General features: G+C 40.7%; 4 protein-coding genes across 8 annotated transcripts in view; 1 reads left to right on the top strand and 3 right to left on the bottom strand.

Moving 5' to 3' along the window:
• The window catches only part of arhgef38 (Rho guanine nucleotide exchange factor (GEF) 38), a 19585-nt gene extending 14639 nt beyond the window's left edge, over positions 1 to 4946 (bottom strand). For 3 of the 4 annotated variants that reach the window (XR_008301467.1, XR_008301468.1, XM_034303152.2), the window contains exon 1: positions 4495 to 4946. Coding sequence is in view for 1 of the 4 variants with exons in the window: in XM_034303152.2 (XP_034159043.2) it covers positions 4495 to 4714 (220 nt within the window). In the remaining 3 variants the exon portion in view is untranslated. Of the gene's footprint in view, positions 1 to 1825; positions 1841 to 4494 lie in introns of those variants that run through there. The other variant, XM_053232766.1, reaches the window with a different exon arrangement.
• Positions 4947 to 9161: 4215 nt separating this feature from the next.
• Positions 9162 to 27719, bottom strand: LOC113524625 (histone-lysine N-methyltransferase PRDM9). Of its 2 annotated transcripts, none has more exons than XM_026910956.3 (7): positions 27515 to 27719; positions 26059 to 26216; positions 25446 to 25569; positions 24898 to 25169; positions 24281 to 24348; positions 23934 to 24124; positions 9162 to 20962 (listed from the first exon to the last, which is right to left on the bottom strand). In XM_026910956.3, exons 2-7 carry the CDS (start codon positions 26194 to 26196, stop codon positions 19872 to 19874), a joined length of 1884 nt encoding a protein of 627 aa, XP_026766757.3. In that variant the 5' UTR covers positions 26197 to 26216; positions 27515 to 27719; the 3' UTR covers positions 9162 to 19871. The 2 variants fall into 2 exon arrangements, with proteins under 2 accessions (XP_026766757.3, XP_026766758.3); XM_026910957.3 differs by having other exon boundaries at positions 26074 to 26216.
• A 9931-nt stretch (positions 27720 to 37650) lies between these two features.
• Positions 37651 to 41274, top strand: LOC113524614 (macrophage mannose receptor 1-like). The gene is made up of 5 exons (XM_026910944.3): positions 37651 to 37713; positions 37893 to 38264; positions 39420 to 39755; positions 39861 to 39952; positions 40144 to 41274. The coding sequence occupies exons 1-5, from the start codon at positions 37677 to 37679 to the stop codon at positions 40276 to 40278; spliced, it is 972 nt and encodes a 323-aa protein (XP_026766745.3). The 5' UTR covers positions 37651 to 37676; the 3' UTR covers positions 40279 to 41274.
• A 15561-nt stretch (positions 41275 to 56835) lies between these two features.
• LOC117596917 (macrophage mannose receptor 1-like) lies at positions 56836 to 59856 on the bottom strand. The gene is made up of 3 exons (XM_053232350.1): positions 59794 to 59856; positions 59222 to 59614; positions 56836 to 57209 (listed from the first exon to the last, which is right to left on the bottom strand). Exons 1-3 carry the CDS (start codon positions 59828 to 59830, stop codon positions 56836 to 56838), a joined length of 804 nt encoding a protein of 267 aa, XP_053088325.1. The 5' UTR covers positions 59831 to 59856.
• Between the last annotated feature and the right edge of the window lie 12233 nt (positions 59857 to 72089).

Genomic DNA, 72089 nt, shown 5'->3' with positions numbered 1-72089 from the left:
GCGCTCAGCTTTACACACTTCAAGCGCTCCTATACTCTAGCTGCTCTAAAAGCTGACATCACCAATCCATTACTATACAAACAGTCCGCTTACAGCTGTTAGCAGCTGGAAACATCAGTGCGTCAGTTCTTATCGTTAATGAATTTAATTCGCAGCAAAATACTGACGAGAGAAATAAAAACGAGTGCAGATTCAGTTGCAAAATAATTTGCTTTAAAGGAACGCATGAGAGCATTCTTAACTCCGAACTTGATCTCTGAGTACTTTGTAAAAAATTACTTGTGGCGCTTTGTTTTTTTTTTAAAGACACTAGCTATAATTATCACTTCATGAATGTTATAAAGTTTAAATCTACTGATCCGTGGGATCATCCAGCAGCCGCTAACACATTTATTCTTCTTCTTCGATTTTTTAAAACAGAAAGCTTTTTTATTTTTGGATTAGTGCATGTCCCACCATCGACTCAGGAGCTTTCAGAGATTATTTTTTATTATTATTTCACTTGTATTTTTCTTAAACATTTTTAAGAGTAGAAATATATTGTCGTTAATAAGAAAAGAATAGTCAGTTATTTATGTTTGGGCTCCTAAACCTCAGATGTTTATTGCTTTTGTAATCGTTCAAGAGTCATCAGTTGATGATCAGCTGGTGTTCAAGATGTCCGTTATGAAAAGTGTAATAAAAAATGAATTGAATTGAACTGTTCAAACCGAGCTGAGTTTAATTGCGTATTCTAATGGGGTAATTTTTACTACTTTTATAAGTACGGTTTATTTTAAAGCCACTGAATCTTTTTGCTCTAAACTCGGGACTGAGATGGATCTCGATTAAAGCTGAACCGTGAGAAACGTGCCGCTGATTCCTCCTCTCTCATGTTCTCGCTCCTCGCTGTTTTTCCTGAAACTCTGTCTAACGCGCTCATCTGTTTCAGTTGAATAGCTAACGATAGCGTAGTTTTTCATGCGTATCCTTAAAGTTATCGTTACTTCAGCCAGTGTGTCCTCCCGAGAAGACTCTACCCCAGCAGCTCAGCTGTGGCTGCTTTCTCCTGGAACTTTATTCTTCACACTACAGCGCTGTGTGATCGCTGATCTGTAAGGAGACGTTTATGAGACTGAGATGGAAGGAGTCTCCAGTGTCAGCGCTTTGTAACAGTCAGAGGTAAAGCTGTAGCTTTAAGTTTCGCGACATCTTCAGGACAGAGGAGTTTACGCTGCTTTGCGGTTTCTCGGTAACAAACTGCATTTTTTTGTCTTATTAACTTGAAGAGAGAATAAAGGTAGCTGCTATAACGTAAGTGACAACAGGAACTAACATGTTTCTGGAACTATAAACGTTTACGCTTCTTTGCGGTTTCTCGCTAACGTGATGTAACAAGCTATGTTTTTTTATTATTATAAACTTTGAGAGAGAGAATAAGGAGAGGCTGGTGAGGGAACGAGTGTTTATAGCTGACAACAGGAACTAATTCATTTCACCGACATTAAATGTAGCTATAAAGGGATAAAAAGTAGATTGCTGTGGTATAAGAGGAATAAAACACTTGCTGTTACAGTAAAACCTCGAGGTGTAACAGTAACTCTGCTTCGTTGATTAATTTCCTATAACAGCACCACACACAGTGAGTTATTGTTTACGTAATCACTTCTTTACTTGAAAGAAAAATTGTGACTTTATTTTCTTCAGAATTTATTACTGCATGTCTTGAAATGTTACATATTTTTTTTCAAAATCCTGATTATTTTCAATATCCTGATATAACCTGAGAGGAAGAAAAAGCGTAGGAAGGTTAGGGGTAATAGAATGGTGGTTTTCCTGTACTCACAGCTGACTGAGCGCAGCGAGTCTGACTGGTTCTGTAAGGAACTCTGTTCAGGAACTGGTGCTTCCTCATTCAGGTGACATCATCGTGTTCAATTCCATATAAATGGACTGGCTGTGATCCACACGCTAAGCCTTAGTCACTGCTTACGAATGGCTTATCCATTTCCCAATAAATTTAGCTAGCTATTTCCATATTTTCCAGTCACTTAGCAGGAACGTTCTCATTACTTATAAATCGAGCATATCGCGTGAACAACTTCCTGTTACGGGTTTTCGAGCTTCAGTGGAATCCACAATCATGTTTTAGTAATAACTAGCGTTTGTGTTCTCCAGCCAAATATTAGCTATCATACTGTTAACCAGGAAAACAGCTCATTTTTTTATTAACCACGACTCACGTAGCATGATGTAGCCTGATACCATAAAACTAATTAAAGTTTATATATATAATCTATATAACCTTTACAAAGGAACCTTTGAGAACCCTGTGGGTTCTGTAGGTGATGTACAGTTTATCTCTGAGATGATAATTATCTTTTTAAACACAATAAAAGCAGTAGAGATTTCTACTGGGTCCTAATGGGTCCTAATGGGTTTCTGATGGTCTGTAATGGTTCCTGATGGTTTATCTGACTTTATGATGATGGTCTTCATGTAGACATTGCTACGGATGGTACGGTTCGGTTCTGGTGGTATTTAATAGTCAGCAGAAAATCCCTGAAGGAAACCTTTAGGAATCTGATGGAAACCATTAAACCAGTGAACATTAAGGTGTTTGTTTTACGTGATGGAAACCATTACACACTGATATAGATATATATATATACTGACAGCACTTTACTACATGACACTGTGTGACCTTGTCCTGTGTGTATGTGTGTGTGTGTGTGTGTGTGTGTGTGTGTGTGTGTGTGTGTGTGTGTGCAAGAGCATTGATAACATTTTTTAAAACGTATTTCACATAGTTTATGTCTGTCTTTTACTAATGGCTCATTGTTTCTACAGTAAACTAAAAAAACCTGCAGTTCAAGACTGATTACATTCCACACACACACACACACACACACACACACACACAGGGGAATCATCAGATTTCTTTGGCTTTTCTTTGACAGTGAGAGACAGTAGACAATTAAAATGCACACTCACACACTCACACACTCACACACACACACACACTCACACACAGAAAGCAGCAGGGCCGGTTTTGCTGTAGTGCTGATGTCAGCTGGTGTCTCTGTAACACTCCACACTCCACATCATTCACACTGTGAGAATGTGTTTAACAGTAATTTAGGCTAATGAGCTAACGTGGTTAATATTAACATTAGGCTGACTTTAGCGTTACAGAGGAGCCGATAAAACTGGACGTCTTTCAAATATGCAAACAGAGTGCACACTCATTAAAGAGAGAAAAGAAAACTTCCCTGTTCACTGTGTCTGTATCTCTATTTAATCACCTTACCGTGACCGTATCACAAAACATCGCTTCTGTGATTAATAAACACTGTGTGTGCTGCTGTGACGTCAATCCTGCGAATAACAGCACGCCCCCAGGTGTTTTACTCCTCTTATACCACAGCAAATTACACAACTAAACTAAAAAAATTTACTTATTAAAGAACACATCATACTTTTTATCTGTTTATAGTTACAGAAACAAGTTACTTCCTGTTGTCACTTACGTTATAGCAGCTATAACACTCGTTCCCTCATAAGACAAAAAAAAATGCAGCTTGTTCCATCATGTTAGTGAGAAACCGCAAAGAAGCGTAAACTCCTCTGTCCTGAAGATGTCGGAAAACTTAAAGTTACAGCTTTACCTCTGACTGTTACAAAGCGCTGACACTGGAGACTCCTTCCATCAGTGTTACATAAACACATTTCTCCTTACGAAAAAATTCACCAGATCAACAATTACACACATTTTCTAATCTGTCCCTGTGAATGAGCTGTTGCTATAGAAACGATAACGTATCAGAACAAGTGCATTAATATAAACCTGCACTACTGTCAACTAATCAACACCTTCTGACCAATCAGAATCCAGAACTCAACAGCGCTGTGGTGTAATGGAGTATATTAACTAATGTAATAGGAATAATAACAGTACTCTCTTGCTATGTCTCTTTCTCTCCTTCTCTCTGTCTCTCTGTCTCTCCTTCTCTCTGTCTGTCATTCTCTCTCTTTCTGTCTCTCTCTCTCTGTCTCTCTCTCTCTCTCTCTCTCCGTCTCTCTCTGTCTCTCTCTCCGTCTCTCTCTCTCTTGTTTACGGGGACTTTGCTCTGTGGCTGTGTCCTGCTTTGCATATGTGACTTCTGTCCTGTGGGAAAAGCTCTCCGTAACAACGCAGCAGGTGCTTAGCATCAGCACAAACTCACACAGCTCGCTTTACACTCAATGCTCTCCTGGAATTTTACACTTTTATGTTTTTTTCTGTATAAAAACAATAACGCAGACATCAGTGTTACATTATTTTATCTGTATGAGGCATGGGAAAACATGTCCTCACTCTTTAGCATGGATAGTTTTCTGATAAATGGTACTGAAGCCCTTTGGAGATTATTAGAGGAAACTTGTACTTGGTCTGAAAAAAGGGAACTGAATAAGCAGAGGTCAAAGGTGAGCGGTTACCAAGGCAACAAGGTGAGCAGGCAGGGAAAGGCTTACCTTTAAGTTTGGCGCTGTACTCGGTCTTATCGGACTGGCTCCTGCGCACCAGTGTGTTGATGTTGACGTCCCCTTTCCCCGAGTCATCGTCCACGATGGTGTCCGTCCTCCTCCTCTCCAGGTACCTGAGAAAGGGCCTTCTCTTAATCCTCCTGTCCTTCTCTTTCTTCTCCTCTTTTTCATTCTCTCTGTCATTCCCATCACATTCCTTGGGATCCATTCCTTGGTTGACCCCCCTCCCCCGAATGAAAGGGGGAGTGAGACACAGAGAGAAACAGAGAGAGAGAGAGAGAGAGAGAGAGAGAGACACACACAGAGAAGAGGAACAGGTGCAGCACTCCTGTTGCTACTGTGTACACTGACTCTCTGAGTTTGCACACCGCTAGCCCCTCCCACTTACCTGGCTCAGGAAAAACCACAAAACCCCGCCCACTCTACATCTGCTTACTGCATAGAGACAGAGAGAGAGAGAGAGAGAGAGAGAGAGAGAGAGGGAGGAAGGTGGTGTGATTCCTTTCTGTCTCTTTTTCTCTCTTTCTCTCTTACTCTCTCACTATCAGAGAGAATGAAAAAGAGAAGAAGAAAGAGAAGGACAAATGTAGAAAAGAAGAAATGGAAAGACAGTGACAGAAAGGGGGATAGAGCAAGAGAGAACGAGAGAGTGTGAGAGAGAGAGAGAGAGAGCGAGAGAGAGAGAGAGAGAGAGAGAGAGAGAGAGACGGGGTGGGGGAACAATATTACAATCTTACATTGATAGGAAATATTGTCATGGAAACACCATGAAATAAAAACGGATGGAAATGGAAAGAAAAAAAATCCTGATCCACCTCCACCTGCTTACTAGAAAGAAAGAAAGAAAACAAGCAAAAGAAAAAAACACTGAGACATGGGGATAGACAGATAGATATGCTGTATTTAATTAAACTTTATTCTTACACACAGACTTCGTTGCTGTTCTTCAGTCCTGGTGTTATTCTCAGATCTGATCATCTGGTGTGTGTCAGATCACATTTCACACCTCAATTACCTGCTGATTGTTTAACCTTTTCTTAATTAGTGTGTAGAATGACAGTTAGAGGAATAAAATTCACTTTGTGGTTTTATCAAGAAAAGTTTTATTAAAACCGAGTCCGTGTTTTGAGATTATTACTCATCACGCTGTAAACTTCTGTAAACTTCTGTAAACTTCTGTAACAGATTGTGGGATAGTGTGTGTGTTCTTCGTGTCACATTATACGCCACAGATCCTCTCGATAGATCCACGATAGATCCACGATAGATCCACGATAGATCCACGATAGATCTGCGATAGATCCACGATAGATCTGCGATAGATCTGCGATTAAAGAAAATGGCAATGTTCTGTTTACGTCGTCAATCGGATCCAGAAGTCAGCTTGTGCAGAAAAACGGACTCGCATAAACACAAACAAGCTCTTGGTACAATAATAGCAGCATCGTTACTCCTCGAGAAATCATGTACTAAAGGAGTTTGTGTGCATTAATGGTCATGGCTGTGTAAATGAACACAACATGGAATGCCTGTTCTTCAAAGTGAGCTTGAGGTAATAAAGATCTTTATTCTGTCCGTTAGCGTATACTTGTGTCTCCTGGAGGAATATGAAGTATCTCGTACATGCTCTAAACCACTACAACTGAGGGAAGAGCTTTTATAAGAAAGTTTCTCTCTCGCTCCAGTACATTTCCACAGATGTGTAGAATCTGTTCTGGGGAACATGCTTTATATTGGGTAAAGGGGTTTCCTTTACTTTGTCACTCGTCTGTCTATACATTTAAGATTTGCGATACAATGCCTTTTGTAATTCTATGCTACGCCTTGTCATTTTATGATATCGACTGCTCTGTGTGTTATACGTTATGTGTCATTGTGTCTGTTGCTCTCAGTCAATCAGAACACACTGTACTGAAGTTATACCAATGAAGAGCGATGTCCTGCCGTGAGAAAAAAGGAGGATTTGTATGAGCACAAGACTAATTAAGACTAATAACAGAAGCTGTGAGTCAGTAGAAACAAACACCATGGCGATGCATGTGATCTAGCTAAGTAAACACACACAGTGCACATGCTGTCCACACACACACGCGCAATTTACACAGGGTAGGTCACTGTGCATCTGAATTACGCCTGAGCCACACTTAATGATTTATACAATCCTAAAAATTGATAAAAATATGAGAGCCATCAAATATCCGGACAGATTTCACCACATCAAACAGAATGTCCAAACTGAATGAAACATAACACACCATCACTAAACCCAGATCCATGATCCTAACACTCACTAAACCCAGATCCATGATCCTAACACTCACTAAACCCTGACCAATGATCCTAACACTCACTAAACCCAGACCAACGATCCTAACACTCACTAAACCCAGACCAACGATTCTAACACTCACTAAACCCAGATCCATGATCCTAACACTCACTAAACCCTGACTAACGATTCTAACACTCACTAAACCCTGACCAATGATCCTAACACTCACTAAACCCTGACCAACGATCCTAACACTCACTAAACCCTGACTAACGATTCTAACACTCACTAAACCCTGACCAACGATTCTAACACTCACTAAACCCTGACCAATGATCCTAACACTCACTAAACCCTGACCAACGATTCTAACACTCACTAAACCCAGACCCATGATCCTAACACTCACTAAACCCTGACCAACGATTCTAACACTCACTAAACCCTGACTAACGATTCTAACACTCACTAAACCCTGACTAACGATTCTAACACTCACTAAACCCTGACCAATGATCCTAACACTCACTAAACCCTGACCAACGATTCTAACACTCACTAAACCCTGACCAATGATCCTAACACTCACTAAACCCTGACCAACGATTCTAACACTCACTAAACCCTGACTAACGATCCTAACACTCACTAAACCCTGACCAACGATTCTAACACTCACTAAACCCTGACCAATGATCCTAACACTCTCTAAACCCTGACCAATGATCCTAACACTCACTAAACCCTGACCAACGATTCTAACACTCACTAAACCCTGACCAATGATCATAACACTCACTAAACCCTGACTAACGATTCTAACACTCACTAAACCCTGACTAACGATCCTAACACTCACTAAACCCTGACTAACGATTCTAACACTCACTAAACCCTGACCAATGATCATAACACTCTCTAAACCCTGACCAACGATCCTAACACTCACTAAACCCAGATCCATGATTCTAACACTCACTAAACCCTGACTAACGATCCTAACACTCACTAAACCCTGACTAATGATCCTAACAACTCACTAAAGCCTCACCAACGATCCTAACACTCACTAAACCCTGACCAAAGATTATCCCTCATTGCAGTAAAGAGTTCAAGGTTGTGGCATTTTATATGTATATTTAATTACAGACTATTTAAAACAGTTATATATAGCTAGCTATAGCTAGCTAGCCCCAACTGTAACTGGTGCTCAGTCCTCGAGGGTCATAGGGGACACACTCGATGGGGGCGGAGTTATCACAGTGACGTTTAATGAGAAGGTACTGATAGACTCAGTACTGCGTATTGGGTTGTATGTTGTTCTGTTTCATTTAAAACTCGTCATTTCATGTGAACTAAACTTATTTAATTAAAAGTTACTCATGTTGAACTGGTATAGTTCATTCAAGATTAAACGAATAAAGATTAATAAACGTAAATAAAACAAATAAGCATTTTTTTGTGATGTGGTATTAAAGGATGGGTTTAGACATACAGGTCAGTCACATAGATAGATAGATAGATAGATAGACAGACAGACAGATAGATAGATAGATAGATAGTTAGATAGATAGATAGATAGATAGATAGAGAATTAGAACCAAAATTAAGTTCCTAAACATTCAGGTGAACGTGTTTCTGTTACATGCTGTTCATAAGAACTTCTCGTGGTGCTCACATGCTTTTATACGTTTCTCATAAGAATAAAAATTTATTACATAGAATTAAATTTACTTCAGTTGAATAATTGAGATTGAGCTAATTAACCACAATGACTTTTTTCCCCTAGATCCTTTTTTTAACCCTCTAGCAAGGGTGCCAATAATTCTGTATCCGACTTTAGAGAGAATTATGAATAGACAGATAGGTAGACGAATACACACAGATATATAAATACATATTTATAAAGATAGACAGGTTGGTAGACAAGCGTTTAAAAAGATTTTATATTTATCAGAACTGTCTGTAGGCTTAGGTGTAAATTTCACGTCCTGGATGAGGTCATACAGTTTTTATCTCTGTGTGTAAACACTGAAAAAATATCAGTTCCAAAGTTCAACCAGGACAAACAGAGAGAAACGTTATTCATAAAGAAGGGATTGAGGACCATTAACCGATAACCAGCGCCGAAGAAAAGGCACGATGAAGCATCATCTCCAAGAGGATGACAGCTGACATCTTTATGCTAATGATTCTGAAAGACGCTGCGTTCGAATATATCTTTTTCCCAGATTTCCATGCAGTATATTCACCACACGAGTGGTGAAAGCTGTCAGAGATCTGTTGCTAAGCAACTGAGGCAACAGTATGGAAAAGACTGAAAGACTCCTCACTGTTATTCGAGCGGAAATAAAGATAACAATTTAACAAACAGCATGTAGCTTATACACACTGACAGTGGAAACGAAGCAAAGCCATCCAGAACGTCAACGTTTACTTCAGATGTTGGTGTATTATTATGAAAAATGCCTGCATGACTAAAATTACACTTTAGCTTCACCTAGCATGGATCATCGCTAGCTAGTTCTTACCTCACAAGCCTTTTATACGTTTAGAGTGTAAAGAAGGATCATCAGTGTTTACCTCAGTGGTGTTATATTGTGATATTGTTATGCAAAGACTCTATATAGCTAAAATTACACCTAGCATCAACCGCTAATCCCACTAATATGGATTGTGCTATAATGAATAGCGTGATATTGCGTCTGAACTTATTGTCACGGGCGACAATATCAACAAAAGCTGCATGTCATCTTTCAAAGTAATACGTTGTCTATTCCAATATAAATTATTCACTTTTTCTGTCTCAATGTTATTGAACACGTCGTCTTGGGAATTGTTTACGGCCTGCCGGAGCTCCCGGAGTAACGCGGCCAAGAATCTGGGGAATCACAAAACAAATACTTTCACCATTAAAAAATCCAGCTGATGGCCAGAAACAACGATTATATCATATTTATTTAGTTTATTTAGTAAAGTGAAACATTTTTAAACCTTTTCAGTACATGTCTGTCCTTCCATTTAAGTGAGAAGTCATTGGTGCTTTTTTTTGTGCGTTTTGGGACAGTAAGACTTAAAATAGAATTAGTAAAATAAATAAATAATAATAAAAAATAATAAATAAAAAAAGAGGAAATGACCCTATTTTGCACAACTTGATATGAGTCTGTATAATGGAGATCGAGTCTTTACTCACACTTTCTGATCTCTGCGTTCACAGAAAGAGACCTGTTGATGAAGAAATGTTATTTTTCAAAAACCGTTGTGTTGATGATGATAACAGATAAAGACAAAAAGTCAAAACAAATGCAAGATGGATGTAAGGGCTAAAAACAGGACGATAAATTTGTGGATTGGGACGAAAGCTGTCACCGAGAGTCTGATTTGAAGCAGCTGTTTCCTTTTTATTCCTCGTGTTCTGGTTAAAAGCTTAGATTAACTGCTCAGGTATTAACATCAGTTTTAGTTCTTTTACTTACTTACTTACTTTCCTTTATTGTCCACAAATGGGAATTTGTCTTTGGCTTCACAACACATTATAACAAGACCAATACAATAAAAGACACTTACATAACAACTCTAAAAGGTAAGATAGAATAAAATACCATACAATACAACTGACTCAACATTTCCCTTTAGCATACACATATATACATTCCCACATGTACATATATCTGCATACATATTAATATTCATGTCTCAGCATTTAAAATTCTAACTGCAGTTGGCACAAATGACATCTGATACACATTTTTACTTGCCCGAGGTTGTCTAAAACGTCGCCTGATGGCAACAACTGAAACTGACAGTGCAAAGGGTGTAGTGAATCCTCTCTAATAACTACAGCTTTTTGTTTAACTTTAGCTGTATAAATATCATTTAATAGTTTCTGAGTCTTTCCTACAATCGCACTAGCTATATTAACCACCCTGAACACTCACATTTCCACACCACATAACCATATTGAAAGACATAATACCCTCCACAAGACTCTTATAAACCATCTCTAAAATATGCTCACTCACACCAAAATGTTTAACTGATAAAATGTTAAATTTTGTCTTGTGTGTTAGCGAGTCATGTTTGAACAGGTGCTAGTTAACTGTAATTAGCGGCTTTATTTGGGGTTAGACAGGGGAGGTTTACTTTTTTAAGTGTAAGTAACTTAGTATATGACTGGCATTAGCAACATTATTATTATTATTATTATTATTATTATTATTATTATTATTATTATTATTATTATTATGAGGGTTACCTGATTAATGTTTAGTCATATCCTTTCAGCATTCAGCTCTAACAGTCACAGTAACAAAAATGATCAAATATTATAGTCTTAAGATGTTTATAGTGAGGAAATCAAAATGATATAAGCTTAAAAATGTGATACAGTGTCATTTTGTTTTTTAAAATAATTGTATTTCCACTATTTATGTTTGTAATTTTTTAATCTTCACAGTTGTAACACTAAATACACTTTTAATACAGTCAATCTCTTTGACCCTGAAGAGAGCGTGAACGCTGTGTCCTTATGAGTAAGAGCTGAGCAAACAAGAACTTTAGCTGACCAAAAGTAAACACACACACACACACACACACACACACACACACACTGGCTTTACTACCTTTGTGATGTCATCCATTAACTTCTTCATTACTATAGCTAAACAGTTCTAAACCTAATCCCATGCTGTAGTTTGTCTCTTGTGGGCGTGGCCTTTACATCATTTTTTTTAAGTAGTAGCTGTATGGAGCTTCTGTATCTAACGAGTTAAACACAAATTAAATAATCTAATCTATTGTGTGTTTTACGTGTTACAAGCGCGGCTTCATTCTCAGATTAACTTAGTAAAGCGAGCTAACTGTACTAGCTACGTACACTCACCAGAGACACCAACGATCTCTGCTACTTCCTTCTACACTTTATTTTTCTTCCTAATGTCTCTGTACACATTTAATGATAACGAGAGCTCGTATACGACACGAGAAGATGAAACCACGCTTATAAGTTATTCTTCCATTTTTTGCAGGAACTAAGGTAGGTAGGAACTAAAGCTGTGAGCGGAGAAGTGAAGAAACGTCGCACCACACGTTCCTTCGAGCCGATCGTTTGGAGTTGTCGCTTTTCAGTGCCATACCTAATTTGCACGGAAGTGAGAAGAACACAGGGTTCCTGAGGGACGCAACAGAAAAGCGTTCCCTCTATCGTACAGAGATCGTGTCAATCACAGCATCACTAGCCTATCATGAGCGTCTGTGAGATCATGTATGCAGAAGAGGGCAGATAGCACTTTTCTGTGAGTGTGTTACGCCGTCCCGTGACGCAGTAGAAGATGCAGTTGGCTGGATTTACAGTGTCTCGGAGGAAGCACGTGATAGCATTCACGCTCCTGGATTGCTAGCTGTGTTGGAAATTGGTGGGTGGAAATTAAATATTGTTGGTGAATAAATATAAACAGACAGGAATACAGACTTTCATACATCTGATTTTTAAAGTAGCGCTTAAATAATAATAGCACTTCTGTCTCATTTCATTCACTTAATCTTCAGCGTGAGCAATAAACTCATCAATAGACAGGAAGAATAAAGATGAAGCGACATGGAGAAGCACATAATAAACATGGATGAGCTGAATAAAAAGGCGTTTTTGCGATGAAGGTGTAAACGTGAAACTTTAGAGATGTTGGTGTTTGTTTCTGTTTCCTAAGAGGCCGAGCTCTCTGTACAGGAGCCCTGATGATGTCATTCTGCTCTGTGACATCACCGTGTCCTTCATACTGCTGTTTCCTGTCCGCGTGGTCTATGGCTGTGACAAATATTTTCCCAAACAGACCCAAAATAACCCACTTTCCTGGAAGATCCAGTTTAAGTGTTGGAACCTTTCATGTTAATTTACGTCCACTGTCTAGCGTGCACTTAGAGGTAGCCAGCTTTTCTTTCCGAACTTTAACCAGCTTGTAGTTTATCCAATCAGTCTCAGCTTACTGGTCTGTTGTGTCATCAGTTGCTTTTGATTTGTCAGATTTTGCTAAAGTGTTACAGCACGTTTCTAGATAATGACAGATGCCTTCTAGATAAAGAGATTAAGGCTATAACGCTGTGAAGGTCACGTACTAGACTCAGAGTGTCTCTTACCGTGACACATATTATAGAAACAAAGCCTGAGGATTGTACGAGGAATGTACAGTTCTTCTGAGTCCACATCCTTAATTCTTTTTGCAACCTTCCGCAGTTTTCCCTGCCGCACAGATCTGCCGTCATATGACTAACTTTTCATATCTCTTAGCTCCAGTACGGTCCAAAAGGTCTCGTGTTTGAGATCTGCACTGTGTCACTTATGGGGCAGTCATGCATGCTCATGAAATCTTCATGGACGTAAGATGATGAAATTCTTCATGGACTCCAACATCCCATGTGTCATTTGCGATTTGCAGATTCAGAGCCCTGAGGTTTCAGTATGTTGGCTGAAGTGTGAATGATGCTGCATTCGAGCCCGGACTGGTCCAGAGAATAGATCCCTGGTCCTCTGGAAGACGGTGGTGTGAGGTATACGAAACTGTGTGTATAAGCTACCTGCTTTTGGCGCTGAGTAACATGATTGGTTCAACTTGTTACATTACTTCCTTTTCTAAATTTTGCGATGCCAGAGAAAGAGTTATCAAAACACCAAACCAGACTTTTACAGGACTGGACTTTCTCTGCACTGAGAACATCGCGTAACATGCATGTATCATGCCTTCTTATATGAGAACTGCTCCACGTTATCAGGTATTCCTGCAGGATGACGTGCTGCTTTTCACTGCTTGAGTCTTGAAAACGAATGAAACTACAGCCTCCCATTTAAGTGCAATTGATCCATGCTTCTATAAGAAAGCAGAAATGTGATTATAAGCACAGACGAGTATAAAGAGTATTTGTGCCAAGTGTGAAAACACCCTGAGACTTCATCATCCCGTGCCTTGTTGTAGATATAACAGTTGATAAACATGGTTTTAAAGTCTTGAATATATTATTAGGCATCGCAGCAGTAAAAAAAAGCTTCTTTTATATCTTCTTCTCACCCATCTACACCTTCTCTATGCTGATAATACACTTCAAGAAAAAGACCTACATTTGATGAAACAAAGGCTTTCTGGTTTTCACAGGAAGATGACTACATTAATGCTGTGTCTATTAGAGTGTCACTGCGATGCTGCGCAATTCTAATACACTGACACAGATCAGATTTTTGGTCCTTTTTGTTTACACATACGCAAGACCTGACACATATCTGATTTCTGTGTGCATTCGGCTGAAAACAGCAAATGTTTATGAGGGATGACAAGATACCAGGACTTGAATGCGGGCCATATCAGATGTGAAAAAAATCTGATCCAAGCTGTTTACACGTAGAGAACAACATCTGATCTGTGTCAAAAGTACAAATACAAATACAACCCAATTGTTATTAAAAGATATAAAAGGTTAATAACAAGATTAGGAGTTGTTCTGCTCTTATGACTTCAGGAAATCCAACAAAAAAGAATTTGGTCCTTTAAATTTAGCATGAGTTGGATAAATGTTGGATAAAATTTTTCCAGAAGTGGCATTAAGGCATAAATATATACAGTATGTGTAGAGACAGGTAAAAGAAGTCCTTCTCTGTATTCACACCAGACTGTATGGACTCCGTGGGTTTAGTTCTGTAAAAAGTGAAGAATCCCTCAGCTTGAAATACACGTGATCTATTTAAACCTCTTTTAAACAAAGACAATGACATCACTGAGCCGCTTCCATTCGGCTTCTGTCAATAACAGGGCACTCTGTCTGTGTGAAGAAGAAAACATGTGATCTTTACTGTAATCACACAAACACACCCACATTAAACACTGGTGCACTTGATGGACATGATAACTGTGACGCATAAGAGTCTTAGGACACACACACACACACACACACACACACACACACAGAGCAAAATGACGTGTTGAGATTGTAGATCAACAGACAGACACTAGTGCGCTAATGTTTAGAGTCTGTTTAGCGTTCTTAATATCTGTATTCAGATTTGAACTGGAAATGGGCGTGGCCTTAACCAAAAGGGTTTTTTAAATGCTTATTTTTATTTATTTATTTATTTTAATTACATGTGAATCACTACCACGATTTTCCCGGAAACACTGGGCTATTGTTATAGTCACAAAATGGACCAACAAAGCAATCTGGAGCTCATAAGAACTTCTGCAGTTCTCGATGAATGCCACAACCACCACACAGCCAAGTAATAATATTTTGTCAGATTTAATAAAGTTTTTGAGTTTGCTACATTCCAGAAAGATCAGAAAAGCTCCCTAGACACGCTATTAGAGTGTACTACGATGCTGGGTAAGATCCAGTAAGATACTAACATACAAGTTAATCTCCTTTTTTAAATGAATTGCCCTAAATGAATGGTTTGGAGACCCCAGTTAGAAATATACTGCTCTATTGACAGCACATGGTCTATAAGGAGCTGTGGCTCTGCTAGGAAGTGACAGGGAGACGTTTTAAAAAGAATTTAAAATTTAAAAAAATATGTTTTTTTTACGTTTAGTTATTTAGCAGATGCCTTTCATTCAGAGTAAATTTAAACTTAAGTGCATATATAAAGATACAAATCAATAAAACAATAAAACGTAACACAAAAGGTACAATACAATGCAAGTGCAGAGAGAATGAGGTGAGAAAATGAGGTGTTCTCCTCGATACGGTCTGAAGAGAAACACAGAAGCTGATTCCACCACTAAGGAGACAGCGAGATCCTTCACTGTGAGCAGGTCTACACCTTGGAGAAGGACACGGCAAGTACTGTGAAGCTGGCATGCAGGAAGCAAGGAGTGTACATCATGTGGTACTGCAGTGGATGCTGGGAATGCAGGGGCAAGAGTTTTTTGATAGATGTTCCTGGAAGAACATTATGATGAATTCTAGCAATTGGGGCAGAGACTGTGAGTTCAGGTGTGAATAAGGGACTCGGGTTTTAGGAATGACAGAAAGTTGTTTTGGAAAAGATGTGTGTGTGTGTGTGTGTGTGTGTGTGTGTGTGTTTATAGCTCAGAGATATGTAGGGGTGGGTGGGGATTATACACCCTGCATGATAGTGTGCTTGATCGTTCTGCTGCAAGTGTAAAAGCAAACACTGCAACACACATGAACTGATGTGTAAATAAAAGCTAAGAACATACACACACACACACACACACACACACACGTCACTGGTGTTTCACTGATGTACCAATAACACAGTAAAGCAGAAGGGAATTTAGAAAACTAGCTCATGCTCATATTTTGCTGTATTTTCCTTTTCTGAGTCTCACTGTACTAAATACTGTTACTAAGCAGAACCTGTGTGAGATCTTTTAATATTATTTATTGTCCCACTGTATGAGATCCCAATAAACACTGCTCTAAATTCTATAACAAATTGTATGATAATGAAGAATGCGTTCTTCATGTCTGATTATACGATGAAGATCCTCTAACGATAGACCTGCGATTAAAGAACACGATTACGTTCTGCTCACGTCATCCGTCAGCGTGATCCGGAAATCAGCTGGTGCAGGAAACATTCTTTAAACTGAGCTTGAGATAATAAGGAGATTTTTTCTGTTCATTAGCATGTTTTGTTTACGTTTCTCCGTATGTGGAGCTGTCCCGTGAGTTTGGTGTCATCCTGTGCCTCCTATTGGAGGATTTTAAACGAGCGTCATAGCAGCGCTCATGCTGAAATTTTAATCAGAAATTTCTCACACTGATAGAACATTGCTATCAATCGTCTTTGGTTGCAACTTTGCACTAAATCATGCAACCAATCTCAACTCCATTTACGATGTGCGACATCCACTTGTGATAGCCGAAGCGGACTGAAAATTATACAGGGTCAATATGGAATTTTGGATTTATGGACAAGTGGTGCCAAAATAACAAGAATACATTTCAGTCCATGGATGAAGCAGTAAATTTATTCCAGTAGATCCTCATCGTGTAACACTTGGTTATGCCAGAGGAGCAGAGAGATAAGATTATGTCCTCTTTCATATTTTATTTCTGCACTGTGAGTGGCATGCATAAGGTTTTTGGAACACATCAATAAGTCTTGTTCTGAGATTCATAAAATAAAATAAATATACAGACCATTTTAATTATTGATACCTGAAAATGTGTCTTTAATGAATATTTGTATAGGAATCAAATACAACAGAGACTGAAACGGAATTTGCTCAGAAGTAGCAGTGCTCCAGTTCATCATCCATGATGCATTACTAGCACCCAAACTAGCTTCATCGGTCAATTTCAGGCTTGACGTGGGATTTACGTCATACATCCATGAAAACCACACTACAGATAGTCATCTTCAGTGAGGAGTCACCTTGCTTGCACCAACAAAGCCCCTCTTCCAGATGTTCCATGTCCAATTTGAAGCATCCGACACTGACGCAGCTATGCGAACTGCACCCCTCGTGACCAATGGTGACGAGAATCCTGCTGGACGTGCTCAAGGAGAATGCTCAACTCATCAACTAATTATGTCTTTTACAGACATCTTCAGAAGCTCACTGGCAGAAGGTGACTGTCCTCATTTGCTGTAAATAAGCCCACAGTGCCAAAAAAGTCCCTAGTTGCATTTAAAGCTTTCTGAGCAGCCGGTACTTCCACACATTCGAGCCTTCATTCCAGCTCCACTAAACCTCCAGCTGTACACCTATAGACCAAAGTGCTCCATAACTTATACAGTCCACCTGACTATATCACATATGGAGAACAAAGACTCCTGACAGAATTCTGTTTACCAAATTCAGCTCAGAACTGAACACCATTAAACCCCTAGAAAAGTCAACAAGCTGAACCAGTTCTATGGACATCCTATTCCTCCCTCTAAACACCAGAGTCCCCCAGGGCTGTGTACTGAATAAGCTATTCAACTCAGTACATTTTTTTTTGAATACTGCTTTAAACAATAGATATTGTCACAAACCAGCTTTACAGAAATCCGGATGTAGATTTAGATCTCTAATGAACAAGTCAGGAGAGACAGTGGTGAGGAAAAACTCGCTGAGACAACATGAGGAAGAAACCTAGACGCAGCAGTACAACAATAGAGCCTTTTGCACCGCTTTAGTTCAAGAACTAAATTTACGGTACTAAAGTACTGGGCGATTTTCCGTGAACTATTTCGCAGTACCGTTTAAAGGGCTGCATTCGCACCGACAGCGGGCACTAGGAAGTGACGTAAGCCCGTCGACAGCGACGTCATTTGTTTGCGGCGTTCAACAACGGAAACAAAGAAGAACAACGTAAACAACCGGAGGCTGGAGGACGCTGTGATCGGAGCTGTGTGTTTGTCGTGTCTCGCGTCCATCTATCGATGTTCTCCATACTTGCGGAATAAGTCGACACTACAGTATGTTTACGCGGCGTTTTAAATCATGGCGGGTGACGGCGTTTTCGTACGCGTTTGGCCAATCAACGTCTACTTACGTCACGGATAGTACCAGTTGTGCTGGTTAGACCCTGCTCCGGAGTAGGAGCTAATTTGGTTCTCGAAAAAGGCAGTCGGTACTAAAATCACACCCAGTTCCGGAGGTGCGAAAACGCCAAAAAGTGGATAGTTCCACAATTAGTTCAGGTACTATGAAAAGGTTCCCGCGGCACGAAAGGCCCTAATGACTTCAAAAGGACACTGCTCTGTACCTTGGTAATACAAAGGTAGAAACCCTGGGAGTTCACACACTCACTTTTACTTCCTAAGAAATTTGAGTGTAGTTGGTACACAAACCCTTTTTTAACTGTCTCTACAGATACATCATAGAGCATTGCGATGTGCGTCGGCTAGTCAAACTGAGCCACTTCAGACAGGGACGCAATGCAGTGGATACTGAAGACTATCAGACCCAGTCCGTTGGTGTATCAGAATTTTATTGGTATTATTGAGACTATTATCACTCCCCTGGGATCAGTCCAGTTATGGAGCAACTTGTCTAACAGGAGTAATAATGGGTGTCTAGTGTTGCTCGAATGGAGGCCTTAATGACCAGCCACTCAAAGCACAACTGGAGTAAGGACAACATAGTGATAGTCGAGTAAATTCCAGAACATCTGAACCGAATCCTCCACATTTAGGGACAGTGTTTTCCTGCAGGCTGTTTGACCAGCTTACGCAGCTAACACTTTCTGTTGCTTGTCAACTTGCCTCATCTTATGGTGTACACTTATTGTGCACTAAAATTATTGCACATTTCAACATTTTCTTGCAGTGTAGTGGAAACGCTTAAGAGAAACCAGAGTCCAGGACTTTTGCAGTTCATCTGTCAAGACAGTTCCAAAAGGTTCCTGAAAAGGTTCTGGAATCTCAGTGGAACCATGCATTATATTTAGTTTCTCGCTCAACAAATGGCTGTGATGAGAAGGAATGATAACGTTCGACTTGACTGCATAACAACGGTTTTTGTTTTCCCAAAATGGCGCTGTTGTCAGTTAATTCGGTACGCCTACTGTAGCATGCTGTACCTCCTTTGGCTTTCAGAAGAGCATTGATTCTCCTGCACATGCGTTTTACACATGCTGTTTAGAGATATGTCTGGATATGTTGTACCATGTGGCACACGATTGCACAGTTTCTGAAAATTGGAATTTCACCTCATCTTAAAGAAGAGTTGAGTCTGTGCTGGCCACTAAAGTAATAAAAAAAACTTGCTGTCATCTTCCTGGACCCATGCTGGCAGCATCTGCGTGTGGATAAACCATAGCCATGAAAGAAAGAACTTGGTCAGCAACCATGTTCTTATAGTCATTTCTGGTCAGGATGTGCAATGTGTGCCAGGAGAACACTCCCCACACCATCACCCTGCTACCACACTTGGACTACTGATGCTAAACAAGATAGCTCCATGGAATGATGTTCCTTGCACCAAAACCTGATCCCTCCATAAGTACTATTCAAAAAGTAATCTGGATTTGACCCACCAGGTAACATTTTTCCAACTGCTTAATGGTTTAGGTTCAGTGCTCAATGCTGGAGAAGTGCTTCCTTGTTCTTCATTGATAACTCTGGCACTTTGGCTTCAGTATTGTTTTCTTAAGTATGGTGATACGGCTTCTCTCCTGTATGAACGCGGCGGTGGTACTGTAGAGTGCTATGCCGAGTAAAACTCTTCCCGCACTGTGAGCAGTGGTAAGGCTTCTCTCCTGTGTGAATATGTTGGTGCTGCTGGAGAGAACTCTGGCGAGTAAAACTCTTCCCACACAGTGAACAGTGATACGGTTTGTCACCTGTGTGAATGCGCTGGTGCGTTCGGAGGTGACCCTGTTGCGTAAAACTCACCCCGCACAAAGAGCAGGAATAGGGCTTTTCCCTCGTGTGAATACGATGGTGTTGTCGGAGATAACTGTGCTGAGCAAAACTCTTCCCACACTGCGCACACTTATAAGGCCTCTCTCCTCGGTGAGTGCGCTGGTGCGTCTGGAAATGACTCTGGTGCCGAAAGCTCTTCCCGCACTCTGAGCAGTGAAAAGGTTTGTCTCCTGTGTGAACGCGCTGGTGCTGCTGGAGATTACTCTGGTGATTGAAAATCTTCCCACACTGTGAGCAGTGATATACATTCTCTCTTGTGTGAATGCGTTGGTGCATTTTTAGATTATCTCTGTAGGTAAAACTCTTCCCACATTGTGGACAGGAGTAAGGTTTCTCTCCTGTGTGGATGCGCTGGTGTCGTTGGAGATGACCCATTTGCGCAAAGCTCTTCCCGCACTGTGAGCAGTGATGCGGCTTCTCTCCCGTGTGGATGCGTTGATGTCGTTGAAGAGTGCTGTGATGACGGAAACTCTTTCCACACTGTGAACAGTGATAAGGTTTCTCTCCTGTGTGAATGCGCTGGTGCTTTCTGAGATTACTTCCGTCATTAAAACTCATCCCACAATCTTTACAGGCGTGATTTCTTTTCTGCTTTTGTCTAGAGGTCTTTGTAGCGACAGAACCACAGGATGTTTGCTGACTACTTGAGATTTGTGTGGAAATCAGATTCTCATATTTATTTTCTCCTTTTTCTGTTAATGTTACATATTCCTCATAGTGGCATCTCCTGGTGTGTTTGTGGAGGTAAATTAGAGATTTATAGGATAGTGGACACAAGGAGCAGGAGAAGACTTGCAACAGGGCCTTGTTCATTCCTGGAGCAGAAAAAGAAAAAAATAAAGGGTAAAAATTATAGCATTATTATTGTTGTTTTCACTGAATAGACCACTGACGAACAAAATACTTGCTCAGCATTGACAGACACTTGTAATCCAGTTAGATCCCCTGTAGTTCTAGGGTTAGGGTTAAGGCTAGGGTTAAGGTTAGGGTTAGGACATGCCATGCCCTCACTTGGCAAATAACATAAAATATTTATGATATTAATAAATAGCAGTTACTAATTTACTTGACTTATTTAGTTGATGCTTTGATAAAATCATGGGTGCAACTAAACCTGATTGTGTTGACACCCAGACAACCTAAGAATGACATGGTAGGAATATTCCTGCCAGTGTTCCCAGGATAGTCTTCAACCTCCCCTAGAACAAACTCCTGTGTCTTCCCTTTCTAGTACTGTTTTGACATGATCTTCAACAACTGCCCCATAACACACAATGCAAGAAACTTTCTGGACCTGGTCTTCAGCCAATCTCCTTCAGCTTTAGACATCAACATGACCACGCTTCACTTCTCACACCAACCTCATCCTCTCTGTCACCAACTTCTCCAACGTCCCAACCCTCCGCCAACTGTTTTATCCATACCATCTCTCCTTTCATTGGGTTCCAGCATCATAACAGCACTATCATTGGAATCAGCCACAAATACGTTCCACTCTTCACTTTCTTCACCCACTGGCCACCTGTCCCCTTTATCTTCTAGATCAAGTAAATCTTCTTGCCCCATTCCTTGGCTGCTCTATGTGCTATGCAGCAATCAAAGAGCATTAAAAGCCACTGAAAGAATACGGAAAAAAACACAACATGATGCTGATCTCCGTTCATATCGCTCTTTTCCGTCAAAGTTCTCCTGTGATGTGATCACTGCCAAGACCTCCTTCTACAAGGGAAAGCTAGACTCATCTGCATCTGATCCATGCAAGCTCCATAACAGTTTTTTCTTTACTTCTCAACTCTCCCTACCCTCCTTCCTAAGAAAAGAATAACAAGATCTGGCCATCTTTCTCTCCTTTATCTCTATTATGACGTTCCTTCTTCCTCTCCCATCTCCTCAACATTCTTTACTCTGCTTTCTTCAGAGGAGATTCCACACCTTTTCTCATACAACATTCCCATCACTTGTCCACTGGATCTCCTCTCATCCACAGTGCTCCACACTCTTAAGACTTCCACACCTTTATTACTTCCATGACATCTGCATGACCTCAAGGATCCTAACCAGTCTGGTTTCAAAGCAGCAAACTTTACAGAAACTGCCATTATGGCTGGTACAGAGAAGCTTCATGCTGATAGATCAGCCAAACTCTCATCAGTCCTGAAACTTCCTTGAGCTTGAGCAGCCTTTGACACCAGCCAGTGAAAAGACTCTCCTGTCACAAGCCTTGGAATCAGTTGCCCAGCATGAAAGTGGTTTGCTTCCTAGCTGGAGGAACAGTCATGTGAGGTGACATGGAGGAGATCCACATGTGCTCCATGCAGACTCTACACTGCTGTCACAGTGCTGATGACACTCAATCCATCCTCTTCTATCTTTCCTTAGACACTCATGTTTCTGTGCAGATCTCAGCATGTCTGGCTGTGAGCATGTTTTCAGTTTTGCACTTTCTGGGTAAAGTGTCTGCTAAATTAAAATGTAAATGTAAATAGCAAATTCACAGACCAGCTAAGCTAACTTAAAACTCATGTCACCTATTTACACATGCACAAAAAAAAAAAATACCCTGCTACTGCAAGATGTAGAAGGAGGATGTCTTTTGTGTGAACAAGTTATTATCAGTATCACTGGCTGAGTCACAAGCCATATGAACATATGACTTTATTGGTGTAAGACCTTGACCTATTCTATATCCAGGGTGAATCGCACCATTATGCACAGTGAGTGCGAATGAAAAGAAGGAAATTCTAGCTTGCTGGTTCTTGATTCCTGTTGGCAGAAATCCTTGTAGTACATAATTTACTGTTTCTGTGCTCTCAGCCTCCTAAATCTGTTCGTTCACTGCTTAGTTACTGTTCATATTCAAGGGATCTCCAGTCCTGCAACAGCTTATCCAACTTACGAAGGGTTTATGAGGCACAATAGATTGTACATAAGATTTCTAGGGTCAGATTTGAAATGATTGAAATATCCTCACATGTTTTTTTATACCACTGTTATGCTAATGACACTTAGTCCATCCTCTTCTATCTTTCCTTAGACACTCATGTTTCTGTGCAGATCTCAGCATGTCTGGCTGTGAGCATGTTTTCAGTTTTGCACTTTCTGGGTAAAGTGTCTGCTAAATTAAAATGTAAATGTAAATAGCAAGTTCACAGACCAGCAAAGGGACCTGAGAGGGGACACTCTAAACCCACCAGAGGTACTGGGCAGTGGTGGATCAATAGTGAAGTTTCTGAGCTACTAATCATCGCAAATCTGTAACTGACAGGCCCTTGAGCAAGCCCTGGTCCAAGGGTGCCATCTCATGGCTGACTCTGCACACTGACCACAGCTTAGTAACATGCTGGGATACACAAAGTAAAGAGTTTAACTTATGTAACAAAAAAAAGGATGTTTCTAATTGAGTCCCCAGGACTTGAACTGATAAACTCTAATTTATCTGGCGAGTTGAATGTGGTGTGCTAGAACAGGGAGACCATAACCTGATTTAATATACAGTTAGGTCCGGAAGTATTTGGAGCCCCTGAAAATGGAAGTACTTTGCTTAAAATGGCTGTAATTCCAAAATGGTAAATGTGGAAAAATTTTGTGGAACCTCTTAAAAAAAGCTGAAAGTCTACATCTTGATTGTTTTATTTCAAATCCATTGTGGTGGTGTATAAAGGCAAAATCACAAAAACACTGTCATTGTCCAAATACTTCCGGATCTAACTATACATCAATGATAAATTCATATACTGTTAATACCAAATAGGCTTAAAAAATATAAGCTCAATGTCTTGAAATAACCATTTGGGGAACACTTTATGTTCCAAAGGTAGTCGAACGTAAGGCCGAGATCTTTGGCGTAATCCTCTTCGTACCACACCAAGAGCTCCGTTCCGGGTTTGATGGATCGGCAGCACCGGTAGAAAATCCCTCCTTGGTACTGGAACGCAACAAGATTCTTCTCTTCGTCATTGCGAGCGCAATTTACATAACTGAAGGAATAAAACCAAGAGAGATAAAGATTAGGAGTAAGAAATGTTGGGGAGAAATCGAGTACTAGCAATGGGAATGACAAACGTTTCTTATTAATTAAGAAACAGTAAAATGAATTACTCTAACTCAGCAGACTTTAGAGGTGTGTTCCTCACCGCATCCAGTTAGCGTTCATTTGTCTCTTGGCGTCAACGTACTCCTCACACTTCCTGCCCTTGTATATCTGCAAACAAGACATTCTGAACATTTTATTCATTAACGCAACAGTACAAATATAATTAAGGAAGAATTAAATAGCATATGCAGGAACAATAAGTAGAAGTAAGCATGATGTGTATGCTAATACTATTGTCCCAAACACAGTGAGAGTAAAATTGGTTTGAGTTTGAACTTTAAATGCTGCTTTAATGTACACCAGATGTGCTTACTGCGCTCTTTCGTACATCTAGCTCATTATTGGCTACTGTTCTAAGGGACAGTTGGAGAGAATGCCATCCCACCCACCTACCCAGAGACCAGCTCTCCTGGACTCTCAGACTCTCACCCGGTTAAGGCAATGTTGGTGTTTGTGGGTGAAGGAAATTGCTGTATTGCAGTATTGCTGGTGAAACCTTTCAGAGGTTCTGCTTCTTTAGAGAGAAACTGATCTGAAAATTCTTGAAGCATGCAAATACATATCAAGAGTCTGAAGAAGATCAACACCAGTCTCCTGTTTCCTTCCTGTATTTCTAAGCCTGGTCTCTTGTTTCAATGGTCTGAGACATTAACTTACCACCCAAGAGTAGCCACTGTTCATAGCTTCCTCTTTGTTCACAACGTCTCCCTGATACGGCCCGAAGTGCGCACCAACAGCAACAGGCTCTCCCTGATTAAACACACCCAGGCCTGCGTCAGGAATCCCAGACTTCCGAATCTCTAAACCAGGCGGAAGGGTTTGTCTGGCTCGGTCAGCTACCCCCATGGGAACGACGGTATCAGGGACGAAAAGAGCCGGACCATGAACCTCACATTTGTTGAAGAAGAAAGATCTGCATTCCTCACAGTCTGGAAGGAAAAGATGCAACAAATGAAAGAAATGATGTTTATTATTTATGATGTATTCCTGCCTGGTTTAGATTTTTCTTGACAGACAAATTTATTAGAGTCAATGAAGATTCTTCAGAGCCTAAAAGAGTGCAATATGGTGTCCTACAAGGTTCCTCTCTAGATCCTATGTAGTTCCAACACTACGTATCTCAAATCTGATAACGCTCGACACTGGCTCCAAGTACAAGGAACTCAGCCAGATGCCACTATGGTGGGACTAGGATGCCATCTTACAGAGATAGTCTTCATAGTTAAGTTCTTGCGCTTCCAGAACCGTCTTCTGTAATATTTTGATGTCTGATGTCTCTCCAAAGCTCTCCAAAGCTGTACAAGATTCTGTCTTCACATTTTTACAAATCTGTTGAACAGAATAAAGCAATATTTATTAGGCAAGTGGCCAAACCACTGTATAATCTGTACCGTTTGTTTTGCTGTTCTGAAAGCAGCTTTCTTTTTCCCCACTCCTTGTAAAATGGACTTTTTCAGCAATAGGTGATTAGCTCATTAGTATGATCTTCTACTCAGTGGGCATATTTCCCTAGCACACCATCTACTAACTGATGGTGATTAATATCATTAGGCTGGATTAGGAGTCTGGCTAAACATGGTGTGTCTATTATTGTTTAGATGTACACTATGTTGTGCCGATTATTTAATAAAGTAATTATAAATGTATTGTAAATAAAAGCAATCTCTTATCGCAGACCATTTCAATGGACGAAAATACTTTTTTTACATGATTATATGGCTACTAGATTGTTACTTAAAAGTGACATGAGATATATGTGTCATATTCACCATAAACCTTCACCTTCCTGAGGAGAGGTGAAACAGAACCGTCACACACCTGGCTAACCTTTACCTGTGAACGCGCAGGAGCAGGAGCAGGAGCAGGAGTGTGAGGAGGAGTGTGAGGAGGAGCAGGAGCAGGAGTGTGAGGAGGTTTTGTGAAAGAGTGCTGCCTGGCCCTTCCCGACTCCATCATGAGGTGTACAAGTTGCGATTCTAGCAAAAGAAGCCCAAATAATCAGAACCAGAACTCCAGAACTCCGAACTGTAAATGTTTAGTGAGATTCATCAGGTCTTTGTGTAGAATCTGAAGCTGATTGTATCGCTATAAAATCGTTTATAAACTGTAAATAACAGTCTGGCAAACAACCAACACTGATAAACACAACCTTCTTTCTCTCGACGCTACGTCTCCTTTAGCGTAATGTAAAGGCTTTGGCATAAAAAAAAAACAACACAGTTATTAGTTATTAGTTATTATTAACTAAGCACTACCCATAACCTACTTATAACGCTGATCTTCAAAATGTTTAACTTAAACTCCGCTGATTATATTATAAATGATAGAAATTTGAGCCAAATTTTTTAACACGAGTCACATTTTTGTATAAAACTGATTTTGCTTTTTGTTTTTTCTTTTTTTTTCGTTTCGGCTAAATCACATCCAGCGGTAGAGAGTGATGAGTCGTAAACCTGTAAACTCTTAACCCCAGAACACGTGCGAAAAGCTGTCCAAGTTAACAAACTAACGGTCTAGTGACGCTAATGTTAGTGAACAAAATTGTGGTTGCTGTGGTAACGTTTCATCCTGACAGGTTTAAATAAATCAGTGAGGAAACGATGATGTACATCGAGACCCTGATACTGAAACCTCACACGCGTCCACCTGTAGCTAACGTGTGCTAGTTTACTAGTCGTGAGTTAACCGGTTAACTCCATCAGCTAATGAAAATGCTAATGCTAGGCTAGTAAAGATAGCAGGATGGATAAGGGGGCGTTTCCAAATTGCAAAGTCATGAATATTCATAGATTCACATTCTCAGCAGGGTAAAGGTGTAGAGATGTTACTCTGACATCCTTTTACATCAATTGTACATCAAATATTCTTTACATTTTCAGTGTTTAGGAGGAATTGAGGCTAGAGGAAGGAAGTAAGACAGATTTTGCTAATTTTTAGAGCAAAGAAATTTAGAGCTGTATAAATCTTACTAGGAATTAGTTCACTATTTCAGTACTAATGCTTATTATTATTATTATTATTATTATTATTATTATTATCATAGACAATGCTATTTGTAATTTTCTGAAGAATATCCTGTTCTGTCCTTTTCCAAACATTCACTAATCTCAATCTAAGGCTGAGTCACAAATCTCTCTACACTTTATACCCAGTGCACTACATAGTGCGCATGCGCCATTACGTCACACCCTAGGTAGGGCACCTAAACAGGAAGTGAAAGTCCATTCGGGATTCAGCCATTAACTGTTAGCTTAGCAGCTGCAGAGTAACTTACCTCAGGCTTTAAAGCAGAACGAAGTGAACCTACACACACACACACACACACACACACACTAATTAGCTTTTATTCTACACTCGAGCAGATAAAACATATTTGCTATAAAACAAATACATCCACATATTTAGAAAAGGTGATTTGGTCACTGAGAGAAGCCCTCAGCTCTTCTTCTTCTGTCATGAGTTTATATGAGAGTATTTGGCTCGCGCACACCGCCACCTGCTGGAGAACTGTGTAATTACACATTACCATGATGCTCCGTTTATAGACACCAAAAATCAGATATTTTCAGTCTAAAACAATATCCATTATCAACAAAATTCACACATAACTGTTCCAATAAAGTTGTAAACCTTATAACATGACGTCAGAATCAGGAGAAGATGGATTGTAGTGCAAAAAACAATAGAAACCCTCATGTAATGGTTATAATGGGTGTTGTACTGGTTTTAATGGAAACTCTAATGGTCCCTATGGGTCTCTACTGGTAATTTGTTGCCTTCTATTGGTGGAATGTTATGTCTAATCTAGTGGATACCATTAAGGACCAGTAATGGTAATGGTTTTAGTGGTTAGCTGATGGTTTGTAATGGTATTTGTAGTGGAAACCATTAGAATTTCTTAATGGTTTAATGGTTTCAGTTTTTTTTTCAGCAGAGAAGAGATCCAGGGTCAACTCACATCATCATTATTCTCATATCGTGTTGTTTTTCCCTGGTGTTCAAAAAAAAAAAAACATATCGCTAAGCATGGTTGATCTTTTCATTTCTTTTTTTTTCATAGATGATCAGTTTGTAGTTTGTTATATATATATATATTTTTTTGTAGATTTCTTTCTAAATCCGTCTCGTGAGTATGCTCTGATTAGCTTGCAGCTAAAGTGTGAGGCGGAGAATCGGCACAGTCGCGTGCGTCGGTAACAGTCATGCAGAGATAAAAGGTCTAATTAAAATAAACAAATTACACAAAGTCTAAACGTCTGTACGGTCTGAGAACACTACTGCATCAGTACAACATGATTAATAGTAAAAATCAGTTGAGAGCTAACTGATTAGCTAGCTGTATTAGCTAGCTACCTAGCAACTAATGACTGCTAATCAGACTAGCTAGCTAGCATGCATTTATTGAGGTAAATCATTTTTTGGTGGCTACTGCTTACTTTACTTCTTTCAAATAGCTGTTTTCTGATACACTATATGATCAAAAGTATGTGGACACCTGACCATCACACCTGAATGTGCTTAATGCATATCCCATTCCCAAACCATGGGTATTAATATGGAGTTGTTCCCCCCTTTGCTGAGTTAGATTTAGGAATGCGGTTGAGGGAATTTGGGTTCATTCAGCTACAAGAGCATTAGTGAGATCAGGGTAAGGGTAAGGAGTCTCCAGTTCCAGTTCATCCCAAAGGTGTTCAGTGGGGTTGAGGTCAGGGCTCTGTGCAGGACACTCGAGTTCTTCCACTCCAACCTTCACACACCATGTCTTCATGGAGCTCGCTTTGTGCACAGGGGCATTGTCATGCTGGAACAGGTTTCAGCCTCTTAGTTCCAGTGAAGGGAAACTGTAAAGCTACAGTACACAGAGACACTCTATACAACTGTGTGCTTCCAACAGTTCGGGAAAGAACCACATGTGGATGTGATGATCAGGGGTGCACATAGTTTTGGCCATATAGCGTATCTATTTTATGGTAATCTTGGATTTGGCAAAGCATACAGGATTTAAATTTTAATGTATTAATATAAGTCATACTTAGAGTATGTGACTTGTGAAAGGTTTCAAGCTCAGTGCACTAAAATGCCTCTATATTTAGGCCAATTTAAATACATACGCAAAAAAATTTACTTTAAACTTCCCATGATTTGATTCCACATGTTGATAAGAGAGATAAGTAAGAGTCGACAATAAAGCATTTATTAGATAAATACATTCTACGTATAGTGTGTCTTGAACAATGTGGTATGTGTTTATGTTCTTCCAGAAATCTAAATAAGCGTAGACTGTGGCTCTGTCCAAAACCACATACACTGTATGTAATAATACTAGTATATACTATAATAATTAACCTCATGAATAATGTGTTCTGAATACAGAACACTGATCAGCCATAACATTAAAACCTCTGACAGGTGAAGTGAGTAGCGCTGATTATCTCAGTACAGTGGCACCTGTAAAGGTGAGGGATTTATTAGGCAGCAAGTGAACAGTCAGTTCTCGAAGTTGATGTGTTGGAAGCAGGAAAAATGGGCAAGTGTAAGGATCTGAGCGACTTTGACAAGGGCCAGATTGTGAAGTCTAGATGACTGGGTCAGAGCATCTCCAGAGCAGCAGGTCTTGTGGGGTGTTCCCGGTGTGCAGGGGTTAGTACCTACCAAAAGTGGTCCAAGGAAGGACAACCGATGAACCAGCGACAGGGAAATGGGTGCTCAAGACTCACTGATGCACGTGGGGAGTGAAGGTCCGTCTGGTCCGATCCCACAGAAGAGCTACTGTAGCACAAACTGCTGAAAGAGTTAAAGCTGCTCTGATAGAAAGGAGTCAGAACACACAGTGCAGTGCAGCTTGCTGCGTATGGAGCTGGTTCCTCTCAAGGTTTCTTCCTCATATCATTCCGGGAAGTTTTTCCTTGCCGTCGTCGCCGCTGGCTCACTCATTAGGATAAATTACCATATTTTCAATTTATTTTGATTTAAATTAATCTGAATGTATTTATTTCTGTAAAGCTGCTTTATGACAATGTCTATTGTTAAAAGAGCTATACAAATAAAATTGAATTGAATTGAAATTGAATATTTCCATTTAAAACAGGAGGTCAAGGGGTGACTTCTGATATGTGATCAGAAGGGGCAAGACATCTCGCTTTATCCCAGAAGAGATCTGATTTTTGATCAGATGAGTGATTTCATGTACATTTTGCAGATAATCCAACAGCAAGAGGATCAAGGCTCATCAGCTCAACTGAGGTTAAACAGAGATTCATACAAGGATCCAATTTATTAATTAACTTTGCCTTTATGTATTCTTTTATTTTCATAGACTTTGTCACTAGGTTTAAGTGAGTATGTAATATTTAATCATTCACAAGCTAGATCAATTAATACCACTCTGAAAATCAACATAGTAAAGAAATGGATGGAAAAGATGCTGAAATTAATGTTTACACAAATAAACATTCAAATGTTGAACATTTGACAGAATAATTAGCACGATTTTTAACTGCAGCACTGATATCACAGCTCTGTGACAGACTGTTTCTGTGAGCATTTCAAGTTTTAAGTAAATAAACATAAAAGAAGTTATTTTGGTCGAACTATTGCAGCCTCTGTAAAGAAACTCTTCTTTCTTTACTGCTCAACATTGCTTTGTTTCTTTGAAAACAGCAATTTTAGCAATAATGTGAAACCTAAAGCAGTTATTTTATTTAAAGTTAAAAAAAAATTATAAATTTATTTCCTCCAATAAGTCCACAACTGGGCAATGACGAATGCATGGAAGACTTGTGGAACAGAACGACCAGCAGATGTCACTACTGTGGAAAATATTTCCACTGGCAAAGCGTTACAGCAGCAAACTGAATTTACCGGTCAGGCGGCGTTTATACCGGTAATGTACTGGTAACAGAAACAGAAACCCTGCTCTAGTTTTTCTGAAGCGTAGCTATTCCGGTTTATTCCCTGTACAGTTCAGGATGATTTATTTGGGGGTTTTAGCGTAATGTGCTGCGAGATGAGGAAGGAATCAAAAATCTAACCAAAATGTAGGACAATAGACACAAAGAAACACAGGGACAATAAAAAAATACATGACAGGAATTTCAAACAAACACGAGAGCAGAATTATGTGACAGTGTGAAAGGAGTTTATAGTAATACATTAGCCAGACAGCTGCCTTTAAAAAGACTATAATAGGAAGCGTCGGTGTGTAAAAACACTTTACTAATCCCCAACAAACCTCCTCTAGATTCAATAATCATATCATCTCATATGAGGACTTTCATAACATCAGTCAAAAAGCAATCAGGACAGCCTTAGGGACAGCAGTGCCCTAAATCTGTGCTTGCATCAGTATAGGAAGGCTTTTCCTGTTTCCATCTGTCGCAGAAAGGCAATTAGCCATTTTGATTATGATCTATGAATGTAAATTTTCTACCTATGAACCGTTTTCTCCTACAGTAATAAGATTTTGAGTCTGTTCAGCTGAAAGATTCCAGTTCATCTGGTTTCCCCCGAACACACACCTTCCCAATGGGTGTACATTCATCACTGGCTGCTTGGTAACTGATATGACAACTGATTTTCAACTTCGTTTAGGATTTCCTACAGTGCAGGGAGTGCAGAATATGATCACGGACAAAATCAGAGCAGCCGTGACACCAAGCTTGTTCTAAGACACGGTGTATTGCAACAAAGCGTCCATGCAAAATGCTTAACAAAAACACCAAAGCTAGACCAAACAAATGATGTCTCAGGGCATGTAAATAACAATTTGCAATTCATAGCTTGGTCTTCTTCTTTTCCACCACCAATTTAAAAGAACGAAGAAAAACAAAAACCACCACCACCAACAACAACAACAACAACAACAATAATAATAATAATATCTCAGTTACGCTTCACTGATTGTTCTTCATGTGTCTCCTCCTTTCTGAAATTATAACTGGTTCATTTCTATGATGTAACCATGTGGTTGCGTCCTTAACGATCTAGTACCAAGTTCTAGGAATAAAAATTAATTGCACCTGTTAGTGCCTTTGTTCCTGTCTGTGAACTTAAACATTCAGGTTTATCATTTTTGTTGTGAGGATCTGTATAAAATTAGCATCTGAAATATCAAAGTTAACAATCAATCATTTTTGGCACTTAAGTCCAATGAACACACACACACACACACACACACACACACGCACAGAATTCAGAATCTTTCTCTCGTAAGACAACCTTCATCCCTAACAAAATGGCAAAGGGAATAATATGCGGTTCCTCAACATTAAAGCACACAAAAGACTGTACAAAGTCACATGATCCACCGTCACGACGTTCAGGTGAGGTTTGGTCTTACTGCACCTGTTCACAGGCAGATCTGCTTCCTCCTTGTAAGCTGTCTCATCACCGTTGTGGATCCAGTCTACCACAGTAAGTGTTGTTATTGTATTTAACGATGGAAATTTTGTTAGTCTGGTGGCACCGTCATGAGCGAACAGGAAGTACATGAGTGGGCTGAGAACCTGTTCCTGTGGGGGAGTGTGGTGGACGTGAGGTCACCAATTCTGACACACTAGGATCTGCCACTGAAGAAGTCCAAGACCTCGTTATGTTTGGAGTTATGAGTCAAGCAAAGGGGTGTGAGTTTGTTGACCAGCTGATGATGGGGTTAAATTCAGAGCTGAATAGACAGCTATAGAGATTGCAGTTTTGGTTTACAAATTATTTATTGAACCTGAATATAACTGGGATAACACCATCTGCTATTCACAACAGCAGCAGCATGAAGTGTATAAATAGTGTATAAAAAAGCCTTTTTTTTCAAGGGAAGAAAGCTCATTTAAATGTTCCTGAACATTATTTGCTGGTCTGATAAGCAACTTGCATAGACTCTTTGCATAGATGCTTTACTGCAGTACACCATGTCTGAGGTCATGTCTGGTGTAACAAGATAAAGTTGGATAAGAAGATTTACAGGCATGTTAAAGATAGGCTTTCTGTTTTCAGCTTCAAGATTTAAAATAATCAGTGAAATATTAAACCTTTAAGCTTTCCTGATTTTTCTAATGTAAAGTCTAATGTATCCGTCATCATGGGTATGACCACAGAGATAAGCAGATACTCATGACTGTTGACCTGCACACGTTGTGTCATAATTACATGCAGGTAAAAATAGCATCAAATGCCGTCTGGGCCGTAATAAAAAAGTTTAAAAAATTTCCAATACCATGAGTTTTATCTCTTTATCTCCTAATGTGGATTGGCTAAGCTACTGTGAATTCTCTTATGTTCCCAGGATAGACTTTGGATCCACCATCACAAAAAAGCAGTTACTGAAGGTAAATTAATTGATTGATTGGCTGGTTGATTGATCGATTAATTGATTCATTTGAATTGGGGGCTTTAAACTTCTCTTTTAGGTCTTCTTGTGGCTACTGAGTGGTGGAATTTAGGATGAGCCACAATAAGTCATCTACCCACCCAGTTACTCTTTATCATTACCATTTAATGTGCATTTCCATAGTAATCCCTGACAAATGATTGTTGGAAGTTTCTATATGTTTTTCATAATGCATGTTGTATATAACTGGGCACACTCACTGCTGTAGACACAGTCTCGATTTAATACTGAGTTTGTACGTAGATTTAGAAAAATATTTACCCTATAATATACTACATGTATAATACAGTATATGCACCTTGTCTTGTAATAATCATACTATAGTGACTGCTACAAAACCCAGCTTCACTGAAGATCTCCCAGATTCAGCTCAGTTCTCAGACTTGCTCAAGCTTCTGAAAGCTTAGTCTTTTTTTTTTGGTCACTAGTTAATGTTTCCCCATTTAAGAGGAAAATCTTTTCATATCCATGGATGTGGATATGGCAATGATCCGGTAGGTGAGATCCTGAACGAGGTGATTAACGCAGTGAACAGTAAGAAACATAACAGTTCATTTTTGATAAAATCCTTTTACAAACCATGTTACTGTCTAATGTCCCTCGTGAACAGTCGTGGTTTCTGACCATCGCAAGAGAGCAAAGCAAACAAACGGTAGTTTAAACCACTGGCCAATTATAATTACCATTAAAATGATCTGTAAAATGTTAGATTTTAACCTTCATTGTAGGCTTAAAATAATCTTTTTTTCTAGTCAAAATTTTCAGCCTTTTTTCTCTTTCAGGCAAAAACTGAAAGTGCAGTCTTTTGATCATTTATTATTTACTGTGACAGAAAGCAAAGGCTTTATATCAGTGCATCGTTCAAGGGGAGATTCAAAACATCTACACATCTGTCAATCATTCTGGATTAATATTCTGATTGGCTGATTTTTATTAGGGAAAAAAGAAGACTTCTTTTTGGGGCTATTTTGAGTTCTGTTGTTAAAATTCCGCGCTCCAATGAAAAAAAGCTAAAAAGATCTTTTCAACACATAATCACACAATCGGGTTCCTTTTTGAGTCTGGTTCCTCTCAAAGTTTCTTCCTCAAGTCTTGTCAGGGAGTTTTTCCTCACCGTTGTTGCCTCTGGCTTGTTCATTAGAGATCTACATCTACATCCATATCCAGATTTCTGTAAACCTGTGCTTTTTTATTTTTTGGCAAATTTCGCCAGAAGGAAGGCCACTTTGAGTTGTTTTTTCCTGCCCGATCAGTTTCACAAGCACTAGGACACATTATTTAAACAATCCTGTGGAGTTAGCTTAGTGGCTAATGTTACAGCATGGGGTGTATAATCTCTCTGGTTTGTGTCCTGCTCAAGGTGTTTGCATTTTAGGTGGAGCCTTTTTTGATCTGTCTCCACACTTGGTTCCATTGCACACCATATATTGTCACTCCATGCGCGACACTCTTGTACATCCTATCGCCTAGCCCCATAACAGTATGTCTGCACCAACCCCGGAGCCAGCGGATTTAGGGCGGATAGCGGAAATTGTGGCTGGTCAGGCCACTGCTCTGGGGAAGCATGAGCAAGCTCTGGCAGCACTGTTTTCAGAAATTCGGGGTGTGTCTGAGCGGGTTGCACAGATTCAGTCCATGTTGCAACTCCAACCCACTTCCCCAGTGGAAGCAAATCAAGAATTGACCCATGGGTCGACTTCCCAGTCTCCCTCTGTCCCTGCTGAGACAAGGTTGCCAGCTCCCTATGCTGGAGAAACAGGGAAGTGTAACTCTTTTATAATGCAGTGCTCACTGGTGTTTGAAATGCAGCCCTCCCAGTTCCCATCTGAAAGGGCGAAGATCACCTTTATGATTTCTCTCTTAACTGGAAGAGTGCTAGCATGGGCCACAGCAGTGTGGCAGAATAGATTAGCTGACCACCCCACTCTGGACTCATTTGTGTCAGCACTAAGGAGCACCTTTGACCACCCACTCACGGAGTTCAGGACTCTCGTGGCGAGCTCAGGCTGGAATACCCAAGCTCTCCCAGCTGCATATGTGCAGGGCCTCTCTGAGGACTTAAAGGATGAACTGACTACTTGTGACCAGAGGGACCTTTGATTGCCCCTGACACTACTCCTCACCCGTCTGGCCTCTTCATTCCTGTCCTCATTGTTTGGGGAGATGGGAAAGAAACCAGTCTGCAGACTTTCATTGACTCAGGGGCGGCTGGCAATTTCATGGATGAGACTTTAGTCAAGAGACTAGGGTTGCCAGTAGACCCGCTCCCCTCAAAGGAACACGTGCCCTAGCTCCAACTACTTTGGAACCGGTGGATTTATCCTGCGTGCCCCAAGATTATTGGGACCTCCAGGAGGTCCTTTCCAAACAAAAGGCCCAGACACTGCTGCCCCATAGGTCCTTTGATTATGCAATCAACCTGCTCCCAGGAGCTGCTCCACCTAGGGGCAGGTTATTCTCCCTGTCACCCCCAGAACACCAAGCCATGGAGGACTATATTAAAGAGGCCTTGTCCTTGGGAATTACCCACCCATCCACCTCCCCTGTGGGGGCGGGTTTCTTTTTTTGTCAAGAAGAAAGAAGGGGATCTGCGGCCTTGCATTGATTACTGTGGCCTTAATGCCATGACTCAGAAGGATAGGTACCCACTGCCCTTGATGAATTCTGCATTTGAGCGCCTGCAGTGGGTGAAACTTTTTTCGAAACTGGATCTACGTAGCACCTACAATCTGATCTGCATCAGGACAGGGGATGAGTGGAAGACTGCGTTCATCACGCCGTCTGGGCACTATGAGTATTTGGTGATGCCCTTTGGCCTGAACACCCCTGCGGTCTTCCAGCGGTTCATTAACAAGGTCCTCCGGGAGGCCCTGAACCACTACACCTTCGTCTATCTAGACGACATTTTGATTTTTAGCAGCTCGCTGGAGGAACATGTGGTTCATGTGCACCGGGTCCTTCAGCTCCTCCGGAACCATCTATATGTCAAACTAGAGAAGTCCCAGTTTCATGTAACCATATTGTCCTTCTTGGGCTTTGTTGTGTCCAAAGGGAGACTTAGTATGGACCCAGACAAGGTAAAGGCAGTCACACAGTAGCTACAAACCATCTCAGTCCGGCTGGTACAACGCTTCCTGGGGTTTGCAAACCTTTTCTGACGCTTCATTCGGGACTTTAGCACCCTGGCAGCCCCCCTTAGCGCACTGACCAAGAAAACCCAGGCTGGGTTTAAGTGGACTAGAGAGGCACAGCAAGCCTTTGAAACCCTGAAGGAGAAATTGACAATCCTGAGGCTCAGTTCATAATGGAAGTCGATGCCTCAGATATAGGAGTGGGCGCCATCCTCTTCCGGCGTTCAGGGCTAGACCAGAAATTACATCCGTGCGCATACTTCTGCCACCGTCTAACCCCGTCAGAGAGGAATTATGACGTTGGGAACCATGAACTCGTGGCTGTAAAATTGGCATTGCAGGAGTGGAGGCACTAGCTGGAGGGTGCCAAGCGCCAGTTCCTTATTTGGACAGACCACAAGAATCTGGCCTACATTCAGGATGCCAAGCGCCTGAACCCCCAGCAGGCCAGGTGGTCCTTGTTCTTTACACGTTTTAACTTCGTCTTGTCTTATAGGCCAGGATTCAAAAATCTTAAACCAGATGCGCTCTCTAGGCAATGGGATATACCCTCACGGGAACCCAGCCACGAGCCTATAATTTCCAATCCCCGGACAAGCGGGCCCTGTGCGACGCTCTTGTACATCCTATCGCCTAGCGCCATAACACTTATGATCCATTTTAGATCAGATCCATCAGAGTGTCGTCCGATTGCACACTTCAGTAGAAGAGATTAGACATGAGGAAAATCTAACCTTTTGTACAAAGCACAAAATGCACTCCAGAACTTAAAAAAATGTTCAAAGTGGCAACCATAATGGTACTATTCACTACTGGAAGTGATGACACAGTAGTTGTGAAAAAGGTCCATTAAAAAATGCTGTGTTTATTCATGTTAATCTCATCTTTTAGATCACAGTGAGTTCTCCAGCAACACATCAGTGATGGAGCAGCGTCTGTTTGTACTCCTGCTTTTCACAGGTGAGAGGAAATAAGTCACATTATACAAATTACGATCACATGTTCATGCACAAATTGTAATTAGTAGATGGAGATAAATTACTATAAGTAATATGTTTCATAATTTATTCTACCCAAAAATAATTTCAAACTAAAAATCAGAAATTACACAAGCTAAACTTTAAAAACCTCCTCCACAGGAGTCCTTCCCTTCGTCCTGTCTGTCACTCGTAAGTACTATCTGATCCAGCAGGGGAAAACATGGAGTGATGCTCAGGCTTACTGCCGAGCCACATACACTGACCTGGCTACCATCAACAGTACCGACAACATGGTCAAACTTCAGGATGAAGCAAAGACACAACAATTCAATTCCAGTGCTTGGATTGGACTGTACACTAACATCAACAGCTGGCACTGGTCCTTCAAAAACGAGCCGCTGGGAAGTTTTACAGCCTGGAAAAGCACAGAGCCTAACAACCTGGTGGGAAATGAAGGATGTGTTTTTATATGGCAGGAGACATGGTATGATGCACCATGTGAACATCTATTACACTTTGTGTGCTATGATGGTGAGGAACAACATTTTATTCTATATAAAATATTTCTGGAATATTACTACTACTAATAATCTATATTTATATAGGACATTTTATTTTGAGTTCAAAATCTCAGTGATTTATATATAAAAGTGTGACAGCCCTGGTAAGTTGGGTGGGGAATGAGGACACAGGAAGCAGGCTTCAGACAGAGAAATACTTTCTTTCTTTATTTTTTCTTTAGCACATTTCAGCCAAATAATACGGCACACACAGCATTTCCACTGTCTCTGCATCAAAATATAGACACTTTGTTAAAAGAAGTCATTATTTAACAGTCAAAATGTTTACATAGTGCATAAGAATTCTGAGATACTTTTACAAAACAAGATGAAATTTAGAGAAAACAAGTTTTTATTCTGAAACAAAACCTCCAAATTTTGACATGCCAGAAATTGTGAGATAAGTGAAATTTTTTTTAAATCGTACTGCTGCCAAAAACAGATAAAAAATATGTTATGTGATATGCTATATACATATTTTATTCTTTACTACCTGGCTTCAATAGAACAGGTCCTCAGAGATGTTCAGAGATGTTCCTAGAACAGTTTACTGTTTTTTGGGGTTGTGAAAAAATATATTTAACAGTTTATAATTCTATACACTGTGTGTCCCAAAGGTCTCCATAAAGAGGGGAAATGACCACTTTTTAGCAAAATGTATATTTATTTACAAAACCTCCTCTACATGATTGCCATTTCTTTGTAAACAGACATGGAATCGTCTCTCGCACTAGTGTTAACACATCTGGTGCTATACATGTAATTGCATGTCCAGTGAGTTCTTCTTCTTATTATTATTATGTTCTTCTTTTGTCAAAGGCATTCTGAAAAAATAAATATAATATAAACTAAATGTGAAAAATTTGGAAGACATTTTGATAAAAAAATGTTAATTTCCCCTACGTAGGGAGACTTTTGGGACACGCTGTAGATTATTTAAATTGGTTATAATGACACATTCAGGGGAAAAAATCAACCTTGGCATAACAGATTCAATTCCCTGCTCCATTCGTGTCTATAATTATTACTGAGAAATTTACTGTGAATATTTTTTATCCTGCTGATTATCTTTCAATTGAAAATTCACATGAGTACATTCTAATTATGTGTTTTTCGATTCTCACAGACAGGAAGACTGGCACTGACAGCTACATTTTAATCTCTGAGGCTAAGACGTGGTATGAAGCTCAGAGCTACTGCAGGCAGCAGCACACAGACCTGGCCAGCGTGAGAAGCGCAACAGAAAACTCAGTTGTAGGAGGAATGAACAATGCAGTTTGGATTTGGTTTGGCCTCACCAGAGACCCCTGGAATTGGTCAGACCAGACCACCAACGTGTCCGTCAATACATGGTCACGTGGAAACACTGATGATTACTTGATGAATAAAAGTTGTGGCTGCTTAAATGATGGTGTGGCTGATGTAGCGCAGTGCTCAGACATCATGCCTTTCTTCTGTTACTGTGAGTTGAAATTAAATTCAGTCTCATATTTTGGCTAAATGAAGTTGATTTTTGAATGTAGTGTTAATTTTGTACATTTATTTCTATGTGCATTTCTGCCTGCAGTGTTCCCAAAACAACAGCAGATCATAAGAGTGAAGGTCAAGTCCAGTCAGGATGTGAATGATCCCGCAATAATGGCGGCCATCTTGGAGAAGGTGGGTTTCATCTTCACTCAGTGTACAGTCACCTCCTCATTACCGCAGCCAGACCCCGAGTCTTCACCAAACTGTCACACAAACACACTGTACTGTAATTATAATACATCTTATGTAGCATTTTCACAAATCTCACAAGAGATTCTCTACCCTGCATTATTCAGTACCTAAAGTCCTGCTCTGTTCTTCAGCTCCAGCAGAAACTGAAGGATCATGGAATGGCTGAGAACATCACTGTGAAATGGAGAAAGCAACCAGATGGAGTGGTGTTTCACAAGGAGAAGGGAAATATTACTACAGTTGGGAATAACAATGGGGAGGCTTGAGACCTCTAAATCTTGAATAGTGTGTATTTTGTAGTGCATTAATCACTTTTAGCTTGAGGACCTTGAGTGTGTGTAATATTTTAGCTTCCTTAAGTAGTACTTTAACAGACCCAGAGTTAGAATCCAAAATACTGAAACTAGTAACAGCGTATCATTAGGAGTAGAGCAAGTTCACCAAACTATGAGCCAAGCTGACATTTCAAAAAGATTTAAAATCACTGATAACATGTTATAATCACTTGAGGTCTTTGCTTCTAATAATAGTAAATACATATTTTCAGGTTATTCCATATTACTCTATATTAATAGTGATCTCTCTGCATATGTACACTACAAAAAAAAACATCTTATACACCCTATATAGTGCAGTAGGTGGTCAATAGAAAGACTTTAATGACTTGGTTTCCTTGCTGTAAAATTAGTTTCCTGAAATTTAGCTATTCTGGCTTTCACAGTTGATTTGTTTGGCTTTTGGGGTTTCAGCTTAAGAGTAAAGGCTTTAATAGTAATAATTAAATGCCTTTAAATAGAATACATAATGTGGAATAGGAAGCTTCTGTGCAGTTGCTCTGTTGTCACATAAATACATGCTAAATCTATGCTTGTATCAGTATAGGCTTTTCCCACTTCCATCTGTAAGTCAGACAGTCGGTTCATTTATGGTTATACTCTGTCCTATTTAAATGTTCACCTAATTAACTGTTTCCTCCTCTACTAGTAATAACACCTGGATTCTGACTCTGTTCAGCTAATGTATCAATGTCCAGTCTGTCCAAATCAATGTACACAATTATTATTGTTATTTTTCAACCACCACAAGAGAAAGACCTCAGCAGTGTCACAGCAGAAATGTGTTTGTCCTTTCATCCAGAGATTGTGACAATGCCACAACCATCCATGGCTGGGAGTCTGTGTTAGCGCTCGCACCTCCTGTTTAGTAGCTGTCATGTAATAAGTGTGAGTTCGCTAGTGGGTGGTAAATGGAAATAAATACAACTGGGAGAAAAAAATCCTTGTTTTACTATTTAATGTAAGATTGCATGTTGCACTGATTTTATTATATTTTGCAAAGCTTTAATAGGCTGTAATTTTACAATCTGAAAAGAACGTTACGCTGTCCTTAGTTATTTTACATTTTACAGTTAGTACATCCCTAGTAAATTCAAAACAATATTTTACAGCACAGAAAAGCAAAGTGTGTGCACAACAATTTCATGATCTTTTGTATCTCATGACTGTATACAGTATAATCAATGAGAAATTTGATTGGGAGCCAATGCAGTGTGGATAAGATAGGGGTGATGTGGTCATATCTTCTGGTTCTAGTAAGGACTCTCGCTGCTGCATTCTGGACTAACTGGAGCTTGTTTATGCTCCTACTGGAACATCCAGACAGTAAGGCATTACAATAATCCAACCTAGAGGTAACAAAAGCATGAACTAGTTTTTCTGCATCGTGTAGTGACAATATATTTCTTATTTTAGCAATATTTCTGAGATGAAAGAAAGCAATCCTAATAATATTATATATACGAGCTTCAAAAGAAAGACCAGAGGCAATAATCACACCAAGGTCTTTTACTGCTGCAGATGATGAAACAGAAAGGACATCCAGAGTTATTATGTAATCAGAAAGCTTACTTCTAGCTGCATGTGGTCCTAGTACAAGTACTTCTGTCTTGTCAGAATTAAGTAAGAGAAAGTTAATAAGCATCCAGTTTCTAATGTCTTTTACACATTCGTCAAATTTATTAAGCTGGTGTCTGTCATCTGGCTTTGCTGTATTTTCTGTATTTTATATCTATTCCGTGACTTGTGCAGGTCCAAAAGATCATCAGCGTCTGCCTGGTTATTGGTCGTCCCCATGGTGATGGATGACTTTACACCACAACAATCAGAAATGTTTGAATTTTACACCTTAGAGCTGAAAACAGCATGCCTGTCTTTAACATCTTTGTAAAGCTTGTTATCTAACTTTAGACATGACCTAAGACAGGGTGTACTGCAATGCAAAGTACTTACGCAAATTACTCATCAGTCTAGCAAACGATGCTCTGAGACAAATTTCAGTTCATTATTTGGTCTTCTTTTCACTTCTTTTACTTTAAACAAAATGGCCTCTTTATACACTCCATACAGCTCTATTACACTGCACTAGCAGTTTTAACCTTTATTAAGCTGTAAACAAACGCCTCGGCTGATGGAGGATTTCACGCTCACTTATTTTTTTATTTATTTATTTATTATTATTATTTATGTTTCCATGACACACTATTTTCTTTTCAACTCATTTAATTGACACCTAATTCACCTTTTCTGGAATTTGTCTGTATATTTTGTACCTTTGCAGGTGCTGTTACACTGCTAAATATTTTGACTGCCAGATAAGTGAGTTAAAATAACTTCCACTTCTGTTTTTAAGACATTCAAACTACATGCAAATGAGCTATGTCAGAATGATAAATGAGCCCCATCCAGGGAAAACTGCAACTCATATTTTGTTTGTGCGCATCGCCACCTGCTGGAGAACTGAGTAATAACCAGGCCAACATGCACCTTGCTTGACTGTGAAAAACCAAAATAAATCTGACTTTAAGACAATAGCCATGGTAAAAATTACGCAAAGATTGCTCTAATGAAGTTGGTTAACCTGGAAGCCATGATATCAGAATTAGGTGAAGATGGACCAGTTAGAGAAGCTCCAGATATCAAAGGGACGTTGATTCATTGTCAGTCTACATAGTAGAAGTGTTAAATGAACACTGAAGTGCACACACTTTATATATATATGAATATGTGTGTGTGTGTTTATATATATATATATATATATGTAACTTAGTTTAAATAATGTTAGTTAAATTCATGCATAAATTGGGAAAACTCGCTATTGGTTGTGCACCGCTTCTATTCACGTTCATTATATTAGTGGGCGGTGAAACGTAATCGGCAGCAGTTTCACGATGACTCGCTGCTGGTAAGCTGCACTGATGATCGCTCTGTCTTATTAACTAAGTTTGAATTGTTTTCAAGGGCAAAGCTGAACTTTTATATGACACACAATTTTACTAGTTCTGCCTGTCAGCTCCTAGTCCTGTTAGTAGAATCAAATATGTGTTATTTGTGATGATAAATCGAGGAGTGTGTGTATTGTCCTGCTTGTAAGCACTGAAACTCTGTTTATTTCATTTAAGACTGTCATGCATCATCAATGATCTGCAATCTAATCAACATATGGTCCTGTTTATCCCAGGACAATAAAAAGAAGCCTTGAGTGACCACCCACCCGACTCGCAGTGTTCATCATTCCACCAATCACCAACACAGTCTCGTTGTTTCTTCAATCAAGAAGGTATGTGAAGCGGCCGAGGGTTCATCTTAAAGTATTCGCTGGAGTCAGATGGACACAATTTTGCTCAGAAACTGTGGTCATTTGTTCAAAAAGAAGACGAGAGACTTATTCGCTTAGTGACTGCATTTGAGAAATTTGAGTATTAGAGACATTTACAAAGGACAATTTGCTTTCCAGTCAAATGCACATTCTAGATTTTCATCTTTTTTATTCATTATTTATGTATATTGATGTTTATGTGTACTGACATTCACAATGAGTGGTTTTGATGACTATTACACTCCTGTCTGTGGAAGTAAAGGTAGAGGATGGGGTTTATTAAAAGTGCCAAGGTCTTTACAGTTCAGTGAGCCCAGCGTACAGAATGATGCAGAGAGTGATGCTCCCAATTCAGATCCATTAGTTTGTGAGGGACCACCTCCTAGTCATGAATCAGATGCTTCAGTAGAGCAACAGGGTGTGTTTCGTCTACCCCATTTCCTAACACACAGCCATAATCATAATCAGTCAAGTCGGTCAGCAAATTGCTGATAGCATAGTCACTAGACTGAATCAAACACATTCAGTAGACACACAGTCAGTGAGTGATTCCTCAAAAAATGTGACGACAGACGGTACAGCTTCACAAATGCTGGACTTAATACAAAGCCAGTTGTCGTTTTCCAGAAATGTGAAAGAACCTCCTAGCTTCAGAGGTGAAGTTTCTGACACTGTTGACTTAGATGAGTGGATAGATATCGTGAGAGACTACATTAAACGGAATAATCTAAGAAAAGAGCAACAAGCGGAGGAAATTATGGTCCATCTACGAGGCAAAGCAAGAGATGTGGTCAGGTTCGGTATAAGGAACAGTGACATTGACATTGAGCATAACCCTGATGCAATTTTTTAGTATTCTCAGGAAACATTTTGAAGCTGCTCCCTGCTCTCCTCTCCCGCTGGCCGATTTCTATACCACCTTACCCAGACCAGACGAGGATGCTTATGAGTACTGGCTCAGGGTAAACCGTGCAGTTGATGTCGCTGCTGAGCGCTTGAAAGAACAGGGTAAAGTGCTGGATTGTCCAGGGACAGAGGTAACTCACATGTTCATCAGACACTGCCCTTGTAAAGAGCTCGCCATCACTTTTCGATCTAAAACAATTGATGCATGGTCTGTGCGGGACGTGCACAATATTTTGAATGAATATCACTCGGAGACCAGTCTTGTTTCTGCAAATGCAGTCTTGTTTCAAGAAATGCAGCACTCACTAAAATTCCTGTGAACAGAACTGTCCAGCAGTCCAAGTCTGTGGAAGTTTCTGCATTAGAACGAGTCATGAACCTGTTGGAAAAAGTCCTGTTAAAGGAGTCCACCAGCAAAGAGCCAAGTCGACACTCAAAACCCAGTGTAAGTCTACCTCGAATAAAAGGCCTCAATGACCTGCCATGCACTGTCTGTGCGAGCCCTGATCATTCCGGCTTCACGCATTGTCGTGACAAAAAGTTGTGTTTCCAGTGTCACTCTCCTGACCACTCCTGCTTTGGTTGTCCTGAGAGAGTGAAATCTCCGTCTTCTCATGGGCTGGGAAACTGAAAGCTATGGTTGGCATGCACGTTAAGTGAAGCTGCTGAACGTTGCTTGTTGCAGCACAAGCCCGATTTACTAAAGCTCCCTGCCAACGATGTCGTCATAATCGGTTGTGGCGGACAAGTGTCAACCCAAAAGTGATGTATGAGCTTGAACTCACCGTTTATGCCTGTAAGATGGTTGTTCCAGTTTTAGTCGTTCCAGGCCAAACTGACGATTTAATTCTGGGTAGCAATGCTATCAAATGGCTGATTCAAAGAATGAAAGGAACGGACGGATACTGGAGACTTGTGTCCAGCTCAGCCAAATCTGATGATGTTGAATGTCACCAATTTCTGCCTCTTCTTTCGAATGTGGAACGATGGAAGGGAGGAGACATGCCTGACAAGGTGGGCACGGCTAAGTTGAAGGAGAAAATAACTCTAGAACCAAACCACGAACATCTCGCTTGGGCTCAGCTTCCTGGATCAACAGCTGTTTCTGTAGGGAGCACAGTTATTGTTGAGCCAACTCTCTGTAAATGCCGTCCAAGGAATGTGATCATAGGGAGAGTCATCACGCCTATGTGGGGCAGTAGATGGGTGCCATTCAAAATAATGAACCCTACAGACAAAGTAATTGTTCTTAAGAAAAACACTAAAATCGTGGATGTTTTCACTTGTATAGCTGTTGAGGAGTTGTCTACATCTGAGTCCCTGAAGAGTAATGTTCAGTGTGCTGAGAGTCCTGCGAGCCATGTGTGTTCTAGTGATGAGCGAGCTAATGTGCTGGATAAGTTAGGACTGCAAGACCTGAATCTGGAGGCTTGCGAAGTGTCAGATGATTGGAAGGACAGACTTTTGGATCTCATTGAGAAGTATGAGTCAATGTTTTCCCGTGGAAAAATGGACTGTGGAGAAGCCACTGACTTTGTCCACAAAATCCACCTGGTGGACAAGAAGCCATTTCGACTCCCTTATCGCCATGTGGCTCCCTGCCACTAGGATAAGCTGCGTACTGTCTTAAATGAAATGGAACTGAAGGGCATTATAAGGAAGTCTCAGAGTGAATATGCATCTCCGCTAGTTTTGGTGTGGAAAAAGAATGGCGACCTCCGCATTTGTACAGATTTTAGATGGCTGAATGCAAAGACAGTAAAAGATGCCCACCCACTCCCACACCAATTAGATGCACTCGCAGCCCTGGGAGGCAATGTTTTCTTTTCTACCATGGACTTGACTTCTGGCTTTTATAATGTTCCCTTGTTTGAAGAGCATAAAAAGTACACTGCTTTTTCCTCTCCTTTCAGTTTACACGAATATAATTGTTTACCTCAGGGTTTGACCAACAGTCCAGCAACCTTTATGAGGATGATGATGTCCATTTTCGGTGATGAAAATTTCACTAGTCTTCACTGCTACTTGGATGGTTTTTGCTCCAAGTGAGCAGTTAGCTATGGACAGACTAGACCTGGTTTTCTCGTGCCTGTCTAAGCACAACTTAAAGCTAGCACCGAAAAAGTGCAAGTTCCTCAGGAGATCTGTTAAGTTCTTGGGACATGTTGTCACTGAGAATGGTGTTCGGACTGACCCAGAAAAGGTTAAGGTGATCAGTGATATCTAGACTGTCAATCTCATGGAAGCAGATGGTGTAACCCCTTCTCAAAAAAAGATCAGATCTTTCCTGGGTATGATTTTATACTATCAGCATTTCATTCAGGACTGTTCTGCTAAAGCAAAACCTCTGTTCAGTCTCCTATCAGATCGGTCACATAATAAAGCTCACAGGAAGTGTGGTTGTATGAAGAAGCCACTCGGTGTCATTAAGCTTTCACCTGAGGATTGGACTAGTGAATGCCAAACCGCTTTTGAAACTTTAAAGCAAGACCTACTGCACAGTGTGACTCTCGCTCACCCTGATTTCAGTCATTCCTTTATTCTCTCTGTTGATGCTTTGTTTGATGGCATAGGAGCTGTGTTATCTCAAGTACCTCCTGGTGAGAAAATTGCACATCCAGTTGCTTTTGCAAGCAAAACACTCTCTAAGTTCCAGATGAACTACCCAGCACATAGACTCGAATTCCTGGCTTTAAAGTGGGCCATTTGTGACAAGTTTAGCCATTGGCTAAAAGGGAGACATTTCACAGCATGGTCTGATAATAACCCCTTGACCTATATTCTAAACAAACCCAGACTGGACACCTGTGAACAGCGATGGGTGGTGAAGCTCGCTGCCTATGAATTTGACCTAAAGTATGTGCCAGGTACAAAGAACGTCATCGCTGACGCCTTAAGCAGAGAGCCCTTTGCTAAGTCTTGTGTCAGCCATCGTCTGTTGAAAGAACCATATATTTCTCTTCTGGATGAGGTCAATGGCATTGTTACCGGTACCGTGCAAGATGCCTTTCGTGTCTCTAACCACTGTCAGAATGTGCAGGCTACCAGCGATGGTGGACCTGAGAATGAGCCACAGGATGATGTGAACCACTCATGTCCTGGTTTTTTTGATGCTGCTGAAGTTTCTGCTACATTGAGTGCCCACTCCGGTGATGAAGTTAATCTTTTACCCGTAGCCAGTCCAACATCACTCCAGCTTCCTTCTGAAGACCCATCTGTAGCGATCCCGTTTTCCAGACTCTCCAGTCTCCAAGAGCAGGACAACATACTCGGAAGAGTCATCTACTATATTCTGAGACGTAGACGTCCTTCAAAGAGTGAGAGGGCAAAGGAACCTAGATCTGTGACATACCCTTTGAAGCACTGGAAAAAGCTTAAGATCCGTAATCATGTGCTGTACAGAGTAAAGAAGGATCGGCTGATGAATAGGAAACTCCTTCAATATGTCGTACCTGATTCCCTGAAACATGACGTTCTACGTGGTGTTCATGATGCCGCTGGACACCAGGGGAGTGCGAGAACTCTCTCCCTTGCAGCTGAAAGATTCTTTTGGCCGGGGATGAGTAAAGACATTAAGCTGTATGTGAAGAACTGCCAGAGATGTGTTGTCGGGAAAACTCCAGAGCCAGATGCTCGTGCCCCCCTTGAGCGCATTCGGACCTCTGAGCCTATGAAGCTCGTCTGTATTGACTTTTGGAGTGCTGAACAAACTTCAGGGAAGGATGTTGATGTCTTAGTAGTGACAGATCATTTCTCTAAAATGTCACACGCTTTCCCCTCTCACAACCAGTCTGCAAAACAAGTTGCCCGTCGCCTTTGGAATTATTTCTTTCCAAAGAGAATACATTCGGACCAGGGTGCGAATTTTGAAAGCAAAATCATTAAGAACTTGCTTGAGATGGCTGGTATTCAAAAATCACACACCACGCTATACCACCCTATTGGTAACGGTTTAGCAGAACGTTTCAATAGAACTCTGGGGAATATGATAAGAGCTCTCCCAGTCAAATCCAAGGCGAAGTGGCCACAGCTCCTACAGACTTTAACCTTCAGTTACAATTGTACTGTGCATGAAATGACTGGGTTTGCGCCTTTTTATCATATGTTTGGGCATATCCCAAGGCTGGCGATCGACATCATGTTTCAGCATGTCCTTTGTGATGATAGAGTGGTCAGCCATCATGAGTTCATCACCACACTGAGAAGAGACTTGAGCACAGCTGCTGAAATTGCCCGGAAACACAGTCTCAAAGAACAGGACCGTCATGCCATTCTTTACAATCGAAAGGTCAGAGGTTCACCCTTAGCAGTGGGAGATAGAGTTCTGCTGGCTAATCGTGGAGTGAAAGGCATGAAGAAAGTTGCAGACAAGTGGGACTCCGTTCAGTACGAAGTACAATCAGTGAGACCAGAGATTAATATGTACAGGATTAAGGATGCTCAGACTGGCAGAGAAAAAGTAGTGCACAGAAATCTGTTGCTTCCAGTGAATTTCTTGTCCTGGGATGATGATGACAAATTCTACCTGTGCTACCCCTGGCAGTGCTCTTGATTCTGCTCTGGACGATACTGATCCTGTTTCAAAGACATCAGAATGGTTACTACAAATGGATGGAACACATGATAGTGATGTTATGCAGGATACCAACTGTGATGGACCTTCAGACGCCCCTGATGAGATGACTGCTTCAGAGTGTTTTGACAATGATCAACGCAGTCCAGAACCCGAGCATGTTCCTGAGCCTGTTAAGAGTACAGAGAGTTTACCCGTATCTGAGCTAAATGAGTCATCCAGTTGTGAGCAAGAACCTGCAAACAGCCCTGTCCCTGTCATTTGCGAACAGCCCACAAGCACACACACAAGCCACATAACCACACGGTTAGGGAGATCAGTCAGGCCTTATTTGTGAAATTGATCAACAAAAAGTTGTGGGAAGTGATTCAAGAAGTGTTGCGCAAGTCATTTTTCAGGGATCGAATTTTGTTGATTTGATAAGGAACATTTTTGTTTAGTGCACTTGAGTCTGAATAATGATTTATATCTAAGAGCCAATTGTGGTGTTAAGAGTTTGACTGTGAACTGAGTTTTTTTTTTCCTTTAAAGTCTGAGGATGTTGTTGTGTGCACTTAGAGAAGTTCAAAGAGCAGAGATACATGTCTTACTACTAGGAGTGTGTAGGCTGCACCTCCTATAGTCTGTGTTAAGTGTGGGACCTGGTACCATTCCATTCTTACACGCTTCCTGGGAAGAGATTGACTTTCTGACATACTGTAATGTAAAGCTCTTGTACTCACATGTTTTTTTTTCTTTGCTATTTCTGAAATCTTGACTGTATGGTCTGTTTGTTACATATACTGTCTATAATCAGCTGTCTTGCTGTCTCTCACAGAACAACCTCCAAGATCCCAAACAGTCTGGATTCAAACCGGCACACTCCACAGAGACTGCCCTTTTGGCCGTCACTGAGAAGCTACATGCCGCTAGATCAGCCAAACTGTTTTCAGTTCTCATCCTCCTTGACCTTTCAGCAGCGTTTGACATGGTGAACCACAAGACTCTCCTATCCACCCTCATGAACCTGATATGGCATGGAGGGGATCCACATCTGCTCCTCGCAGACTCTCCACTGGTGTTCCACAAGGCTCAGTACTTGGTCCTCTCCTGTTCTCCCTCTACACTCAATCTCTTGATGCGGTCATATCCTCACATGGGTTTTCATACCACTGCTATGCAGATGACACTCAACTCATCCTCTCCTTCCCTCCCTCAGACTCTCATGTTTCTGCTTGGATATCAGCTTGTCTGGCAGACATCTCATCATGGATGACAGATCATCAGCTGAAACTTAATCCCACCAAAACTGAACTACTGTTCATCCCAGGTGATTCATCCCCATCTCAGGATCTTGCAATTTCCCTAGACAATTCTCTGATCTCGCCTTCGGTTACCGCACGCAACCTTGGGGTAACCATGGACAATCAACTGTCCTTCTCCTCTCACATTGCTAATCTAACACGCTCATGTCGATTTCTCCTTTATAACATCAGAAGAATTCGTCCATTTCTTTCCTCACAAGCCACACAGGTGCTTGTTCAGTCCCTTGTCATTTCAAGACTGGACTACTGAAACTCACTCCTGGCAGGTCTGCCTCTGAGATCCAGAATGCAGCTGCACGATTGGTTTTCAACCTTCCTAAATTTTCCCACACCACCCCATTGCTGCACTCCCTCCACTGGCTTCCTGTAGCTGCCCGCATCAGATTTAAAACACTGATGCTCGCCTACAAAGCCAAAAAAAGGACCAGCACCCACTTATCTCAAAGCTCTTATCACACACCGCACTGCACCACGCTCCCTCCGATCCTCTAGCACTGCTCGACTGATCCCTCCATCTCTCAGGGTACAAGGTGGTGGAATGAACTTCCCCTAGATGTCTGAACAGCTGAGACACTGGCAGTCTTCAAACGACGTCTAAAGACTTACCTCTTCACAAAATACTTAAATTAAATTTAAAAAAAAAAAAAAAAAAAAAAACACCTCCCCAACAGAGTTTTGGACTGATGATATTCCTAGTTTGTGACCTACCGAGCCAATATCAGAATGTTTTTTTGATAGACTTCAAAGCACTATTGTAAGTCGCTCTGGATAAGGGCGTTTGCCAAATGCCATAAATGTAAATGTAAATGTAGCCCAATTTAGCAGAATTTAAGGGGGGTGTATGTAACGGAGTTTAAATAATGTTAGTTAAATTCATGCATAAATTGGGAAAACTCGTCATTGGTTGTGCACCGCTTCTATTCACGTTCATTATATTAGTGGGCGGTGAAACGTAATCGGCAGCAGTTTCACGATGACTTGCTGCTGGTAAGCTGCACTGATGATCGCTCTGTCTTATTAACTAAGTTTGAATTGTTTTCAAGGGCAAAGCTGAACTTTTATATGACACACGATTTTACTAGTTCTGTCTGTCAGCTCCTAGTCCTGTTAGTAGAATCAAATATGTGTTATTTGTGGCGATAAATCGAGGAGTGTGTGTATTGTCCTGCTTGTAAGCACTGAAACTCTGTTTATTTCATTTAAGACTGTCATGCATCATCAATGATCTGCAATCTAATCAACATATGGTCCTGTTTAGGTATGTGTTTTATTCGGTTTTTGTTCAATTCAATTCATTTTTATTTGTATAGCGCTTTTTACAAAGGTCATTGTCTCAAAGCAGCTTTACACAAACAAAAGTAAAGTGAAGTGTGTGTGTGTGCCGTCTCTGATGAGCAAGCAGGGCGACGGTGGCAAGGAAAAACTCCCTGAGATGGTGATAGGAAGAAACCTTGAGAGGAACCAGGCTCAACAGAGAACCCATCCTCATATGGGTTTACACTGTAGTGTGCGTGTGTGTGAGTACAATGTGTGTTGGTGTAGTCCATGGAAAACAGCTGAAGCGTCTTCGTGGCAGTATGAAGCATTGCCGGTGGACAGGTCCAGAGTGAAGGGGGGGAGGTCTGGATTACCAGCAGCTCAGGAGTGATGCTCATCTGGTCCAGAGCGTAGTGGGGTCTGGATCACCGGCAGCTCAGGAGTGTAGCTCGGCAGAAAGAGAAGGAAAGTGGTTAGGTACACTCACAGTCACCGTGTGGAGATAAAACTCAACATCCACGAGTCCCCCAGATCTACTCCTTTGATAAAAACACTAGTCGCTAAATGCTAGGTTAAATAAATAAGTCTTCAACCTCGACTTAAACACTGAGACCGTGTCTGCTTCACGTACATTAACTGGGAGACTATTCCATAATTTTGGGGCTTGGTAAGAGAAAGCTCTGCCCCCTGCCGTGGTTTTGGCAATGCGTGGTTCTTATAGACAGCCTGCATCCTTAGAGCGAAGTAGGCGCAGCGGAACGTAAGGTACTAACATATCGCTTAAATACTGCGGAGCGAGACCGTTTAATGCTTTATAGGTTAGGAGTAATATTTTAAAATCGATGCGGAATCTTACTGGGAGCCAGTGTAATGTAGATAAGACTGGCGTGATATGCTCATACTTCCTAGTCCTAGTAAGGACCCTCGCTGCTGCGTTCTGAACTATCTGAAGCTTATTTATGCATCTAGACGAACATCCAGATAGTAAAGCATTACAGTAATCTAATCTGGACGTGATAAATGCATGGACTAGTTTTTCAGCATCACTTAGCGAAAGTATATTTCTAATCTTAGCGATATTTCTGAGGTGGAAAAATGCTAACCTGCTTACATTATCTACATGTGCCTCAAATGAGAGATTAGAGTCTATAATCACACCGAGATCTTTTACTGTTAGACTACTTGAAACAGAGAGACCATCTAAAGTAACAGTGTGATCTCTAAACTTACTTCTAGCGGCTTGTGGTCCCAGTACCAGAACCTCTGATTTTTCTGGGTTTAGCAGGAGAAAGTTGCTTAGCATCCAGTCTCTTATGTCTATCGCACATGCCTCAACTTTCTTTAACTAGCTATTCTCATCTGGCCTAGCTGAGACGTATAACTGTGTGTCATCAGCATAACAATGGAAGCTAATATTATGTTTGCGGATTATGTTACCTAAAGGGAGCATGTATAACGTGAAAAGCAGTGGGCCTAAGACTGAACCCTGCGGAACGCCATATTCTACTCGATAACGTGCTGAGTGGTCACCGTTTACATCTACAAACTGATAACGATCAGTTAAATAAGATCTAAACCAGTCGAGGGCTGAGCCCTTAATTCCTACGACCTTTTCTAGTCTGTGAAGGAGGATATTATGGTCGATAGTGTCGAACGCTGCGCTAAGGTCGAGTAAAATTAATAGACTAATGCAACCCCGATCAGAGGCTAATAGCAAGTCATTGACTACTTTAACTAATGCTGTCTCTGTGCTGTGTTGGGGCCTGAAACCTGACTGATAAAGTTCATAGATATTATTACTTTGTAGATATGAAATTAGCTGCTGCGCTACTACTTTCTCTAATATTTTAGATAGAAAGGGAAGGTCTGAAATCGGCCTATAGTTAGTTAAGTCGTTAGGGTCAAGGTCTGGTTTCTTCACTAGTGGTTTAATAACAGCTAATTTAAGTGATTTTGGAATGTACCCATTGCTCAGTGAGGAGTTAATTATTTTAAGCAGGGGTTCATTGTTTTGTTCAGGGGGTTCAGGGGTTTTGTTGTGTTCTGTGTGTAAATCGTTAGCCGCTAGCATGAGCACACGTGCTGCACACTCGCACGTGCTGAACTATGTGTTGCATCATTCGAGAGTTGCGTTTTCCCTTTCTGTTTTTCTTTTATACAAAAATATGTAAAATATTGGTCACTTGAGTTTATAGTTTCACTACATTAATGTGATTTAATGAGAATTGTGAAGAAAAGATACTGCCTTATATTTTTGTCAGATTTTTGTCCACAATATGTGTTCACGATCTTTTTAAGGAAACGTAATCGGCAGCAGTTTCACGATGACTCGCTGCTGACTGTCATGCATCATCAATGTTCTGCAATCTAATCAACATATGGTCCTGTTTATCCCAGGACAATAAAAAGAAGCCTTGAGTGACCACCCACCCGACTCGCAGTGTTCATCATTCCACCAATCACCAACACAGTCACATATATATATACACACATACACACACACACACATATTCTCTCTTCTCTTTGATAGCTGTGTCTTGTTGTCCAGAATAGAAAATAGTGTGACTTCTTACTAGAACCAGAAGTTATGACCACATCACCCCTATCTTATCCACACTACATTGGCTCCCAATCAAATTTCGTATTGATTACAAAATACTACTATTGACCTATTGACCTATAAATCTCGCGCCACAGGACCTGAGCAAACTTTTTGTTTTTTTATGATCTGCCAGGCCTACTTCGTTCAGAAGGTGCAGGCTATTTGTTGGTACCTTGAATAGTGAAGGCTACAGCAGGGGGCAGAGCTTTCTCTTACAAAGCCCCACAGTTATGGAACAGCCTTGCACTTAGTGATCGGTTAGTGACTAGGCTGAAAACATGTTTGTTTAATCAAGCCTTTTGTTAATTTTCTATCATTCTGGTCAAATAATCATGAGATGAATTAATTATTTTTAAAAATTAAAATACAAGACAAGTTCTTGTACTCTTTTGCTTTTATTTAATTATCAGTAATGCTTCATAATTTGCTTATGACAACAAATGGCTTTGTGGTAGACAGTTAAAGGTGATAGCAACACATTCCAGTTATTTGCCAGTGATTTCAGGTTTTTCCTCTGATCACCAAATACACCAACACCAAATCATAAAATAATCCCAATAGCACACCCAGGTGTCAGGGTTTTCAATTCAATTTTATTTGTATAGCACTTTTAACAATGGACATTGTCACAAAGCAGCTTTACAGAAATATATACATTCAAATTATGTTACAACAAAATAAATTGTAAGTATATGAATCTATCCCTAATGAGCAAGCCAGAGGTGATGGTGGTGAGGAAAAACTCCCGAAGTCGACATGAGGAAGAAACGAGGAAGGAATGATCTTCAGGATGTCCATATGGGGCCCCAGCAGCAGCGAGCGATCTCAACCAATGAGAACTCCAACCAGAAGTAGGGCATCAGGATGGATCAGGCAGGTCCAGAGAGCAGAAGGGGTCAGGATCACTGGCATATCAGGTTTTAATTAATTAATTAATAAATAAATAAATGTAGCCTATTAAAGCTTTGCAAAATATAATAAAATCAGGGCAACATGCAATCTTACATTAAATAGTAAAACAAGGATTTTTTTCTCCCAGTTGTATTTATTTCCATTTACCACCCACTAGCGAACTCACACTTATTACATGACAGCTACTAAACAGGAGGTGCGAGCGCTAACACAGACTCCCAGCCATGGATGGTTGTGGCATTGTCACAATCTCTGGATGAAAGGACAAACACATTTCTGCTGTGACACTGCTGAGGTCTTTCTCTTGTGGTGGTTGAAAAATAACAATAATAATTGTGTACATTGATTTGGACAGACTGGACATTGAATACATTAGCTGAACAGAGTCAGAATCCAGGTGTTATTACTAGTAGAGGAGGAAACAGTTAATTAGGTGAACATTTAAATAGGACAGAGTATAACCATAAATGAACCGACTGTCTGACTTACAGATGGAAGTGGGAAAAGCCTATACTGATACAAGCATAGATTTAGCATGTATTTATGTGACAACAGAGCGACTGCACAGAAGCTTCCTATTCCACATTATGTATTCTATTTAAAGGCATTTAATTATTACTATTAAAGCCTTTACTCTTAAGCTGAAACCCCAAAATCCAAACAAATCAACTGTGAAAGCCAGAATAGCTAAATTTCAGGAAACTAATTTTACAGCAAGGAAACCAAATCATTAAAGTCTTTCTATTGACCACCTACTGCACTATATAGGGTGTATAAAATGTTTTTTTTTTTTTTTGTAGTGTACATATGCAGAGAGATCACTATTAATATAGAGTAATATGGAATAACCTGAAAATATGTATTTACTATTATTAGAAGCAAAGACCTCAAGTGATTATAACATGTTATCAGTGATTTTAAATCTTTTTGAAATGTCAGCTTGGCTCATAGTTTGGTGAACTTGCTCTACTCCTAATGATATGCTGTTACTAGTTTCAGTATTTTGGATTCTAACTCTGGGTCTGTTAAAGTACTACTTAAGGAAGCTAAAATATTACACACACTCAAGGTCCTCAAGCTAAAAGTGATTAATGCACTACAAAATACACACTATTCAAGATTTAGAGGTCACAAGCCTCCCCATTGTTATTCCCAACTGTAGTAATATTTCCCTTCTCCTTGTGAAACACCACTCCATCTGGTTGCTTTCTCCATTTCACAGTGATGTTCTCAGCCATTCCATGATCCTTCAGTTTCTGCTGGAGCTGAAGAACAGAGCAGGACTTTAGGTACTGAATAATGCAGGGTAGAGAATCTCTTGTGAGATTTGTGAAAATGCTACATAAGATGTATTATAATTACAGTATGGTGTGTTTGTGTGACAGTTTGGTGAAGACTCGGGGTCTGGCTGCGGTAATGAGGAGGCGACTGTACACTGAGTGAAGATGAAACCCACCTTCTCCAAGATGGCCGCCATTATTGCGGGATCATTCACATCCTGACTGGACTTGACCTTCACTCTTATGATCTGCTGTTGTTTTGGGAACACTGGAGGTAGAAATACACATTGAAATAAATGTACAAAATTAACACTACATTCAAAAATCAACTTCATTTAGCCAAAATATGAGACTGAATTTAATTTCAACTCACAGTAACAGAAGAAAGGCATGATGTCTGAGCACTGCGCTACATCAGCCACACCACCATTTAAGCAGCCACAACTTTTATTCATCAAGTAATCATCAGTGTTTCCACGTGACCATGTAATGACGGACACGTTGGTGGTCTGGTCTGACCATTTCCAGGGGTCTCTGGTGAGGCCAATCCAAATCGAACCCTCATAGATAATTCCTCCTACAACTGAGTTTTCTGTTGCGCTTCTCACGCTGGCCAGGTCTGTGTGCTGCTGCCTGCAGTAGCTCTGAGCTTCATACCACGTCTTAGCCTCAGAGATTAAAATGTAGCTGTCAGTGCCAGTCTTCCTGTCTGTGAGAATCGAAAAACACATAATTAGAATGTACTCATGTGAATTTTCAATTGAAGTACACTATATTGCCAAAAGTTTTGGGACGTCTGCCTTTACATGCACATGAACTTTAATGACATCCCATTCTTAATCCGTAGGGTTTAATATGGAGTTGGCCCTTTGCAGCTATAACAGCTTCAGCTCTTCTGGGAAGCTTTCCACAAGGTTGAGGAGTGTGTTTATGGGAATTTTTGACCATTCTTCTAGAAGCGCATGTGTGAGGTCAGGCACTGATGTTGGTCGAGAAGGCCTGGCTCAGAGTCTCCGCTCTAATTCATCCCAAAGGTGTTCTATCGGGTTGAGGTCAGGACTCTGTGCAGGCCAGTCAAGTTCCTCCAGACCAAACTTGTTCATCCATGTCTTTATGGACCTTGCTTTGTGCACTGGTGCGCAGTCATGTTGGAACAGGAAGGGGCCCGCTCCAAACTGTTCCCACGAAGTTGGGAGCATGAAATTGTCCAAAATGTCTTGGTATGCTGAAGCATTAAGAGTTGATTTCACTGGAACTACGGGGCCAAGCCCAACCCCTGAAAAACAACCCCACACCATAATCCCCCCTCCACCAAACTTTACACTCGGCACAATGCAGTCAGGCAAGTACCGTTCTCCTGGCAACCACCAAACCCAGACTCGTCCATCGGATTGCCAGATGGAAAAGCGTGATTCATCACTCCAGAGAATCTCCGCTGCTCTAGAGTCCAGTGGCGGCGTGCTTTACACCACTGCGTCCGACGCTTTGCATTGCACTTGGTGATGTAAGGCTTGGATGCAGCTGCTCGGCCATGGAAACCCATTCCATGAAGCTCTCTATGCACTGTTCTTGAGCTAATCTGAAGGCCACATGAAGTTTGGAGGTCTGTAGCTATTGACTCTGCAGAACTCTGTGCACTGTGAGCCTCAGCATGCGCTGACCCCGCTCTGTGATTTTATGTGGCCGACCACTTCGTGGCTGAGTTGCTGTTGTTCCCAATTGCTTCCACTTTGTTATAATACCACTAACAGCTGACCGTGGAATATTTAGAAGTGAGGAAATTTCACGAATGGATTTATTGCACAGGTGGCAACCTATCACGGTACCACGCTTGAATTCACTGAGCTCCTGAGAGCGACCCATTCTTTCACAAATGTTTGTAGAAGCAGTCTGCATGCCTAGGTGCTTGATTTTATACATCTGTGGCCATGGAAGTGATTGGAACACCTGAATTCAATTCAGTGTCATAATACTTATGGCAATATAGTGTATATTAACATCTACAATTGAAAGATAATCAGCAGGATAAAAAATATTCACAGTAAATTTCTCAGTAATAATTATAGACACGAATGGAGCAGGGAATTGAATCTGTTATGCCAAGGTTGATTTTTCCCGTGAATGTGTCATTATAACCAATTTAAATAATCTACAGCGTGTCCCAAAAGTCTCCCTACGTAGGGGAAATTAACATTTTTTTATCAAAATGTCTTCCAAATTTTTCACATTTAGTTTATATTATATTTATTTTTTCAGAATGCCTTTGACAAAAGAAGAACATAATAATAATAAGAAGAAGAACTCACTGGACATGCAATTACATGTATAGCACCAGATGTGTTAACACTAGTGCAAGAGACGATTCCATGTCTGTTTACAAAGAAATGGCAATCATGTAGAGGAGGTTTTGTAAATAAATATACATTTTGCTAAAAAGTGGTCATTTCCCCTCTTTATGGAGACTTTTGGGACATACAGTGTATAGGCAGTGTGTGTCTATACAATGAATTGTGCTAAAGTCCTGAAATGTGCTAAAGAAAAAATAAAGAAAGAAAGTATTTCTCTATCTGAAGCCTGCTTCCTGTGTCCTCATTCCCCACCCAACTTACCAGGGCTGTCACACTTTTATATATAAATCACTGAGATTTTGAACTCAAAATAAAATGTCCTATATAAATATAGATTATTAGTAGTAGTAATATTCCAGAAATATTTTATATAGAATAAAATGTTGTTCCTCACCATCATAGCACACAAAGCTAAATGGATAGTCACATGGTGCATCATACCATGTCTCCTGCCATATAAAAACACATCCTTCATTTCGCAACAGGTTGTTAGGCTCTGTGCTTTTCCAGGCTGTAAAACCTCCCAGCGGCTCGTTTTTGAAGGACCAGTGCCAGCTGTTGATGTTAGTGTACAGTCCAATCCAAGCACTGGAACTGAATTGTTGTGTCTTTGCTTCATCCTGAAGTTTGACCATGTTGTCGGTACTGTTGATGGTAGCCAGGTCAGTGTATGTGGCTCGGCAGTAAGCCTGAGCATCACTCCATGTTTTCCCCTGCTGGATCAGATAGTACTTACGAGTGACAGACAGGACGAAGGGAAGGACTCCTGTGGAGGAGATTTTTAAAGTTTAGCTTGTGTAATTTCTGATTTTTAGTTTGAAATTATTTTTGGGTAGAATAAATTATGAAACATATTACTTATAGTAATTTATCTCCATCTACTAATTACAATTTGTGCATGAACATGTGATCGTAATTTGTATTACGTGACTTATTTCCTCTCACCTGTGAAAAGCAGGAGTACAAACAGACGCTGCTCCATCACTGATGTGTTGCTGGAGAACTCACTGTGATCTAAAAGATGAGATTAACATGAATAAACACAGCATTTTTTTAATGGACCTTTTTCACAACTACTGTGTCATCACTTCCAGTAGTGAATAGTACCATTATGGTTGCCACTTTGAACATTTTTTAAGTACTGGAATGCATTTTGTGCATTTTGTGAAGCGTGTGATCAGACGACACTCTGACAGATCTGATCTAAAATAGATCATAAGTTCTTACACACACGTGTGGAGTCCATGCCAGCTCGTGTGCGCGCTGTCGTTAAAGCAAAAAGAGGGCGTACTGAATCTCTGAAATTCATGAAAATATTTCAAAAGATTCTACTTTTCACTCAAGTCAATAATATAATTTGTAATGAAAATTGTTGTATTAAATTAGAAAAGAATGCAAAGTAGAAGCATTTTCACTAGTGCTGCCAGACCTTTGGACCCCCCTTTATATATACAGTGTCTACAGCATATAATAAGGAAAAACAAGTTCCTAGGGTGCATCCTGGATGAACAGGGGAGAGATGGCTAAATCAAAGGTGGAGGCAGTAACATCATGGCTAAATAGGAACTACAGAGTTCTCTGGGTTTTGCAAAGTTTTATTGGAGGATTATAAGAGGATTCACCTCTGTGGCAGCCCCACTGACACTATCAAAATGAAGGCCAAAGTCTCTTAACTAGAAAGAAGCTGCTGCCCAAACACTACAAAACCTTAAGGATCATTTCTCCAGTGCCCCAATGCTCCACCATCTTGACCCATCACTACCATCATTAGCAGATGGTTTGGCTCTCCATTTGAGACCTCAGGCTCAAGCTACCATCTATCAAGTTAAATCTGTGTTTCATAGGTCCTTTAAAGTTCAAAGACAAGTAAACTCAGCAGCGCCTTTACTACCTGAGGAGACTGAGGAGAGCCAACCTGCCCTGGAAGCTACCGAACATGGAGTACACACACTGAGAGTGCTGCCTAAAGACGATTATCAAGGACACAACCCACCACAGCAACGGTCTGTTCTCAGAACTCAGAACTCAAGCACGGACACGGCCCAACAACACAATGATCAGACTAACTGCTAATCCTCATGTGCAATAAACAACTCAGGCAAGTGTGCAATATTCAGCCATAAGTACCATGTTCGTTTTGTATCTCTCTTATACGTCCTAAGAGAACCCTGTCATGCCTTTAAACTGTGTTGGTTTGCACTGTACGTTTGAACCTGCACTTACTGTCTATTTACTGTTATTGGTAATTTTATAACCTCAAAATTGTACGTTTTTAATGGCATTGGCTCACGATGCCACCAACAGAATTTCGTTGTGACTAACACAATGACAATAAAACTTTGAATCATGAAATCTTGAATATTGAATCATGATGTCTACAGCTTTGAAGAAAGTTAACTTTATTTAGATGAATATTGTTTGAATTGTTTGGAGTTTAATTGATGTTTCTTCACTTCCTTATAAAAACAGTAAAACCTTAAGAATAAAAATACACTAACAACAAGAAATTATCCCAAATAGCTATTCTGCATAAAACAATTCCCCTTATTAATTTGTAGGAAAAAACTAAAGCATCAAAGTAGAATACTGAAAAATACCTGATATCTGAAGGAGTTAGATGATCAGTCTTGCAGCCCTTACCCAACTCACTGTCCTTCTCAGAGCTCCTTCTACTATCTCATGGACGATTTGTTTTCAGGCTAGATGTTTTATCTTATGCAAACTATTGGTACATATTTACCTACTCTTTACAGGATTTCTGAAACTGAAAGTGGATGGAATTGCTATTGATCCCACCCAGTCAGATGAGTAAGCGACTGGGGCCTGCAACTGTTACATGCGTATTCAATCTATGGGGCGAAGGAAGACGAAAATTGTCAAAAAATAAACAAGCACAGGTTTACAGAAATCTGGATATGGATGTAGATTTAGATCTCTAATGAACAAGCCAGAGGCAACAACGGTGAGGAAAAACTCCCTGACAAGACTTGAGGAAGAAACTTTGAGAGGAACCAGACTCAAAAGGGAACCCGATTGTGTGATTATGTGTTGAAAAGATCATTTTAACAACAGAACTCAAAATAGCCCCAAAAAGAAGTCTTCTTTTTTCCCTAATAAAAATCAGCCAATCAGAATATAAATCCAGAATGATTGACAGATGTGATGTTTTGAATCTCCCCTTGAACGATGCACTGATATAAAGCCTTTGCTTTCTGTCACAGTAAATAATAAATGATCAAAAGACTGCACTTTCAGTTTTTGCCTGAAAGAGAAAATTTTTTTAAAAATTTGACTAGAAAAAAAGATTATTTGAAGGTTAAAACATTTTACAGATCATTTTAATGGTAATTATAATTGGCCAGTGGTTTAAACTACCGTTTGTTTGCTTTGCTCTCTTGCGATGGTCAGAAACCACGACTGTTCACGAGGGACATTAGACAGTAACATGGTTTGTAAAAGGATTTTATCAAAAATGAACTGTCATGTTTCTTACTGTTCACTGCGTTAATCACCTCGTTCAGGATCTCACCTACCGGATCATTGCCATATCCACATCCATGGATATGAAAAGATTTTCCTCTTTAATGGGGAAACATTAACTAGTGACCAAAAAAAAAAGACTAAGCTTTCAGAAGCTTGAGCAAGTCTGAGAACTGAGCTGAATCTGGGAGATCTTCAGTGAAGCTGGGTTTTGTAGCAGTCACTATAGTATGATTATTACAAGACAAGGTGCATATACTGTATTATACATGTAGTATATTATAGGGTAAATATTTTTCTAAATCTACGTACAAACTCAGTATTAAATCGAGACTGTGTCTACAGCAGTGAGTGTGCCCAGTTATATACAACATGCATTATGAAAAACATATAGAAACTTCCAACAATCATTTGTCAGGGATTACTATGGAAATGCACATTAAATGGTAATGATAAAGAGTAACTGGGTTGGTAGACGACTTATTGTGGCTCATCCTAAATTCCACCACTCAGTAGCCACAAGAAGACCTAAAAGAGAAGTTTAAAGCCCCCAATTCAAATGAATCAATTAATTGATCAATCAACCAGCCAATCAATCAATTAATTTACCTTCAGTAACTGCTTTTTTGTGATGGTGGATCCAAAGTCTATCCTGGGAACATAAGAGAATTCACAGTAGCTTAGCCAATCCACATTAGGATTGCCCAAGAGATAAAACTCATGGTATTGGAAATTTTTTAAACTTTTTTATTACGGCCCAGACGGCATTTGATGCTATTTTTACCTGCATGTAATTATGACACAACGTGTGCAGGTCAACAGTCATGAGTATCTGCTTATCTCTGTGGTCATACCCATGATGACGGATACATTAGACTTTACATTAGAAAAATCAGGAAAGCTTAAAGGTTTAATATTTCACTGATTATTTTAAATCTTGAAGCTGAAAACAGAAAGCCTATCTTTAACATGCCTGTAAATCTTCTTATCCAACTTTATCTTGTTACACCAGACATGACCTGAGACATGGTGTACTGCAGTAAAGCATCTATGCAAAGAGTCTATGCAAGTTGCTTATCAGACCAGCAAATAATGTTCAGGAACATTTAAATGAGCTTTCTTCCCTTGAAAAAAAAGGCTTTTTTATACACTATTTATACACTTCATGCTGCTGCTGAGGTTGTGAATAGCAGATGGTGTTTTCCCAGTTATATTAAGATTAAATAAATAATTTGTAAACCAAAACTGTTTTTGCTGTGAGAGTTCAGTTTTCTTACCAGACAAACTGTTCACAGTAAGATGCAATCTCTATAGCTGCCTATTCAGCTCTGAATTTAACCCCATCATCAGCTGGTCAACAAACTCACACCCCTTTGCTTAACTCATAACTCCAAACATAACGAGGTCTTGGACTTCTTCAGTGGCAGATCCTAGTGTGTCAGAATTGGTGACCTCACGTCCACCACACTCCCCCACAGGAACATGTTCTCAGCCCACTCCTGTACTTCCTGTTCGCTCATGTGTGTGTTCATTGGACTTAAGTGCCAAAAATGATTGATTGTTAACTTTGACATTTCAGATGCTAATTTTATACAGATCCTCACAACAAAAATGATAAACCTGAATGTTTAAGTTCACAGACAGGAACAAAGGCACTAACAGGTGCAATTAATTTTTATTCCTAGAACTTGGTACTAGATCGTTAAGGACGCAACCACATGGTTACATCATAGAAATGAACCAGTTATAATTTCAGAAAGGAGGAGACACATGAAGAACAATCAGTGAAGCGTAACTGAGATATTATTATTATTATTGTTTTTCTTCGTTCTTTTATTAATTTAATATCCCTTTAAATTGGTGGTGGAAAAGAAGAAGACCAAGCTATGAATTGCAAATTGTTATTTACATGCCCTGAGACATCATTTGTTTGGTCTAGCTTTGGTGTTTTTGTTAAGCATTTTGCATGGACGCTTTGTTGCAATACACCGTGTCTTAGAACAAGCTTGGTGTCACGGCTGCTCTGATTTTGTCCATGATCATATTCTGCACTCCCTGCACTGTAGGAAATCCTAAACGAAGTTGAAAATCAATTGTCATATCAGTTACCAAGCAGCCAGTGATGAATGTACACCCATTGGGAAGGTGTGTGTTCGGGGGAAACCAGATGAACTGGAATCTTTCAGCTGAACAGACTCAAAATCTTATTACTGTAGGAGAAAACGGTTCATAGGTAGAAAATTTACATTCATAGATCATAATCAAAATGGCAAGTTGCCTTTCTCCGACAGATGGAAACAGAAAAGCCTTCCTATACTGATGCAAGCACAGATTTAGGGCACTGCTGTCCCTAAGACTGTCCTGATTGCTTTTTGACTGATGTTATGAAAGTCCTCATATGAGATGATATGATTACTGAATCTAGAGGAGGTTTGTTGGGGATTAGTAAAGTGTTTTTACACACCGAAGCTTCCTATTATAGTATCTTTAAAGGCAGCTGTCTGGCTAATGTATTACTATAAACTCCTTTCACACTGTCACATAATTCATAAAATTATGTCACATAATTTTTTTATTGTCCCTGTGTTTCTTTGTGTCTATTGTCCTACATTTTGGTTGGATTTTTGATTCCTTCCTCATCTCGCAGCACATTACACTGAAACCCCCAAACAAATCATCCTGAACTGTACAGGTGTCATGTAGTCACCAGGCACTCTCACCTTCAGTCAACACCCACACTCCCCTGAATACTAATCACTCCCACCTGTCCCTAATTACCACACCTCATCACCAGCACATATATGCACACACCTAAGTCCCATTCATGCAGCTTTCAACAGACCACTATCCCCTTCTTAGGTTACATAATATACATAATAGGCAAGAATGACATTAGAATGGACGAGGAGAAGATCTCTGCAGTCAAATCATGGCCCACTCCGTCCACAGTCAAAGAGCTCCAACGATTCCTAGGTTTTGCAAACTTCGGCGGTACATAAGAAATTTCAGCACCATAACCGCCCCACTCACGTCATTACTGAAGGGCAACCCCAATTCTCTGTCCTGGTCTCCAGAAGCTGAAAGTGCCTTTGAAGAGCTGAAGAAAGCCTTTACCACTGCACCACTCCTGGCTCACCCCAATCCTGACAAGCCTTTCATGGTTGAGGTCGACGCCTCTACGTCAGGAGTAGGTACAGTGCTTTGCCAGCAGCAGGAGACGGCCTCCATATTCCTCCCATGTGCCTTCTTTTCAATGAAACTCATTCCGGCAGAACAGAATTACGATATAGGTAATCGCGAGTTACTGGCCATCGAGCTCGCCCTGGAGGAGTGAAGGCACTGGCTGGAAGGTGCCAAACATCCCTTCACTGTACTTACGGACCTTAAAAACGTCCAAAACCTCTGTGAAGCAAAAAGACTAAATCCCAGACAGGCACGCTGGGCTCTATTCTTCACCCGCTTCCACTTCATCCTCTCATATCATCCCGGTTCGAAGAACATGAAGGCAGATGCTCTCTCCTGACTCCACACACAAGCAAAAATTTCGGAGCATCCCGAACCAGTGCTTCCCTCCTCTTGTATAGTAAGTCCCAAACAATGGCAACTGAAGGAGTCGATTGCTGAAGCTTTCTGCAGAGAACCTGTTTCTCCGGAGTGTCCACCCAACAGTGCCTCGAGCACTTTGCGTACAACTCATTCAGGCAGTGCACACCTCCCTAGGCACTGGTCACCTGGGGATCACCCAAACACTCTCGCTCCTACAACACTGGTACTGGTGGTCTGGCATGCGTGATGACAAAAGGAGGTTCATCCAAGGATGTGAAGAGTGTGCTATGGCTAAAGTTCCCCTTCATCTGCCATCCGGAAAACTCCTTCCGCTGCCCGTTCCGTGACGAACCTAGTCACTTCTAGGGGTGGACTACATCACGGACTTACTGCTCTCCAATGGATTTACCTGCATCCTGGTAGTAGTTGACTGGTTTTCGAAGGCCTGCAAGCTCATCCCTTTCAAGGGACTTCCCACTGCACTGGAGACTGCTGAAGCTCTCTTCCACTAGGTATTCAGAAATTATGGTCTTCCCGAAGATATAGTTTCTGACAGAGGGCCGCAGTTCATTTCATGGGTGTGGAGGTCTTTTTTCTCTTTCCTAGGTGTGACCGCCAGTCTCACATCTGGCTACCACCCCCGCGCAAATGGGCAGATGGAGAGGAAGATTAGCCACTTCCTGAGAACCTTCTGCCATGACCACCAGAACACCTGGAACCGGTATCTCGCTTGGGCTGGGTATGCACAGAACTCATAGCGCCAACCCACTACTGGTCTCGCTCCTTTTCAGTGCATCCTAGGATTTCACGCGCCCCTGTTCCCTTGGTCCAGCGAGCCATCTGAGGTGCCTGCTGTTAATCATTGGTTCCAGGAAAGCGAGAGGGTTTGGGAAGAGGCTCACCGGCAGCTCCAGCAGGCAGCTTGCCATCACAAGAGCCATGCCGATGCCCGGAGGGAGGAGATGCCCAATTATCAGCCCGGGCAGAAGGTATGGCTCTCAACAAGAGACATCCGACTGCGACTGCCCTGTCGTAAGTTAAGCCCAAAATACATCAGACCCTTCCAGGTCGTAAGTCAAATCAACCTAGTCATCTACAAGCTCAAGCTCCCCTCACAATATAAGATTCACCCCACATTTCATGTCTCACTCCTGAAACCTTATCATCCACCTGTCCCTCTCCCCTCTACAGATCCTGGTCCCAGTGACGAAACCCCCTTACCCTTGATCATGGACGAGGAGCCCATTTACACAGTTAAGGAGATCCTGGATTCCCGATGCCATGGTGGCTGCCTCAAATACCTGGTGGACTGGGAGGGTTATGGCCCAGAGGAGAGGTCCTGGGTCCCAAGACATCCTAGACCCTACTCTCCTCACTGAATTCCACCAGCAACATCTACAATGCCCAGCTCGAAGAGGCTGTGGTTGGCCGCCACGATGTCGGGTTCGTCGGCCCTCAGGAGCAGGCTGTGGGGAGGGGGGTACTGTCACGGAGTCACCAGGCTCTCTCACCTCCAGTCAACGCTCACACTCCCCTGAATACTAATCACTCCCACCTGTCTCTAATTGCCACACCTCATCACCAGCACATATAAGCACACACCTAAGTCCCATTCTTCGTCTGACCTGACGCTAAGTGTACGGACTCCTACCTGCACTCCTTCCAAGCATCGTGACTCCTGTTGCTTTTCTCCAGCTAGCTCCGTTCCAGCATTCCTGCACCATTGATACTCTCCATCTTCTCCATTCTTCCGAGGTGTGTGCTTCTCTCCCCGCTCCGTCGATGGATCGTCCTTTAATTCCCTCAGGGAATCTCACTCCACTCCCGTTTTCCACCTACATCCCTTTAGTGCACTTTGCTTTCAATAAAGCCTGTTTCGGATCCTAACCTCTCTGCTCAGTGCGTGTATTTCCTGACAACTAGATTCTGAAGGGCATGTTACGACCCGTGACGTAAATTATATTGTGTATACTGGTGATTTCTCTCTCTCTCTCTCTCTTCACGCAGCGCTCCAAACCATCAGCAGCTGATCGTAATTAGTGGGAGCGTAGTTCCTCTGTCAAGTTTGTGTAACAGCCAATATAATGCGGCAGAGAAGCAGAGCTCGGAGAGAGTCCCTTTCCTGCTATCCAAATCAACGTGTTGTGTAATTGCTGTTGAGCAAAAGTGTAATCTGTGAATCTGTTGCGTGAATACGAAATGGTCATTTGATCTTTTTGTGAGTTAAACAGTAAAACCGTGTAGGTAGACGGGGGCCTATTTATTTGGGTTTTACACCCTTTCTGTTTTTCTCCTGTTTTTACGTTAGTCAGGGAGAGAGGTAAGACAACTGTTTTTTTTACTTGCCTTTCTTTTGGTAGATAATTTATATTGTTTAAACTCTTTAGGAAGGTCTTGTTTTGTTTATTATTTTGGCATTGCCCTCTCCTGACGATTTGGTTGTTTTCTGTTTATCGATCTTTATTTACTTGGCTTTCCTAAGCCGGCAATAAAACCACTTCATTTGAGTATATTCCGTGTTTGGGTGCTGTTAATTAAAAGTGTTGTGGGTGTAAACTTGAGCTGGGATAAGAGAAAAGGAGATTTCTCCGCGTGTGTTTTGCTGTAATTTTTCATTGGCTAATTCTTCTTTTTTTTGAGCCACATTTTTTTTTTTTTTGTGTTACTTCCTCCCCAACCCCTAGACTAAGGAGAGAACAGGCAGTACTAAATGAAAAAAGATCTTTAAACAAAGTAATAATAACAACCTGTTCAAACATTTAATTCAATTCAATTCAATTTTATGGACATTGTCACAAAGCAGCTTTACAGATATAAATGGATTCACACAAATATATTGTAAATATTTGAATTTATCACCGTGAATTTATCCCTATTGAGCAAGCCAGTGGCGGCGGTGGCAAGGAAAAACTCCCCGAGATGATGTGAGGAAGAAACCTTGAGAGGAAACAGGCTCAAAAAGGGAACCCATCCTCATCTGGGTGCAACAGATAGTGCGATTATAAATAAATCCCTTCTATTGTGTACTATATGGACAAATAGTGCAATTGTGCAACCAGTAAATTCATCACAGTTTTTGCAAGAAGTCCGGTTGGTTAAAATCTATCCACTGTCCACTGATGGAGTCCTGAGTACGAAGCTGCTCGTGGCAACTGCAGCCCCAAAGCCACTACAGCAATCGCAGTCCCAAGCCATTACAGTACAGTACAGTACAGTACAGCTCCCCATATGTGATCCCCAAGCCATCTCCACAGCCCCCAGGTGGCACCATCCCCAGCAATCCAAACAGTTCTTCAGGCCGTCCATATGGGGCCCCAGCAGCAGCGAGCAACTCAACTGATGAGAACTCCAACCAGAAGTAGGGCATCAGGATGGGTCAGGCAGCGAGGAGGAGCAGAAGGGGTCAGGATCACTGGCATCTCAGAAGTAGCATGTGTAGCTCGACAGAGAGTGAGGGAGAGAGAGAGAGGGAGAGAGAGAGATGGAGAGAAAGGAAAAGATTGTTAGGTGAGCTTTTGTCCTGTAATGGTTAAGCACGATGTACTTTGCATGCAGAGAGCAAGCAGGGACTCCGGCAAGACTAGCTATGACAGCATAACTGAAAGGGAGAGCCAGAAGCTAACACAGACATGAGGGAGTCCTGGGACATAAAGCAGCAGCCACTCCACCGTCAACACACCTGAGTGAACGTGTGAGAGTGGGGGGGCGACAGCATCCAAACATCCCATTTCACCACAACACTCTATGCCTGTGAACCCTCCAGACCTGCCCCTGTACCTAAGAAAACTATTCACAAAAGGCTTGACTAAACAAATATGTTTTCAGCCTTGACTTAAACACTGAGACTTAAACCCTGCTCTTATTGTATAGTGTTTCCTTCTTGAGCATCAGTGAACGCTTGCAGCTTTTGTAATAGTCGTGTTCGAGTCCCTCAGCTGTCCTCAGTGTGAAAAGATGGATCTCAGCATCATATAGCTGCTGATGGAAAGGAGTCAGATACGCAGAAGATGGTGGAAAAGCAGAGAAGGTGCAGGACCTGGAGGATTTTTCTGAAGAACAGTGTGCACTTTAACAACTATCACAAAACATAGAAACAGTCTCTGATCATCAGGTAACACACACAGGATTAAGAATCGAGCGTATGGAAACTTCTGAACTTCATTCATTTGTGTAAATTCAGTTATTATTGTGTCTTGTGGACTAGATGCAAACATCTGCTGTGTGAAATCGCTTAATCAGAGCAGAACTAAATAAAAAACACAATGCAATTTTTATGATCCCTCTTATTATTATTTTTTTAATTATTAACATTTTGCAGATTCTCCAAGGCATATGTAAACTTATGACCCCAGTTATATAGTGGATTCCAGTGAAAGGTTAATGCTTGTACCAGAACTTTGATATTCAACATATAGAAGGTGCTGCAGATAAGTTGCATGCGAATGTTTTTTCTGTGAGACTGGGTTGTTCAGATCACACCATCTGTTACTGCAGCAACCTCTGGGTAATTCTGGATAACCGACTATCCTTCTTGCCTTACACTGCTAAACTGAATCGGCTCTGCGTGTTCAGTCTCTTGTAATCTTAAGATTGGACTATAGTATATATACAGTATATTTCATTCTTGTAAATATATTAATATGTCTTTTGTTTGTGTATTTATTGTATAGGTAGATTAGCATTTGTTGTTCTTTTTTTATGTAGCCTGTTTTTTAACCAGTGATTGTAAATAAAGTCAGTGTGTTTCTTTATACACCTGACACCCACAATTTCCGCTCTCACGTTCTGTTACCATCCCATTCCTAGATTGGAGCTTAATACAGCATGCTGCTGCACTGTGTCTTCTCAGACTGCACAGTCCAAGCCCCTGCATCCTCCGGTGGGAAAGTATGTAAAGTGTGCAGAACACAAATGCATACTCGAAGCATGTTTACATAAAGTAATCCAATACGTGCAACCACCAGCAACAAGCATCCATGCTTATGTGTGTGTGTGTGTGTGTGTGTGTGTGTACCCAGTTTGAGTTTGAGGATGTTGTAGTGTGTGTGTGTGTGTGTGTGTGTGTGTGTGTGTGTGCATCTCCCTTCCATGTACTTTGTGTCCATCTGCAGTTGCTTATATTATCTAGGATATTTCTGTGTGTACAATTATCAGGCGTATTCTTGTGGACCACTGACTCGGACCTGTAGGAAACCTTTCACACCTTGTCGTATTCAAATGCCCTCATCTGGATGTTTAGAGCCAAAGGTGTTGATGACTTCAAAGTCTTCTTGGAAAGACCGGATGAGCAGATACTTAACAGAGACTTAAATCATCTTATATTAGTTTCTTTACTTTGGGCAGAATGTTCTGATTCATAAATCTGGCTTTACTCTGTGAGATATTCAGCCTGATTTTGCTGTCACGAACAAAATTGCCTTCATTTGTCCAACCAAGCTTGATTTCTGTATTTCATTTGTTTATAATCCTGTCTAGGAATTTCTTATTTAAAAAAAAAAAAAAAAAAAAAAAAGATTACCCGACTGGGCAGTGTTTTAATCCCAGTGACCTCCCGCAGTGGTGCAGTAATATCTGAAGTATTGATGCTCTTAATGAGTTTGTGCATTACACTATCGTACACAACGGGAAGTATTATTAAAGTAAGATGTGGTTTGGAATTTTTTGAACTTATCCTATAACAGGAAAGTCCAGCAGTACTGTTGCCAGTTTATTTATATGGGCCTCTGTGTTTGCACCACTTTATATAAACTAGTTCTGCGTATTGTTATTGTCATAACTGAGTCTTAACTGAAGTGACAGATTTGCATCTGGTTCCTCTGGGCAGCAGAGAAAGACATGAACTAGCATGAATAATTCAAAGATGTGGGGAAAAGGAATACAAATTCTATGTGAGAATGACTTTTTTTTAAAAGATTAAACAAAAAAAGAGTAAGATGACATTTATTAATGATGTTTAAGTGAAATGGTGAGGTGGAGCCATCTTGTGGTGGTCAGGTGTAATGCCAGTCAGGTGGCAGGTGTGTGATGGACAGTCTTACACAAACTAGACTCTTGCAATGGAACTATTTGCATGAAAAGCTACAAAATGGTGAAAGTTTGTTAGGGGAACCAAATGAAACTGTAATGAGTGAAAAGTATGTTTTATTTGTAGAAATATGATGGAGTGAGAGTAATACTGTTCAGTTATACTCCCATACTGAAGGAGGGAGAATTCA

Source organism: Pangasianodon hypophthalmus, chromosome 3 (genome assembly GCF_027358585.1).
Source record: "Pangasianodon hypophthalmus isolate fPanHyp1 chromosome 3, fPanHyp1.pri, whole genome shotgun sequence".
In the NCBI taxonomy this organism is placed as follows: Eukaryota; Metazoa; Chordata; class Actinopteri; order Siluriformes; family Pangasiidae; genus Pangasianodon; species Pangasianodon hypophthalmus.
The sequence above is the reverse complement of the archived record's forward strand: the minus strand, read 5'-3'. Positions and strand labels throughout refer to the sequence as shown.

What these genes read in the sequence shown, in the direction of transcription:
- LOC113524625 (XM_026910956.3), bottom strand. Translation starts at nt 26,196, where the DNA reads ATGATGGAGTCGGGAAGGGCCAGGCAGCACTCTTTCACAAAACCTCCT. An exon ending in ACAGTGGCTACTCTTGGGTG is followed by an intron (nt 24,349 to 24,897) that starts GTAAGTTAATGT and finishes TCTTGTTTGCAG; the next exon opens with ATATACAAGGGCAGGAAGTG. An exon ending in CATAAAGTGTTCCCCAAATG is followed by an intron (nt 20,963 to 23,933) that starts GTTATTTCAAGA and finishes TTTCTGCTCCAG; the next exon opens with GAATGAACAAGGCCCTGTTG.
- LOC113524614 (XM_026910944.3), top strand. Translation starts at nt 37,677, where the DNA reads ATGGAGCAGCGTCTGTTTGTACTCCTGCTTTTCACAG. An exon ending in ACACTTTGTGTGCTATGATG is followed by an intron (nt 38,265 to 39,419) that starts GTGAGGAACAAC and finishes CGATTCTCACAG; the next exon opens with ACAGGAAGACTGGCACTGAC. An exon ending in TGGCGGCCATCTTGGAGAAG is followed by an intron (nt 39,953 to 40,143) that starts GTGGGTTTCATC and finishes TCTGTTCTTCAG; the next exon opens with CTCCAGCAGAAACTGAAGGA.
- LOC117596917 (XM_053232350.1), bottom strand. Translation starts at nt 59,830, where the DNA reads ATGGAGCAGCGTCTGTTTGTACTCCTGCTTTTCACAG. An exon ending in TGTACTCCTGCTTTTCACAG is followed by an intron (nt 59,615 to 59,793) that starts GTGAGAGGAAAT and finishes TCTCCTCCACAG; the next exon opens with GAGTCCTTCCCTTCGTCCTG. An exon ending in TGAGGAACAACATTTTATTC is followed by an intron (nt 57,210 to 59,221) that starts TATATAAAATAT and finishes CGATTCTCACAG; the next exon opens with ACAGGAAGACTGGCACTGAC.